This window comes from Osmerus mordax, chromosome 11 (assembly GCF_038355195.1).
Source record: "Osmerus mordax isolate fOsmMor3 chromosome 11, fOsmMor3.pri, whole genome shotgun sequence".
NCBI classification, from domain to species: Eukaryota; Metazoa; Chordata; class Actinopteri; order Osmeriformes; family Osmeridae; genus Osmerus; species Osmerus mordax.
The window spans coordinates 3,473,223-3,545,311 of record NC_090060.1 but is presented as its reverse complement, the minus strand read 5'-3'; the positions used below and the strand labels follow the sequence as shown (position 1 = coordinate 3,545,311).

The window sequence follows — 72,089 nt, the reverse complement described above, 5'->3', positions numbered from 1 at the left end:
ATGGAATAGGGCGTCAGATACACAATGAACTAGTTGGTGGAGATTCAATCTAATTTTCATTTATATGCTAAGTTGGTGCTCACCATTTTTTTGTTGCAGGCACCACCAATGATTTTAATCTCTCTGATACAAAACAGAAAAGTCATTCACATTGCCCAACACTGCTCATCCCTGCCGCATCCCTAACCACAGTAAGTAGCTCCAAGGGGGGTCATGACCTCTGGACATGGCACTGACCCCTTCTGGAATGATTGGTGGGGGAGTAGGTCAGGGTTGTATGTGAGGGGGATAGCTCTCAGCCAAGCCTTGCATCTCATTACATTCCAGAGGCCTCTGGTGAGGAAAGAGGAGCCGAAAGACAAAGGGAGGAACTGCCAAGTCACAGCCAAGAGGAAGTGAACACTGGCGCCTCAGGGGCAAACAGAGTCCTGTAAGACTGGCCAGCGTGGCTGAGCACAGAGCACAGTCCTCTCAAACACTCACATGCTCACAGCTTGGAAACTTGACAGACGTGGCGGTTTTTCAAATGTTTCTTCTTTTAGTACAGTATTTATGTTTTTATCAAACCTGTTTTCTTGGAGTGTTTATGACCCCAGTGCATAGCTTTTTGGATAATTTTGAAAGATACATCATGTAGAGTCAGAGACCCCCCTAAAAGGAAGGAAAGACTGAAAACGCAATGTTTCCTTTTTGTGAGAAAACCCAGTTTGTCTTTAGCACTGCATTGCTTTTAAGAACATATACAAATATTCTAATGTGCTGTCTTGTCTGAAGAGGTCCTTGGGTTCAACAGGATCACCTACATAATTAAGAAATAACCCTGCCCTTGGTTGACAGCATAAAAGCCTCAATGTCCTTTCCAGATATTTATTAAAAGCTTCCATCTTTCAAGAAGAACTTAATTCATGAAGCACATTGTATATTTTATGTAATTCTGATTCCACTTAGTACTGCTAGTTTATGTACCCTTAGCATAGATAGTCCACATATTTAAATTTTAGGTCCCTATATGTTTATGTATGCACCTTCCTGCCAAAGCAAATTCCTTGTCTGTGCAAACTTTCATGGCGAATAAATCCCATTCTGATTCTGATGTTTTTTAGCCTTAATTCATTTTTCATTGGAAGCACCGTGCTAGCTCTACTCATGCTATCAAAGTACTATGTCATGGGGAATAACTGGTTTCATTATATAAAGTACAGTAACGATGAACACTGCTTAAAGGGAAGCCTTCTTTTCAAACTGTAAAAGAGATACAGCATGGCGCAATACTGAGAAGTGTGGACTTAATTACATTTGAATAGCATTTGGCCTCATGGACTTCAGGAAAAACACATAATTCATTCCATCATGTGTGAAGCATGCCATCATTTGATAGTGAAACACCACTTTAAGTCTGGTTGGCTGGATGTCTTTCTATTTATTGACAGGAGAAGTCCTTCATTACCTTTTAATAGTGTCATTTGATCACACCTGTGCAATACTCGTAACCAATGTTTGAATTGAATGCTTGAGTTGAATGCTTTCACTGCCTAAATAAGGTAAACATTTCACCTCATCAAAGTGAAATGGAAAACAAGAGATCAGACTAGCCCTGTTTAATCATTTACATTTAGCAGACACTTTTATCCAGAGTGACTTACAATAAGTACAGGGACATTCCCCCGAGGCCAGTAGGGTCAACTGCCTTGCCCAAGGACAACGTCAATTGCATGGCTGGGAATTGAACCGGCAACCTTCTGATTACTAGCCTGATTCCCTAACCGCTCAGCCACCTGACTTTATAATCCAACTGAGTAAACTGTCGCGACTGACATTGTTTGGATAAGCATTTGCCATTGAAAAGTAATCTATTCGCGTAGCAGCCCCTTCACCCTGATTGGTCCCCTGGTCTGCAGAGAGTTTCCTATGAATACAGAAAACCGGGCACTCTGCAAAGTTAATATTTTGCAGGTCTTGTTTTTATAATCCAATGCATTCGCAATTAAATGAAACTAAGCGTAGTAAGGAAAATAGCGAAATTCTGTTTCATTATTTAGAAGTGAATTCACTTTTACAACCGATATTCAGATGCTTTCAAAGGTGCTGGCTAGCAAACAGAACGACAATATAAAGTTTTTAACATACATTTTTAACATAGGAAACAGCAAACAAATGAAGGCTACATAATCATTTGCATGAATGTAGGCTACCACAGCACTGGTCATTATTTTGACTAGAATAGATGTGGAGGTTGAACAAGTACTTCAGAATACTTGTTCTGGTGATGAGAGTATTTCAATTGTGATCTGATAAATATAGGTACCAAAACCACTGAGAAGAAATGTCATCACCAGCTGCATCACAGGCCCTGCACTATCTATAATTTCAGAAATCTGTTTGTGTCACGACTGCATCACAGGCACTGTGCACTAGTCACTTTAACAAGAAAGTAAATTTCCCCAAAACACAATGAAGTGTGTTTTAATGGGGTCAAGCTTATAGAACACTTCACTGAGTGTTTATTATTCTGTCATTATCTTTTGTCTCTGGAGAAAATGTATTGCCAATCCTTCTTAACAGAAGAGGACATTTGGAAGTCGGAACAATTCTCTCAAACAATAAATCATACCAAGGCCAAAAAAAACATTGAAGAATACAAGAATTTGGCTTGTGACATACTATCAGTGATAAATGTCCTATGCCATTGCTTTACGGTACAAGTTAACATTTTAGAACCAGGCACTATATTTGACTACTCAGGTATTCAAGTGATGCACCGGTCATAAATTCTCACTATTCAGTTATTAATGACAAGATTTGCTCAGCTCTCCAAACGACCTAAGGTACAAGCTATTTTTTATTGATCTAAACATTTCATCTTACTGTTTATCATTGGGTTATTTGTTTACTGCTTAATGGCATGATTGAAGAATCTTTTTCATACCTTTATATATAATCTATAACCGCTCTATAAAATCAAAAGCACTGAAGAATGCAGATGAAGAATGCTAGCACAAAAAAATAAAGAAAAAAAAAAAATAATGCTTTCAGTTTTTGTACAGGGAAACATAAAATGGTGCTGGTCATATGGCTTAAATTCCCTTCACAGCCAGTTTATTGAGAATCCACTGTTGACTTTTTCACCTGAGCGCTTTGTTATATTGAAATCAATGTGAGTCCAAGTTGGCTCCTCAGTCCATTAATTTGATAGCATGAAATGGCCAGTTTTTAAATATTTTTTATATCAGAAGTTTTCTTTGAAATTTGAGAGAGGGAGAACAAAGTACACACTACAGCAGTGACCTGGATGAAAAGTGTAAAACATAGGAGGCTGCAGAGTTTTTGTTGATTCCAATAAAGTTATTCAACCTTATAATTCCATTTAAGCCTTCTCCCTGCAATAGGACACTTGCACTGTTGCTTGGAATGCTTCATAGATCAAGTCCACGGCTCCCTGCTTCAATCAATAAACTATTAGAGATTAGACTCTGTCAGTGTTTTCAGGAGGTAAAAGATGAAGCAGACACTGTACAGATTGACAATGACTTTTCAGTACTGTTTTAGTTATTGTAAAAAAAGAACATACAATTTAACATGTTTTAAATATTTATGAGTTCCTCATCATCATTTTACCATCAATGAAGACCATGAGGAGACCGTGTCCTGGCACTTTCGCTCTGCTTCACTGTGTGTTTACTTATTTATTTTAAGAGCTTAGAGACATATTCCCACGTCACTAATGAACCATACTAATATGCATCACAATCACCTTTCTTAATCAAGGTACATTACCATCTGTGATTATTATAAATGTTTGCCTCTAAGCCATGCTCAATTATCACTTAATAAAACTAAAACTAATCACGCAAACAAATCACTATAAATCTGTTGGGTGTACAGTATGTGAGCCACTTAAAATGATCCCTCTAGTATGTCTATTTTAGCACCATAAGCTCCAAATACAGGCATTCATTTAATAAACCAATTTATTGAATTAAATTAAAACAATTATAGACATAACCCACTTCTCCTCAACGGATTTATTAACTTTTGAGAACGTCTTCTGGACCAATAGGAACAGCGTATTGGTCCAATTATTACACTAGTATATAAGAAACCACTTTATTGAATGAAATTAAAACAATTATAGACATAACCCACTTCTCCTCAACAGGATGTTGCCATATTGCAATTGGCAGGACTCAATAATATGGACAGTACAACACATCCTGTACAAAAGTATCTTACATGGATTTGTTAGTATCCGTAAGAAAACCATGTTTCTCAATTTTGTAAACTATGGCCATTGTTTTACCCTCTGCAATACTGTCTTAAGCCCCTGTTTTATGTATGGGTTGATCTCTAAAAGTGCCAACTCTAATTGTGCTACACAAAAGTTCAAATGCACTGAACCAATTTGGTTTCCTGAGCAGTTGCATAGGAGATGCGTAGTCCATTTACTGGTTCCATTCCATTAAGCATATCTCCTGGATTTCAAATTACTCTTGTCTACCCAATATGAATACAGCAATCGAATGCTACTTGTGTCCTCATTCATTTGTGTGCATGAGTATTAGAAGAAGAAAAAACCTACTCCATAATAAGTGTGCAACACCATGTTGTTATTCTGTACTTAATACTAACACTGGCCACTGATATAGGCAATTCCTTCAGCGTCATTACGATTCCAGTACTTGACCAGCCTCCATTTAGACACCTCTTCTGCTGTTTATGGATTGGATTTAGGGGGCATTGCAAATCATGTTGTTTGATCAATGAAAGTCCAGATAAAGTATAGAGTCAAACTATAGGCCAGTAAAGCAGAGGGATTCACCATGGTGTCAGTTTGGTTTGATAACAAATGTAGTTTGCCTCTCCCCTGAGTTGGCTGCTATGGATGAGAATTCCAATGTGCAATCTCTTTTACCCCGCTGTTAAAGCTTGTGCTGTATTCCATGAAATGTTTACTTTAGTCAAATCAGAAACAACAGGAAATCTGAATCCCTGCTGCGAAGAAAGTTAAAGCCCCTGCAATAAACCAGAGCATGACACTGCAAGACTGAAGAAGTCACCTCAATTAATAGTCAACTTACCATAGCTCTCTGTGTAAACAGAACAGAGAGACAGGTCAGACAAATACCTAATTCTGATTTTAGAATAACTGAACCACCAGTTCAGAAATTCAGTTTCAAGACAATAAAGAAATCCTTGTTGGTTTTACCACAAAACTATTGTACAGTTATACTGAACTATTATACACCTATACATATATACCTATAATAGTGAACTACTCTGTCTGTGAGTCATACTGAACGTTTGGACAAGAAGGACTGGTCTTTTCATACAGTTTAACCATCCAGCTTATAAAAAGAATATACATATTGTGTATCTCATAAGCAAATTAAAAGTAGTGCACAGTAGTGCCTGATAGAAAAATATTGCTTAGAGTAGCTTAATAAAACGATCAAACGATTCATTTAAATTGATCAGTGCAGAAGAAGTGAAGTGAATCTCCACCTAACTACTCTGTCGTTTCTTTGGAAAATACACACTTCTCTTCCCTTGTTGGAAACTTAAATAGAGGAGAGAACACGTTCCTTACAATTCAAGGGCTTCGTGGCGACACTCGTCTCTCTTACCCTGATGAAGAAACACATTGGGAAGCGAACGTAAGTAATGAGAAGTCAGATGCCTGAAAGGCAGCGGAGTAATTGGGATGGGCATATTCAATCAAAACAGGGTTGTGTTCAATTTCCATACTTGCAAGGGCACCATGCTGGCAATTTCCCTTGATTGGCACTGGTCGGTTTATAACGGAGGCAGCTGACAATTTTTCCTTCGTCAGAAAGGGCCTGACAGGACCATTAGGTCAGCATCAGCAGAAACGTATGATTAGTCTGGGATACAAGAACTTCTGAGGACCTCTGAAAGTCCTACACATTCCATGGCGGACATGGACCGGGGCTAACATCAAGCACACATTTGTATTCGCAGGCAGGCTGAAATGTGCTTCATGATGAACATACAGGAGGAGCTGGCTCTCTGGCAGGGCATTATGACTGATGTGTATTTGAAACAGTGTTTTGTAGTCTCACTGCCCGACATACTTTACATAGAGAGCTGTAAGTTCATACAATATTAAGACTAGGCTTACAGTGTTAATTTTTCATAATTTTTTGGGGATTGACGTTTATCATATTTCAGAGATCAGAGATTATATATACTTATCCTTTATTTGTATCTATTTCTCCACTGAGGACAGACAGTCTGGATACGGTTTCTGCTTCATTTTGTCATGGCAGTGCTGCAGGATAGCAGTTTTCTGCAGTTCTCAGGTCATTAACAAAGGGAGTTGTATTTTACTTAGAATTGAATGCCGTACCCTCAGGTGGTGGATAGGAAGTTGCATACTGAGGTGCAGTTACTGCCTCTTCCTGTCTAGACAGTGATATAGCTAATCAATATTGCTTTTTATACGGCTATTACTGGTGGCCAGTGTGGAAACAACATAATTCACGGAATGTCTCCTATGATTTAGTTCATGGATCTGTATCCATCACATTGAGAGCTGCTTGTAGATTCATCCAGTGCAACTGTAACTGAGTGAATCTGTTTGAACTGGATGAAAGATGCATGAAAAAATGTGACCAATGATTTGATGCATGTGGACAATGATGGGTAAAGTGCTCAAGGTAGTGCATGAAATAAAGCTCTCAAAAACATGTTTGGCCTCGGTCACGTGAAGTTCACAGCTAACCTTTGATTGCACATCGTTCATTGTGGTAACCAAAGCAACACACTGTAGTAGACTAACCTGTTAAAGGGGTCATGAGAACAAAAACTCAGCAGGGGAAATTTTCTGCAAAATCCTCTTCCCTCTCTTTTTTCAATCATAAATCTAATTCTTTTTTCTTTTTTTTCGATCAAGCTTAAGCTATAATGCATAAGCCTTGCATCTCAACAACAGTCCTTGAAGTGCATACTTCAGCATACTGTATAATGGTACAGTGCTTTGTCCCCAGGTTCTCTGCTACAAAAGGGAGCTGTATTTACAGCTGGCGGTAGAAAAGGGCCAATTACACGGTTGATATTTTTGCTTGTCGTGTCTGATAAAGACAGATGCCTTCACATATGTTAGAAGCAGAACACAGACAGTTTGTAGTGTCCGGCGGGTCCAAACACTATAAAGACATGATGACAGACATCATGTGATTGACAGTTCAGAGGAATTGTTCTTGTTGTACTAAAAGGCAGACCCAACCAGACCCATCCAGTGATGTCTTGAAAGGAGAGATATTCACACATAACTGCTATGCTGCTGTATTTCATGTACTGTAGAATTTAGCCCCCATGTAAGGTGCCTGAGGTGCTCTGCAATACTGTTCCCAGACATTTGTATTAAAATAACTGCCTTGCCCTCTCGCCTCCCCCATCCTCCATTTAAACAGGTTGGACATTAGGGTCAAAACATCAAATTCATTTAAATAAAAGGATCAAGCACCTTGCCTTGAAGAAACCCACAATTGTTGGGCCTAATGGTTCAGCTCAATGAGCTAGCACAGTTCTGAGAGGGACAAACCCTTAGGTTTGAATCCAAGACCACTCTATATCCATCTAGCCTTGTCTGACATTCAAATGCTCATGAGTATTTGCAGTACCAAATCCCATGTGCACCTGTTGCCCTTGCCTTTTTTTAGATGTGACATGGAAAGCAGTCCTGTGGGGGGCATTGGAAAACAGTGTTTGTAATGTAATGAGTTTAGCTGGCCAGTCAGCATATTGGGAATGTGCTATCACCGCACATTAAATTGATTCAAACAAGCACTTAATACATTGCTCTCTGGTCAGAGGCGTGTGGTAGGGCCCAGTGAAGCGGAGGCAGATGCATCGATTGAACGCAGGACTGGAAGAGAGAGAGAACCAAGAACAATTGTCTGGAGCTCAGTTCCTGGGATCTTGCAGGCGGAAATCAAGTGTTGGTTTATGAGGGCCTCGAGGGAAATGAGAGAACTTATCGATATTTCCAATCTCATCAATATCAACACGCTTCTCCGATCTCTAAAAGCTGGTCAGCCTATCTTGCCAATCTTAACCAATAAACACAATGGGAACTCTGTTCAGAGGATATGTCCAGTCACAAACAATGCAGTTCAAACCTCTCTTTAATACCAGTGCCATGGTTTTTCCAAGGTGAGATACAACACATTTTGGCAGTACTCCTGCTTTGAAAAATGTTTTGCGAGAACAAATACCAAACAGATTTAGTATGCCCACTTAATAAGTTCTCTTTGGCTCAGATTTGTTTTCAAAGGGATTTTGTGATTGAGTGATCAATGAATAGGCCACGCAAAAGAACATCCATGTAATTCAAGGATTAAAAACAACATGCATGTATGAGTCTGGTGAGCTGTGACTACACTCTGAAATACTATTCTTTTCACAGACTCATACAGTTTTGGTATGGATTTTAAAACCTGAGAAGTCTACCCCAGGTAGACTTCTCATTCTTGAAGCTGAGGTAAAGAGATGTGTGCTTCTTAGCTCTGCTTCTGTATGTCTCAGTTCAACAACACTGAACACAGATGTTCAAGCTATCTCAGCATGTATGGTATATTGGGCCAGAGAATGTTTGTTTGTCCTGACGTCATTCGCTTGAAAAGTGGGGCATGAATAATCACATTTTCCTCCCGAAAATATTCATAATTAGTTTCAAAGGGTTGATTAGTCTGAGACACTGTCACTGAATACAGTGTGAAAGGCCCACAAAAGACAGCACATGTTTAATTAGTTTGGGAGGATGTGAGTGTCAGGGAGGCGAGTGCTCTAGGAAGGACGTTATCACTGTCTGGAAGTCTACAACCCTAGAGAGGTCTGAGCACAACTTTTTCCGTTATGTTTTTTCAATTCAAATTTCACAAAAACAATTGTATAACAATGGATACTTTCAATCATGTAAATGAGTAAAACAAGTTTTGCTAGATACTGTATGTAAGCAACTATAACGGCACAGGTTTAGAATTGTCTGTCAAATACCGTCTAACAAATATGTATTTAAAACAAACTCTTCCCTTAGGCTAATTATGTAGGAATGGTTGTCATGATTGGTGATAAGTCTACAACATGTTATAAATTATAATGTATTTGTCATACCAGTTGTCTTTTAGCTTCTGTGTGTATCACTGTCTTCAGCTCTCCTTCCTGGCCTCCAAAGTGACATTTGTATTTAGTTCTAGTGATCTTACATGGCACCATTCATGTTTTGTAAAAATTAGGCAGCCAGCTAGAAAATAAAATCCTTTTCCTTATTAACCAGATGAGTGCATCAGCCGTCCTTGGAGCTCAAAATTAAACACTAGCCTAAATTTTCAATTACATTTTCAAAGCACACTCTAGGATCATCTTACTTTACAAGATAGATGCAGTCAATTCTTTTAATTTCACAATACAATGGTCTTGACTGGTCAAATAGCATATTCATAATTTCCCTGCTGTATAGTTCCCTCTTCTACCCAGACTGAACGGGCAGTCATGAGGTTTTATTGTCTTCCATTCATGGAAGGTTTTGTCATGTGGAAAGGAACATCATTATTGATCTGACCTACTATAACCATTTGTGAACCTTGTTTGTAACATGTAAGTGACACTTGACTATCGAATCATATTACATTATTTCCATGTTTTTCCTCATATTTGAGCATGTCATTTCAATAATGTATCATACATGGTACTAAAAATTAAATTGATAATTTTCTATAAAAGTCAAATATTAAAGAACTCATTCAAAGCATTTTCACATGTGGATGCTCTAATGTAAAGCACTGCACTTCAGATGAAACACAATTCTAGAATGTTACTGTATTTTAAGAAGCTAATCTGGGTTTTATATCTTTGTTGAACAGTCTGTTGCCAAGTCTTGCCACTGAAACAGTGTATGAATATTTGAATCATAAAAGGCTAACAGATTGCATCATGTGGTCATTGGGACAGCATAAGCAGCTTTAACATCCCCTGGCTTTCAACAGATTATGAGTTTTATCATGCTGTGAGGTCTTTTAAACATGGTCACACAAAGTGAACTTTGCTCTTGTGTTCAGTAATTATTTCCTGTGTTTGCCTTCAAGGGACATCCTATACAAACTAGTTTTAAATTGAGTTCAAAATAACTCATTAAATACAAAAATATTTAAAAAAGAACTCACAGGTGATGATGAAAGTGTTGTGTCCATCTCTTCAGTAAGGGAGTGACTAAATTCAGTTGAGTTCTGGATTTCTATAACTATGATGAATCTGCAGATTGGGAAAGAAACCAAACCTCTGACAATCAATTACAACACAACACCAATCCTCGCCTCTTCCGGGCGTTCGATCAAGGGTGCATACAAAGCCTCAACTTTGGGAATACAATAATTTTCAGTAACAAAATAAGCACAATCCGTGCTTAAAAGAGTTCATTCATAAACTACCAGTATATCTTTCCCTTAATATTATATTGCATTGCTCACTGTTCAAGTTTGTCAGTTAAATATCCCTTACTGTCCCTTTAAAAATATCCCTTGCTTGTTCAAAACCACTTTACTCTTAAAGTTGGTCTCTTACATAAAGCCTTTGACCCTAATACATTATGACCACCCATCTGTGGTCTGAGAAAACCCTAAATAAACTTAATACAGTTAAATTTAAGACCAAAATAAAATGTCCCAATAAGATCTGTTCACCTAAAGCCAAGCATATACCTTACAAGTAACACACATACAGTACTTCTTTGTTTGGTTCATCCCTGATCTTTATTCAGTAAAACCATACTCTCTGTTAACAGACCTTTACTCACAGATCAAGACTATGGATTATTTTACATACTTTCCCAATACTTCAAAAGACAAGTGTACATGCTCTGACCAAGACAAAGTAAAAATAACCCAAATTTACAAAACCAAAACTAATATTATCTTCCTCCTGTTGAGGCCTAGCAGACTTTGGCCCAACTGAACGTCACACGTACCAGCATCTCAGAGGGACAGCAGGTGCACCTAGAATAAAGCAGTCTGTGGATGGGGTTTTGGAAAAGCACACCCTTACTTTTTACATTTACATTTAGTCATTTAGCAGACGCTCTTATCCAGAGCGACTTACAGTAAGTACAGGGACATTCCCCCCGAGGCAAGTAGGGTGAAGTGCCTTGCCCAAGGACACAACGTCAGTTGGCATGACCGGGAATCAAACTGGCAACCTTCGGATTACTAGCCCGATTCCCTCACCGCTCAGCCACCTGACTCCACCACTTTTTAGTTTTGTGCACCACAGGTCCTGCTTTCCAGTGGTGCCGCCGTGGGTCTCTCCTGGATCTGGTTCTGCAATCCTGCTGCTCGACAACGCCAAATGATGAAGAAAGTGTTTTGTCCTTCTCTTCATTTACTGAATGACTAAGTTCAGTTGAGGTCTGGATTTTAATAAGTATTAACGATCTGCAGATTGGGAGAGAAAACAAGACCAGGTTTAGGTCTCAATCATCTCTCTCTCCGCTCTGTAGGCCGGAGGACCATCTTTTATAGGGGCACAAGAAATTAAACATAGATGGTGACAGTCAGGCAGTAATGGTGTTACAATAGTCACAGAGGAAGAGATTCCCAGCTCCCAGTCCGTAAACACTCTCGGTCAGGACAGAGAGAGATCATAGGTGGACCTCTCCCCGTCGTCATATCAGGAAACGTTTACCCATTACTTTCTCCTGACCCTGAACATCTATTCAACCTGACAAATAGACACAATCTACTCTCTTCAATAGCAAACTCACATGAGAACATACTAACTAGTATCCAATGACTAGCTACATTGATTTGTGAAAGTTCTATTGATTAGTGAATAACATAAGTACACCCATTTTCCTCCACACTTGGCCAGCAAGAACGCATGTGATATCATAGTCATGTCCCATTTTCCTCCACACAGGTATTAAAAAGGCAGGCTGTTGAAAGTGAACATGGTCAATAAAGAACATTTGTTGCAATAAAATCTGCAATTCCATGCATTAGCAACTGTGTGCATTATTCTCAGTGTGCATATATGTATCAATCAGATGCTTATGGTCCATGGACTACCTAAAACATGTACACCTTTCACCATGTACAGCTCATGTCAGTTCCTGTCAATCTGCAGATTTTCTGATTAGCTCAACATAGGGTTTTCTAGAGCTGGATAAGCAAATACTAAATTGTTTATGTTTAGCATTAATAAACATTTACATGACATTGTAAATAAACAATTATCTTGACATTGTATGAAAACGGTTTCGTAGAGCGACATGCTTGAAGTGGATCATTTGTTGACCCAGGGTGTCAAGTGTAGGGTTCTCGATAACAATTAGCATGCCCCATTACACAGGTTTGATACAGCTAGATTACACCGTGATGTGTGAGCATATCAACGAGGCACACATTTGATTTCACAGTGTTAATTTGATCCCTGACAAGACAAGGGACCCAGAGAGCATCTGATTGGAGCTGTATCCATGTATCCACCTGCTGAAGCCATGTGTCCGCTCTGTCAACATGCCTGTTTGCTCCAGGGTAACGCTGGGTAATGTATTTTACTTTGATTCAATCACCCCGCTCCGGTGTCCCTGTGTCACTCGACTTGAGTGGCAGGTGGAATAGAGCTTCTCTTCATGTGACGGATCGCAGTGGCACAGCCACAAAGCGCCAAGGCAGATTGAATTGGAGGGGGACATTAAGCATCTCCCTACGCAATGCTGTCCCAGTGACAGGCCTTTAGGGGTTTGTCTATGGGCTTTTAGGGGATGAACAAGCAGAGTGCCACTCTGCATCCGTGTGTGTTTCCCGGCTGCAAAGACTGCATCCACACATCCATATTTGTGGCATAACTTTCTACTTCACCACAATTAGTTTTGTGTTTGAAAGTACATGTTAATAAAAGCCCACACAATTATATGAAACTTGGCTTGTATATAAAAAAACAAACGCAAAGCCCAGTGAAGGGGTGGGTGTAAATCACCTTTAAGCACATAATTCTTTGCAAGTGTTGACCGCCTGTCTTCTTTCTACCGCCAGTCCATTGTGTGTAACATTTTCCTCTTAAATGTGTTAATACGTGGGCTTATGTTTTTCACAAGCTATATTTAGCCACTGTATTGCAATGAAACATTCAATGCACCCCCCCCCCCCCCCCCCAGAAACAACAGAAGCTCACACACATGCACACACCTTCACATTACACATTTATCTTTCCTTTTTTTGTTTTGTCTACCCTGGTTTCTCAGAATGTCACTTGCCATGCCAATTGCGGAGCTGGAGGCTGAAGATAGAGTATTTGTTTTTCACCGTCAGTTTCACAAAGGCTGGCCCATTTGTCAAAATGAGCGTGATCTGAAGTCCTGACCCAACGCAGTTTGTCTTGTATTGATCACTTCTGTCATGAAAGCCCTTTATATGGGTGATGGACACTCTCCTTGTTCTTCCGTTTGATTGGGTTTTTTCCCCAGAGTTTCTGTGGAAACAAAGCCTGACATTGGGGCACTAACGCAGGAACTTTTTCTGCCAAAAGATCCCACTTGGATGTGAATCTTTGTGTTGGATCTCGGATATCGTCGGAAGCTGAAAAGACAAACTCAAGAGGGAGAGTGAGACCGATGTTTTTATTTGTTGTGTCTACAATTTAAGTTTGTTGTCACGTCTGACGTGGAGTTCTGTGTTGGTCCGTTTGGTCTCAAGCTAAAGAGCTTGAAACCGGCTTGAGCTTGAGAACTGAAAACTGCTTCATTTAAAAAAATACATTGTGCTACCTCCCTACATGGTAGAATTGTAGAAAACGTATTCTCCAGGTCAGATCTTTGATTCATCTGGTTAGGCATGCACTTATTGTGCAGATCAGCCCGAGGCAGTCTGAAATTCCCAGAACTCTGATGATGAAACAAGAATGTACTGGCAGTGTAGCATAAACTCCACACAGGTTGACAGAATAAGGGACCGATGTCATGCCGACAGACCCTTGCTTGACTCTCTCTCTCTTGATTTAATGCTTCCGATTACCATACTGATGGCCTCGACCAGATGGCAATATATTTCCCGATAGAGAGGGTCACACATGACAATGTCAACTGTCCTGTTTGTCCTGTTGTCATTGTTGACTCTCATTGTCACCCGCATCTCCTTCCCGGGCACTCTCCCTTTGTCTCCTTTCTTCAAAACTACAATACATCCTCCCCTTCCCTCGCTAGCCTGAATGAGCTTTGCGATATTACTGGATGGCAAATGATAATTAGCATGCGTCGTCCACGGGGGTATCACTACCCGTCACAGTCGGTGAGCGAGAGATAGGCCCTGACAACCCTGACAGTGCTAGGCTAATCTGCCAAAGCAAACACGGCGCAGACTGATTCCTAAAGTGCTTGTGGTGGCAGGTGCTCCCCCGCGATTGCGCTCCTGCCCTCCCGAAGGCCATGAGAGATTTATCAGAGGTTTGCCAGGGGCTCAACTAGGGCCCCGAACAGATGAATGCAGTTTCATTGCATTAACAAGAGCATGTGCTCGCTTGGCGTGCAGAGTGCTCTAACCCCCCAACAGAGATAGTTAAAAAAAAAACACAAACGTTCGAGACCAAACTCTCCGATCATCCGGTGCCACACCCTCCACCAGGAGCCCCATGTGCTGCAGCATGGGATTACACTGTCACGGCGACCCAGCATCACCCATAAGCCCCTGCTCCCAGAGGCCATAAACAACAGGACGTGACCCTCATTAAGACCTTATAAACATGAGATTCTCATTCTCAGGGAAATCCTGCAGTCTCCTGATCTACGGTTCAGAGAGCAGACCGCAGCCTCCCCGTCCCCAAACGACAACACCAGTCATGTTAATGCTTCTTCATGGCCTGGAATGACTCCCAAACATACAGCCATGATAGCACTAATGGCAGAAGAGGCTGCAGGGAGAGTGTTAAAACACTGACAGATGCCTTGGCCCATCATAGCAAGTCAAACCATGGTGATGGGGGAAGGGGGGTTGATGGATGGACATGTATTGAAACTTTGACAGACACATCAGAGAATGTCGTATCCAGACCTGATCTTATCAGTCTTTTAACCACCACACATGTAAAGTACTTTCTGTGATCTTTTTATAGAAACACTGTTAAAAGCTCAAATGGAAGGACAGGGCATAGTAGTGGGATTAAAGATGTACCTCTTTTTCTCCATGAACACCAAAAAATATAATAAAAACTATCAAATATATAAGGTTTATAAGCTATATTCATTTTCCTTGACTGATATACACTTGCATGTAGGGAGCTTGAACAAGTGGTTCACATAACATATGAAATGTTTCCAGTGTTGAGTGAATCATGTCCAGTCATGAGCTAATTAATGAGACAGCTGACTTGCAGCTTTTTACAGTAGTATTAGAACCTTGGACTCAGTTGGCTTTTGCCTGGGGGTAGTGTGGTTTTGCATGTTTCAGTCTGAATGAGTCAGAGTAGCTCGCCATCATCCACACACTCCACACAAATGACTCAGTCCCTGTCCTTGTCCAGCCCCGGCTCGTCGGCTTCACAGCCGCAGCTACGTTCTCGGAGTCCACATGGTGAAGACTACTGGCCCACAGATAAACCGGCCCTGAGGCTGGGGATGGCCAAGGACTGATGGTCAGGTCATGTCTCTATCCAGATTGTGTACTCAAGATTTATAACCCCAGAGAAGACGGGGTTTAAGTTATGCATAAATGTGAATCTCAAATGAGAATGCCGTTGGCTAATTAGATCCATCATGTAACCCCTATTAAAACCGATCCTTTCACTGAACCAGTTATTTAATATAATATTCTTAATGTTATTACAATATTATATTAGATAATGTGATTATATTTATGATAACATGTTTGTGCTGGTGGGTATGGACCTTGATGTCCAATGTCCTTTCCCTCTCAAACACTCAGAGTTCTTGACCATGACTGAAAATAAAACATGCAGCATCATATCCTGGTATCGTCTAATTATATTCTGTTGGGCCGTGTGTCTGACTACTGGGAAGGTGACATTGGCCCTGTGTACTGGCCCAGGTTTCTCTGCTGTGAAGGCCATGATTGGTGTGTCTGTGGGTGTGTGTGTCTGTGTGTTTGTGAGCAGGGGCAGACAGAACCAGACGACACAGCATTTCCTCCAGAACACCTGACTAAGCAGGAGTCATGTCTGCTCACTGCTAGACATTAGCACACAGTCCACCTGCAGCTACCTCATCCTACTGCCAATGGTACACTGCAGTAGAAGGATCAAACAACTGCTGTGTCCTTCAGTACAACTTAAGCAAACCAAGGTAAAAAATAGGGTCAACAATGAGTTGCCTCTTTGTTGTTTACATTCTACATATGACCATCAGCTATTCTAAAGTCGAGAACGCCACAGATGCCAGCATTCCCTATTTTTTTCATTTAGGTACTAATATGATAACCAAATGAAATTGAGTCTTTCGTTCCTCCAGAAGGGATTTATAAGTGCATAGATATCCACCTCACCTCCCACTATTTGGCAAAAACACTGCAGCAAAGTTGAGAGTGATTTGTTTACCACTTTATTTATGCTCTCATGAGCATAACGGCTTTCACACGTCAGCAGAGAAGAAGAAGAAAATGAAAGAGGCAGGGAATGGATCCATAAATTGAACTTAAATGCAATTTCAACTCTGCACTCTCCAATTACAGCACAGTATATTGTGTCACTGTGCTCTTCAGATTTCAAAGCTGATAATGGACTTAATTTCCTTTTTCTCCATATGCACGAATGTGACTGGCATTTCCAACTCACCCTTGGAAATGTGATGTGACTGGGTATAAATGCAAATGACTCGCAGTCACACAAGGAACTAACTGTAACTGTAACCAATTATAGCATTAAGTATGTCAAAACATGACACTCAACATATAAATAGTCAATTACCCATAGTTCCCACTTTTCTGTTACTATCCAGTGTCAACACACTCCCCAAAAGGTCACCAGGTGTGGTTAAAGGAATAGATGATTTAATTTGAAAAGTGCTTGCTGTTTCCTGGCAGTGCCTAATCTGTGTGATGGGGGCATTTGATACCCTGCATCACTCTGGGAAGAAGGATAATGGGTCCGAGCAGGGGGCACACCCCTCCTCCAGCCCCTTAGTAGAGAGTTTGGAACACCTCCAGGACCGGAGCACACGGCACACAACTGACAAGGGTTGAAAAACAACTTACGTCTTAATGTCTGGTAACGTCCTTGTTAACTTGGGCTCCTGAAGTAACACTATTCAGTTTCATCTTTGCTTCTATTTAGGTTTAATTGGTGAGAAACAAGGTCCCTGTCTATTTCTTGTTCCAAGCAGCCCAATTATTATCATCAGCAGAAAGAAACATAGTTAGGTAATTTGACATAAGGTTTGGCTTCTTCTCCCACAGTGAAGGACTGGGAGTTGTTTAATCACATTCTGACCAGCGTAATTGAGTTTGAAAGCATAGTTTAAGTCTAGTCTTGGACTTTAGAGCTAGTATGGAATTTCATACACAATGGTAGATGCTTTTACTATATTGGCTGATGAAAATGGAGAGATGATGAAGGTTATGTCATGCTGGCAACAGCTTTTATTTTAATAAGGCGGTTGCTGCGTCTCTTGCCCAGGGCTACCTTGAAATTGTGATTAATGGGTGGTTCCTGGTTAAGGAGAGTGTATAAAATGTTTACAAGGCGGTAATGTTATGGAAGACAATCGAGTTCTGTGTTCACAACAAAGATTTTAGAGTCATCTTATGACATTTTATGCAGTCAGATAGATGTACCTGTACTTCATTACACATAGTACCAAAATCTGAACTTTGAATTCCAAAACCCAAATTGGCTTACTTAAAAAAACTAATGACATAAGTAAAGATTAGAGCTATTCAAATTGTCTATGGCCAAGCATTATGGTGAAAATTGGAGGTTTGTTTGTTAGTATGAGGGAATTTCTAATTGTCCCCTTCCTTTTGATCTTCCTGCCAAATGGTCTCCCATCTGTGTGTCTGAGCGCAGAGGTAAGGGGAGTTGGGGGGGAGGGAGGGAGACTGCAGATGTCGGCACACAGTCTTCATCATTCTCTATGTCATTCCAACATCTGTCTCCATCCTGCTCGAGGCATTGTCGTCCAACCAACAACAGCTGCTTATTACAACAGAGGGACAGTAGCCTCAAAAGACATTTGGATATCTTGAACATCGGGTATACTCGGTAGATCCTGTTTGTTTTTCGAGGGTAATGTTAGAACATTAGGTGGCTGATGATTTGTGGATAAAAAAAAATAATAATAATAGCAAGTGTGATTTTGATCTATGTGTAGGATCCTTCAAATTGACGGTGTGTATCATGCACTGTATGCGAACCTAAAGAGACACGAATGAGCTCCATGATTGAGTTGGTAGGAAGAGCTTGTGTTGATGTGAATTTGTTTACATTAGAGGTCTCTGTGTCATTATGGCAGCGGCTAAAGAAATCATTAGTGTCACCATTTCTGTACGTTTTACACCTTCTAATGAAATAAGGATTGTCTCTTTGAAGCATGTCTTTAAAATGTTTCGATTAGCCTTTGTAGAATTTGTAAATGTGACTGCCATTGCTTGCAACTCGCAGTGAACTGACAGGTTCATAAATTGAGTAATGAATTAAACAGGTATTCATGATATTGAGATAAATGTCTATGGTTACAGGTTCATTTATCACCCGTACTGACTGCATGTTTCTTTGAAATTGTGCACATTTCATATTACTGCTGACCTTTAAAGAATAAATTAGCTTTAGACATGAAACATGCCTTCATGTCACATTTTATACACAAGACAAGCAATTCATTTGTTGCTTTATTTTTTACAAAGATTGAATCTGCTGTGTACTTTATGTAATTTCAATGTTGAACTAAATGACAGCCACATGCGTCAAGCTCTCAAGGTGTCGACAGTAACCTTTTGAGGTAATGTATGAAATTAAAAAAACCCAAGCAGGATTTCAGAGCAGTGAAGTGTATCATCATTGGTCATTAATCTGAAGCCAAATCGTCCAGTGGTTTTAATTTGCTGTTACAAAATATAAGTTGATACAAAGTGGAACGGACTGTGTTGAGGCAAATTGATTTTCACAGCCGCAGGGTTCCAGGGCAACTGTTGGTATGGTTTAAAAACTTCAAAAAGGTCAAAGTCAAAGCTCATAATCCTGGTATAAACAATTGGGGATGCAAGAGCGCTGAAAATATAAAATGCTTCAAACAGTGTAAGGATGCTAATTTTCTTAGCCTGACCATGCCCTATGCATATCATTTGCTATAAAGTGTTGTAAATTGTGTGGAGTGGCTTACAATGACTCTCTCATACAATAGATCAATAGTAATTAGCAATTAGGGCCTTTAGGATCTGAACTTAGATGTAGAAAAGTTCAGCCACCTTGTATGGGAATTAGATAGTTTTCTGACAATGACTATCTTGAAGGCTCTCTTGAAGGATGATTATGGGATGGTGCTGTATTGACTGCTCAGGTATTCAATGACTGATGACTTGTGTGACTCGAGGTGATGTGCTGGTATGCTCGGTAGCCTGGTACGAAACGGACTGGCACTGCACAAACACATCAGTGTCCAATGGTGACCTGCGTAGGCATATGCAGACACAGTACTGCCTAAAATTAGTATTATAATATGTCAACCAACTGCACTCTTCTGACTTTCAGTCAAAATGCTTAGGATCAATTTAAACCCTTGGTAAACCATTGGTTTTGTTTGTGGATTGCAAAATAGCTGCGCGAAGGCTGCTTGTAAACAAAGGTGATATGAAATTCATGTTTTCTTTGTTACACTCACAGGGACGTCTGCACACAACTCCGATAGCAAAGGGATGACACAGAACCCATATTGTAAATAGTGTGATGATGGACACATTTCATGAGTACCTCATCGGAAAACAGGGATTTCAGTCCCCGGTGAACACGATGATTAAAGTTGCTTTGACATTCACAATTTCCTGTGGCAATAAAACAGGGCAGCAACAGGAAGAGGACATTATTAAACATTGCTAGGTGCTTGCCAGATCAAATACAAGTTACATCTTTTTGAGGCAGTGATGAAAAGCTCTGCATACCTGTATGATGTTAACTAGTAAGCGATTGACTTTTTATTTCAGTTTGTGACACACATACCTAAAGTAGACTTTAGTCCCTTTATACAATTCCTTTTTATTGCACTGACAAAGTATTATTTTTCTTCTTTAAGCATGGAATCTTTAAATCTATGTGACAGACTTTACTTGATTGCATCTAACCAGCGTGTGTCAGGCAGTTTCATTCCACTGTTCTTCATTCACACATGGTGGGAAAGATGTCCCCTTCCCTGATTATGACCACGCATTGACAAAGTATTATTGTCCCAAACACACATACAAAATGTGCCAAACATACACAAACATTGTGTCAAACACAAACACATAGGACTACAACTCCATAGGTCATCTTCCACGACATTGAGTGTCCTCAGCGAAACTCGACTGTTCTACATGACAAGCAGCCAATTGTCTGATGTTTTTTTTCCATTACATCCTGTTGCGTTGCATTGGGAAGTTTGGTCGCATCTTCTAGTGACTGGAATGTCAAATATGACATTATGGTATGGTAATATGGGGTTCTTTGTTGGAAATGCTTTGATACATTTTGTGGGGCACAGCCGTTCAAGCCACTTTGCTTCTTTTTAAAGGATGGTTCACAAATGTTGTATATTACCCATATGGCTCATTAATTGTTGACTGGAGTATTTGATCAACCACAAGGTCATTTCATGGTGTTGTAAAAATGTAAGTTTTTAATTCATTCAGTTATATTCATTGTCACCATATTGGACTGTAACTACCTACAGTTCATAGACTGAAAGAGGCCAATTCTAGAAACTGACCTTTCCTAAAAGGACCATACAATACAACAAAAAAATAACTTCAAAAAATATGTTCCAATTTGTTTCTTCGCCGAGTGCTGCTGAGGCTAACACGTTTACCACCCTGCTGCACTCGAAAAATCAGTGTGAATCTGCAAATTAATTTCCCCCATTTTGGTTGTTAGTCTTTTTATGTTATCAATCTAGGCAGTTCACACTGCAAATGGGCTCTGGCACATTATCTGAATGAGCACCCGCTCTGTAGGCCTCCCTTTCTCTTTTACTTAATCTGCTTATCTCTTCAGAGATAGCAGGCTTGAATGGGCCTTGGTAATGGTGTTGGAGTCCTATAATGGCATTTCTAAAGAGCTGCCCATAGGTACGAGTTTGGGTAAATAATGTATGTACACTCCTAAATGTTATAAAATACACAAAATACATACACAAAGTATACAGAATAAATCTTCTTATTGCGATATTGCTTCTAATGTGCTGCAAATGATTTTTTGAGAATTGAATGTGTATGAGTATCCTAACCAAAGTTTTTAAGATGTTTCTATAATGGCATTACCACAAGGTTTAGAGGGAGAGTTTACGGCCTACTTTCTTTTAGGCGATTGTATACATAGCATTCACACTTAACAATGAAAGCCTCGGAAAATGACAAATCTGCGAGCTCATGGTTCATTTTCTCTGGCCACCCTCCAATTTAAACGAATTTTCCTCCGGCAAGAAAAGTGCCTGGCCAATCATAACCATTTATCTGATATGGGGTGGGTTTAATGCGATGATGGTACAGAGGAGCCGTTTTGAGGCATTTTCATAAACAACCAAGATGACTTTTCATTGCTCATCTATCGAATTATATTATACATTTGCGTCCAGAGGCGTATAAACGGACTGCACCCATTGATACAGCCCCATGGAAATCGAAAAGTAACTGAAAGATTCAAATATGCATTTGCAAATTGATCTGGCAATGCCAAGCTACTGAATCGGGACTAGTTGATTGAGATCAGCAAGCCTAGTGTCCCTCATTTGATTTATGATTGCCCTATTTCTGTTTGAGTTATTTTATTTGCCTACATGATGGGACTGTCAGAGCAAACCAAGATAAAGTACTGGCGGTATGTCGAGCATACCTGTAGGGATTCTCGCTGTCACTTTTAGCTACGCTTGTCTCCTTACAAAAGCAGCCATTTTCATCCCTCTGTTACCCTAACACTCAGGATGAAACCAAATTCCGTTTTATAAGATAATAGGTGCTTTTGAAAGCATACGGTTCATGAATCATTGATTTGAGTAGGAGTTGATTTAAACTCCTTGCTTCTTGCTGTGACCATCATTTTTCACTGTTTGGGAATTCTATGACAGCAATATAACAGGGAGCTTCTTTTGTAACCATAACTCACAGTGTTAGTAGACTACTGAATGTCACACTACTGTATATGAGTTACTGTGAACCTTGCTATCCTTTAGCTTATGAGTTACCTTTGCCATTAGACAAGGCCTTTCTTGGCAAGCACAGTCGATCAAAGTAGTCTCCACATTCGTCATGTGACTTTTAAAGGTTGTCAGTTGTTTTTCCGCTTGTCTTGTCACTGTATTCAATATCAGTCATTTGAGCAGAGGGTCTGCACTGGGACTGGTGCCTAGCGGGAATGGAACTGGGTCTTCTACAGCAGCACTGCACTCATTAGATAATGCTTTAGCACTCATAACACAGAGAGCTGCCATTCAGCCCATGATTAATCAAGTTCCTGATGGTCAGGCTGGGTTTGGAGTTGGCAAGCTCTCAGAATCAAAATCTCCAGACTGAGAGTCCACAGCGATGTTCCCAGAGAAGCTGAAAGAAACACATTTCACACCATATAACCTTGGTGCATTAAACACTAATGAATGTGAAGAGAAGAGAGCACTGCAGAATGTTGTTGGTCCACAGATATCGTTTAAGCCTATTGCTTACGTTAATTTCTGTAATGAAACAAATGGATTGTTTACTTTACCCTCTTTGTCTGCAATCACATGAAACATAATGATACTCTTAAATCATCTTTTCAAAAATGGTATCTTCAGTTCAGGAATATTCAGGAACTTCAGGAATATTGGAGTTTACACTTCTGTCATTTTGGTCAATGTTAGACAGTCATCCCACAAACATACAGTGACATGTTAATAATGATAGGTTTCTACTATTTGGGCCTCCTTATGGGATCATAAAATATATAAAACAAAGATTATGCTTGCCCATGGACAAGGATGCCGATGGTCAGGTTTAGAAAAACAAGCCACTCTTGTCAGGCATTTATTTGATAGCAGTTTTTATTGATTGATATTCCAATGTGCTTGCTCACAAGTATTTAATTTGTTGTTGGGTGGGAGTTGCTGAATCAAGAATTTGACCAACATCTTCTAAAGGACAGAATAGACATAGTGTCATATTGATTAAGGACCAGATCCATCAGCTAGAGACAGAAATGTTTTATGTTCATTTTGGTTTTCAATTTACTTCTTTGGTCAAATTGACAGAAACCAATTCAGCAATGTGAATAATTTCATTTTGATGGTTGTGCATCTGTTTCTAATGAACTCATGTGAACTCGAAGTCTGAAACTATCAAGTGTTGTCCACCGATAGACATAAGAACAGGAGACAGAAATGTTCCAGTTCTAGAACTAGGTTACTCTGTGGGACGCACACCCACTAATTTTCTAATTAGCACCTGAGCCAATTATCTGCTCTGCTGGCTCCATGTTCTGTTGGAAAGATAGCAGACATGTCTTCAAATAAACAGGCATGCTAATCATTCAAATACTGAGGCTGCCTTATATAATTACAATACAATTTGTAAACAGTCTTGAGCTGATGGATACAAAGGTAGAGGTTTGTAGAGTACAAAGGTTAATTGCAGTAAGTGTTAGGGTCTGGAATCCAATAGTGCAGTAAGTGTTAGGGTTTGGAATCCAAATCCCATTTTCTCTCAAGAAAGCGACCTGTCAATCAACAACCGTATTGGTCCATCCTACTTTAAATGTTACAAATCAAATTCCATTCCACTCTTACTACAGACAAATCAAATAATGTTGCTATTCTACTTCTATTGTCCATGCAGGTCAATGTACATTATATCAAGTTCATTCTTGACACATTTTTACACGTTGCCCCAAACAATAAATGTAACATTTCCAACAGTGAGCAGGTCTCATTTGTGGGCAGGTTACCGTGACATTTGATGTATGTTCAAGAAGAGGCATATCTTAGGGGACATTATTAATGTTGAGAGGTTCCCAAGGAAGAAAATGTGAGTTTTTTTTTGCTCACCACTACACTGTATAACACTTCACATAGGTGTGATTGAATTTGAAGGAAATTGCTCCTGGAACCCCTTGAGCCTTCTAGCAAGAGAGAAAGAGAGAGAGGGAAGGAGAAGGAGAGAGATTAAGTGTGCATATGACCCCACAGACAGGGTTGAGGTCGAAGGTAAAATTGGAACAGCTAGTCTGGTCAAAGAACTTTGTCATGCTGTAAACTTCATTGCATTTATTAGCTATTTGTAGTATATTACTGCAAAGTGAATGCTCTATCTTTATCAATACTGCTTGAAATGTTACTATTTCTGCACATGTTAACATGTACAAACCTTTCTTGGGCATTCATTATAACTTTTTGTCAAGTTCAAATAAGATATTCTTTACAGGCTTAAGATGGTGTTTGTGTAGATTGAATCCTTTGAACAAATACAAGATTGTATTCAATATTCATGACACTATGGTGATCATAGCCATGCATAATCTCCCAAAATGAAGTGAATGTGTAATCCTCTCTTGAAAAGTAAACTAATCAGGAATATCAAAATAAAATCACGTCTTTTTGTTAATTGGTTGAAGACTATGTCAATTAATGGCTCCCTCCTTAATTCACTTCCTTTTCCCATCGTTATGAATTCATTCCATTGACATTCATGCTCACATGCAGTCACCACTGGGGCATTAATAACACTTCCCTGGAATAACAGCGCAACCTACTGGTCAGACCCTCAACTAGCATCATACTCAAAGAAATCCATGACAGTCACCAAAGAATCTACTAAATGAAATACAAATATGCCCTGCTGTGCCTTCTCTCTCATAATTCACATGTGTGATAGTGCTGTGTGTCCCTGCATGTTAAATGAAGCACAAGTTAAAGAAAAGAGTCTGCTTCAGCTGTTTGCACAACGATTTATTTTATTAATGCCCCATGTCCTGTTTTATGTTTGAAAGCACTTAATCATTTATTATCCAGCAAGGGGACATTGTGTGTTCAAATAAATGAAAGGAATAGCACTTCACCTTACCCTAATTGCCACTGAATTTGATGCGGTCCACTAATAATAGTGGTGGTGAGATGTTTCATATTTGTGGACCGGAGGGACAATGAGAAGAGGGCCAGACCTTGGAGACTTACATTCAGTCATTTAGCAGACGCTCTTATGTAGACTTGGGGCAAGGTTGGCACACCATCCATGATTAAACATGTGGATGCCAGGGTAGCAGTAGTTTGGAACGGGCCTTGATGAATAAAGTCATTGGGTGAAATAGATTTGTTTTGTGTGCAAATGGTTGTTTGAAAAATGGTTTACAGGTGGGAAACCTTTTTTAAAGATTTTTGCATACACATTAGCATAACAATCTGTTCATGATTCAAAATGTTTTTTTTATTGTTGACAAAAATATTGTTGTTGATGTTTGGATAAGTTTACAGTATACACTGAACTGTAGTCTTCAATCTTAAGACTTGTCAGCCGATGAGGATGGAAAGGCTGGCTGTTTTGTAGCAAAATGTATTCCGGTTGATCTGACAAGTAACCTATGAGAAATGTGAATGATTAAAGATAGGCTTGCTTAGTGCAGATGATTTTTGGTCATTTACGTCTGTTAATTGCAAATTATATTTTTAACAGTTGAAATGAAGCCCATCAATTAGGCCTACCGTATTTCTTCGATTAAACACAATTACACAATGTTCATTTTTGGTGCTGCGTTTATTCGAGGGTGGCGTTTAATTAGTAAGAGAGATTTCGTGAATTGTAGCTGCAGTGCGGCCATAGACAAATAAAGAATAGACAAGGAGGTCAAACACAAAGCCTAGTGTAAAATTGAATCCACGCGTTTAGTCGGGAGTAGGGCGCTAGCAACACCCCAGAAGCAGAACTTGAAGTTTGCATTGGTGGAAAAGGGTTAGCTGACAGCCCTGAGAAGATCCAGAGTTCAGTGTCCTACAAGTGCAGTAGGCCTGAGTGCGGCAACTCCCTTTCTCAATGGCTATCAATTAGGTGTGCGTGGGTAGTGGCCTACTTTAACTGTCTCAAATACAAGTGTTCTACATTGTGTAGAAATCTGAAGCAGCATGCCAAAACGTTCTTACACTAGCTTTCAAACAGAAAGATGTGCAGAAAGCACTCACCAGCAGCAACAGTTCTGTGGCACGCGAACTTGGGAATGATGAAAGGCGAATTCGCGAGTGGCGAATGACATTTTATATTGTGTAATAAATACTGTTTTAATGTAAACAATTAAATAACCGTTTTCTGATTTTTTTTGGTGCGGCGTTGAATCGAGGGCGTCGTTTATTACACAATGTTCATTTTTGGTGTGGCGTATATTCGAGGGCGGCGTTTATTTGAGGGCGGCATTTACATTTACATGTATTCATTTAGCAAACGCTTTTATCCAAAGCGACTTCCAAGAGAGAGCTTTACAAAGTGCATAGGTCACTGATCATAACAACAATATAGCCACAAAAACATTGCGAGTAGCCAAAACATGAAGCACACATTGTGAACAACCAAAGTAAGTGCCAAAGGGAAGAGCCATAAGAGCATGTAGTTAAACAAGTTACAATTAAACAACATACATTTAAACGCAGAAATACGGTAAATACAACGGCACTTAGGAATGCTTGGCTGGACCTGATGTTAGTTTCCTCCAGGATCACAATGACTCGTATTGAGAGACTTGTTGCTCTTGTTGGTTAGTTGTAACGGTTTCAAATTATTGTACTCGCTGTGAAATATTTTACTGTTGATTGTCTTTTCTACAGGTACACTCTTGTGGGGAGTTTCCTGTTGTTCAATTGTAACATGTTTAACTGCATGCTCTTATGATTCTTCCCTTTGGCACTTATTTGGTTTTCCACCATGTATGTTTTATGTTTTGGCTGCTCTCAATGTTTGGGGCTATCTCGTTGTTTTGATCAGTGACCTATGCTCTTTTGTAAAGCTCTCTCTTGGAAGTCGCTTTGGATAAAAGCGTCTGCTAAATGCATAAATGTAAATCAATATGTTTATCCCTCTAGCCTACTACATTTTCATGGTAGTAAGCAAGGTGTGTGTGTATGCATGAGTGTTGACCAGCAAAATGGGAGTACATACATTCTTACCATTCCTGTCATCCAGCAAAAAAATCTACATTCTTCCACTGTTTTGCATGTGCAATTGCTGAATATAGGCAATGTTTACTTATGCCATTTATTCAAAAAGCAGATGAGAAGTCAGACATGGCTATAAATTAAATGCATGCTCCCCATCGTCTGATTTGTCCCCTGAGGGCCCACATCAGTGTGGTCGGCTTTTATGATCTAATGGCTTGCCATAGAAATATAAAAGGCCATTAATAATGGTATGCCAGGCTATTAGCATTTTGCTTTGTAGTGATTTTCGCACCCTCCCTCTAGCTACTCACATTCCTTTATAAAATTGCAAAAAAAAATCTCTGCCCATACATTATCCTGGAATTTGACTGAAGTAGCTAGGCTACATGATCGTAGAGATGATGGTGAACACTCATAGTGGAAAGTTCTACCTCAATATATAATGAGAGAGGTCCAATCATCCAACAAGTTGGACATGGCTCTCTTGCATATGTATGTTTACACTATATGGCGAATATGTGGACACCTCTCAGTAAATGGACACCTGCTTGATGCAAAATCATGGGTAGCTATTAATATGGAGTTTGTTGCCACTTTGTTTCTGTAACTACCTTCACTATTCTGGGAAGGCTTTCCTATTGACATTGGAACATTGATGCAGGATTTGCTTCCACTGGTGGTGGGTGATTAGACCTGGCTTGCAGATGGAGTTAGAATTCATACTATTAGACCTGCTGTGATATTATAGCCTACCTGCGCCGAAGCCTGGGCGTAGGTGATTTATCTTCTCTTGCGAATGCCGCTACAAACACATCAACATCGACGGCGTATTAGGGCCAGATTGTAGTAAGCATTCGCGGACTTTGAAAAGACATTGCCGTGATTTGGGCCTATTCAAAAGGAAACATCATATACGCAGGGGCGGATCTACTGGGGTAGCATGGGGTGGCAACTGCCACCCTAAATATAGCCTTGCCACCCCAGCTGCCACCCTAGTTGGCAGCTTTGAAAACAAAGAAAAGTTGTGGCTCATCGAACATTTGCGAGAGCGAATTTCTAATATCCGACTGCAAGCGAATGCAGCACGAGACAACTCCACCCACCCTCCCCACTCAACCAAGTTGGACATTTGCGAGAGAGAATTTCTAATATCCCACTGCAGGTTAATGCAGCACTAGACGACTCCAACCCCCCTCCCCATTTCGCAGAGTCGGACATTTGCATTTCTAATATATATACAAGCCCAAACTAAATCTGCAGATTTTTTTTCACATTTTCTGCGGTTATTCAGACTGAAAATCTGCGGAATTTTGATAGCCTTCCTGTTCTTGTGTTGGAACGACCGAAGTTGTTCCACAACAGTTTGAACGCCTGAAAACTCCCTGGCCCTGTCTATGTAACGGGGCGACAATGTTTGGGTGTTTTGTGATTGTGACATGTAAATATTGGCTGTTGGTAGTGGGCGGGGTTGAACAATGGTAAGTGATTATTTTAGAATGGTGTATGGTTTGTAGCGTTTCCCAACAGGTGTGCCAAATGGTCTCTAATGAGACCGACGTGATTGGTGACGGGAGGAATTAAATGCGGAGGACGGCATTCAACGGGGAAGCTGGTTATTGGCAGGCGCCCAGAAAGGACTCAACGACGAACCTCCACGGAGTGGAACAGCAACCGTTACGATCGAGCAGAAGGATCATACAACGCACACAACGAAACAACGTCAAGAAACGCTGGAGGACACTGGTATCGTGCGCCCCACCAAAAGACGTACAACGCTCTCTATTTCGGCAGCAAAGGGAAGGGAAATACACTTGCCTGTACCACATTGCCGTGTGACAGCCTAGTGGTTTAACCTCACTGCCAGTGCGGGTCCTGATCTATCTTGTTCTTCTTCCGCAGTTCCGTGGGAAACATACGCCACCGCTGTGAAAGGACAGTTTTGGTGGAACTGCGGTGCGCTTGCGGCTGCGTTACACTGGAGCCCTGAAGTCATCAGCTGGGTCGTGAGTGGTGTCTGGACTGGTGGGATCGCTGGACAAATCCTCTCATGAGTGGTCTATTTTTTACTTACTTTTATATCAATCTGGATCTTCTGCTACTTCTGTGAGGGACTGGGGGTTATGAGCCGGTCGCCGTTTTGCGGCATACGTTTATGGTGTGTTATAATGTTTGCAGTGTTGTGGGTTTGCAGTGAAATTGCTGTGGGATTGGCAGTGAAATTGCTGTGGGTTTTGCTGTGAATCTGATGTAAATTGCTGTGGATTTGCTGATTAGCTTTTGGCACCAGGTGTAGAGCTGCGATTTGCTCATGACTTAAGTCTTCTGTTTTTAGAACTGTGTATTAATAAAGGGATATTTATTATAAATTATTTCACTGTGTTGGTTGTGTGCCTCAAGGATCCGAGTTAAAAATCCTTTCCGTTACATCTATTCCTGTAATTTTGGTTGATAAGTCTTTCCGTGTCAGTTCTTCAGGGCTGAATCTGGGCATCGTTTTAATATTGGCTACAGTAGCTGGTCTAACGTGAACGTTACTGTATCAGTTTCAGGGTTGACAGACTTCCTTTGATTGCTACCACAGACCTACTACCTACACTTGTGGCAATGGGCTCTGTTTACAGGTTAAATATTTCGAAAGAATAGAGACGTAATATGAGTTGACAAGTTTATTTAAATTTTGCCTCAGACCAATGCATTCTATTTGAAATTCCATGGGTTATCGTCGGAATTCTGCGCTCGCGAATTACGTTTGGGCCTGCTAATATCCCACTGCAAGTGAATGCAGCACTAGACGACTCCAACCACCCTCCCCACTGCGCCGAGACCGAGGTGAAACCAGTTTTATATTTGAGATTCAACAAACATTGATATTCGTACCTTCGTTCAGGCTTCGTGTCATATTTAGGGACCGGGGTAAAAGAGTAGAGAGCCTGAATGCCAATTTGAATACACACCATTTTCAGTGTTTCTTCAATATCTTTGTCAAAATCGACCATACAAACTTCAAACTTGTTGCGCATTCTTCTACTACTAGCTGACCAAGTTGTCCAACCTTCTGTTTGGTGATAGGCTACAGTTTATTGTTGATTAAGCAATAGCCAATAAATCAATGAAAACACTTTTTATTTATTTATCAGTTTCCTCAATATCTTTGATTTAAGGCTTTAATAATGTGCCATAATAATGTAGCCTAATGTTTGAGTTAAAATGTCTTAATTTGGGGGCATTCCAAATAAACATTGATTCCAAATAAACATTGATTAATATGACTGTAATTAAATCAGCATATATACTTCTGCCACCCTCTCTGCCACCCCATGAATATTTTTCTAGATCCGCCCCTGAAATTGGTTAGCAATTTTGCCAAGCAAATACCAAAAAATAGGTTGCGGCAGTTTGTCTTTCAACTACAGTTGCAAAATCCGGATGGCACTGAGTTTGAATAGCTTTGGTGACTTTTTGTAGTACAAAATTACTGTCAATCAAAAGGAGATGCAGTCTTTCGACAGACCCTCCAATCATCACGCGGAAGCCCATCGTCCAGGCCAGCCCACTCCTCCATTCACCCCCAGAGACGCTGAGCGTCCGAGGCGGGACATAATCTCAGCATTCATCCAATGACCGTATAGTTTCGAAGCACTGAAAAAACTGTTAAAAGCAGCCCCATTGAAGTCCATGGAAGCTGAGCTTCAACAGGGAAATGCACTGTGACGCTACGGGAATGTATGAGAAGGAAATCAGTCAGTCGACCTGCTAATATATGTAGCTGATTCTGAAAGAACTCGTCTTCGATATGAACGTGTTCTAACGCATTTAAAATGTTAACACAATAGTAAATATTTGACCATTAATTTTTTGAAATTTTAGGGGACGCTGCTCCCCTGCAGTCTTAAAGAAATCGCCATTGATTGTAATACATTGTAACACGCACCCCTAGCCAGCCACGATGTCAAATAAATTGGAACATGCAGTCTAGCGTGCACACACACAGCCCAGTGAATACATATATACAAACAACTCGATTGAACAATTTAATTATCAGGCTGGCCGCCTACTGAAAAGAACATAGGCTAGATAATCAGTGTGGGACTAGTTTAAGTCCACTCGTCTACTTTTTTGAAGGTAAAGTCACGAATCAAATCGTTGAAGTCAATTTTTGCGAAGCAGGTCAAACTCGTTTGACATCACCTTCATGCTAAGCCATTGTTGTCTTGCATGCTTTGATACCGGCAACGACACGTGACGGACGTGGACTTCACTACGGGTGGGTAAATGCATACAAAATATGTATTATTATTATTTATTTATTTTATCTCCTGTGCCGGGGCCCCCTAGTGGCCGGGGCCCAGGGCAGCAGCCCCTCCTGCCCATTGCACAAACGCGGCCCTGACAGGCAGTCCAGTAGGTGGAGAGTGTACGGGGGACAGACCTTGAAGGATGACGTCTTGGGTGTGGAGGTGAAGGTCGTGGAGGGGTGCCGTCATGGGAAGGTTATATAGGAAGGGGGTCCGCCTCTGGGGCAAGTGTCTGAATGTCTGGAGGGAGAGACGGGAGAGGGAGTCAGCAATGGTGTTGTGGTGGCCGGGGATGTGAGTGGCTCTGATTATGAATTGATGTGTGACTGAAAGCCAAATGAGGCGGCGGATGAAGGGCATGGCGGTGATGGAGTCTGATCGGCCCTTATTGATCCAGGAGACGATGGCAGTGTTGTCGGAGTGGATGAGTATGGATGGGCTTGACCATTCATGGCCCCAGAGGAGGGCGGGGAGGATGACGGGGTAGATCTCATGAACTGCGGGGGGAGGCGAACGGGCCAACCATGAAGCCCTGAGCCACCTCCTTGGCTAACAGAGCAGAGACCACATAGGGCGCCTCGAGCGCGGAGCGGAGGTTGGGGCAGCCGAAGGAGCAGGTGGGCAAGGACACAAGGCCGGGGCAGAAGCCGAGGACCCAGCCGTCCAGGAGAAACCGCACGGCGGCGGGGTCGGGGTGGTTGTGGAGAGCCGCGGCCAGGGCAGGGACAACGATAGGGGTGGAAGGGTGGGCGGACAGTCAGGAGGCCAGCCGGCCGGTGGGGTCGAGGGAGCAGGAGGAGCGGGAGTGGAGGCTCCGGCTTGAGAGACATGGAGCGGGTTCCAGCGTTGAAGTTGTTACATATCATTTGCAGCAGGATGGGGCGGGCCCAGCGGTAGGTGCCCGCAGGGCCGGACAGGAGGGGCTGCAGAGTGATGGGGTGGGGAGGGGCAGGGGAGCAGGCAAAACCGGGCCGGGCGGGGGGGCCGTGGGCCTGGCACAGGGGCCGGGCGGGCAGTGACCGTGCACTCCAGGGACGGGTGGGAAGGAGCACCTCACAGGGAGCAGGGCAGGGCGGACTGAGCAGCGAAAACCCAGCAGTAGATCTCAGAGTCCAGCGAGCCCCAGTAGGTGGCCTCATTGTACTGTTGGAGCCGCCCCGCGGGCTGCAGGATGAGGTAGTCGTCCAGCTCCGCCCGGCGCCCAGGAAAGGAAGAACATATGACGTCCTGGAACAGGGAGAACGAGTACACGAACTTGGCAGCCGTGAACTTCTGGCACCTGGTGGGTTCAGGGTGGCGGAGCAGGACGGGGCCACAAGACCCGATGATGGTAGGGGCGGGGTTCGGCGCCGCGGAGCAGGAAATGGAGAGCGGCGTGACCGCCGGAGCCGAGGCCGGAGACGCCGAGAAGCGGGCGAGGAGGAGCGATCCCGAGCGGAAGGCCCTGGAGGCAGAGACCACGGAGGACGGTAGAACTGACAGGGCGCCCTAATATTAGACCAAGCTTGGAATTACAGCACGAGGAGCAAGATTATGATCACAAGATCATGGACGCCTGAAGCGTGTCAGCATGCACGGAAGTGTGTCATCTGACAAGGAAAACGCCAGGATAACAGCCGTGGATGTGACAGTTCCACCATATTTGTTGCACCGGGTCTGGTTTCTGATATTTCATTTAATGTTATACACTTGCCAAATATCTGACTAAACCAGTCCGACAGTGGTCTATTGTTTCTAAATTGATTTGCTAATTGCACACTTCCTATATTGTGACATTTTGATGGCAGGTTTGGACCCCATTAGTGTGTTGTAGCAAATCGACAGTCCATGTGCAGGCTTTCTATCTTTATCTACTCTACTACTGTATGTCAACCAGTTATTTGTAATTACCATGTAATTGTCTGGGGCTTATGGATTAAAAGAGCATCTTTAGTTCCCAGAAAACACTCTCAGGTGACCAGCTGTTATTTGCTAACCACAGTGTGCTTTGACATGTTTGTGACTAAGAGAAAGAGCTTCTCTATACACTGTGCAGAGTCACAGAAAGTGCAGATTAAAGGTGTTTGACGTATCAGATGTGACAAATGTTAAAGGTGGTAGGGGATTTGTTGTTCTTATGCTATCTGTATGAAGCACTGTGAGGAACACGAAGCATGATGGGAGATTAAACCAGGGTTCCTACACATAAATTCAAGCTCCACTCAAACATTAATATAACTGATACCAAAGGATATTCATACTGGTTACCTATTATCACCTTGGTATGGAAAACATAATGAAAACCCAGAACATATTAGGAAATTTCCTAGGTTACTTGGAAAACACAGTTGACATTTCTGAGAAATGTCAAATAATAAACAGCTGGGTGTGACAAATTATATCATGAGGGATGATACCCAGTTACCAGTATGAAGTACATTTAGTCATTTATCAGACGCTCTTATCCAGAGCGACTTACAGTAAGTACAGGGACATTTCCCCCGAGGCAAGTAGGGTGAAGTGCCATGCCCAAGGACACAACATCATTTTGCACGGCCAGGAATCAAACTGGGAACCTTCTGATTGATAGCCCGATTCCCTAACCGCTCAGCCATCTGACTCCAAGTACAATTTTACACACAGCACTGAATGGATAACCAAAACATATTAGAACATGTATTTTCATACAATGTAGCCTACACTTTTACATTTACATTTATTCATTTAGCAGACGCTTTTATCCAAAGCGACTTCCAAGAGAGAGCTTTACAAAGTGCATAGGTCACTGATCATAACAACAAGCTAGCCAAAAAACATCGCGAGTACATTTACATATTTAGCAGACGCTCACTTACAGTAAGTACAGGGACATTCCCCCGAGGCAAGTAGGGTGAAGTGCCTTGCCCAAGGACACAATGTCAGTTGGCATGACCGGGAATCGAACTGGCAACCTTCGGATTAATAGCCCCATTCCCTCACCGCTCAGCCACCTGACTTCTCAAGAGATAGCTAAATTATCCAACCATTACCATCCTCACACAAAGACATGCATTAAAAAAATGTCAGCTAATGAAAATACAATTGAAAATACAAACAAAAGGTCTCTAATGTCAAAGAGACTATGTCTGAAAGACAATGATAACCCTCTAAAGGGAAGTAGGGTGAAAAAATGACAAAAAAAATCCTTTCCACTATATTCTTCTGAATCATGATGGTGTAGGAATGGCATATGTTCAGCAGTTTCTACACTGTTACAGGTGATTTGCCAATGTGCATACAATGTTGTCACTTGATATGACAACTACTCCAATTAACAGATATGGCTTTGGGAAACATCATAGCATGAAACAACCACACTACAGAGAAATAGACCAAAATGGAAAAACAAATAAATGCTACAAAACTACAGAAACAGAATATTTTGCAGATCTTACAGAAGAAGCATACTATGTAGACTACATTGAAAATCAATTGCTTTGCTGGTATGATATTTAGGAGTGTCTGACGTCAATAGCACATAAATAAACGGTAACGTTTATAATTGCAAGGGCACATAATATATCATAGGCTACGTGTTGCGTTTGGTAGAGCTCAACACTGAGATTCTAATTTTCTCATTAGTCATCGCTCCATGCGAAGCAACAGCTTTTCCATTATCTTCCCATCATCCATCACTAATTTCTGCAGAATGTAAACTTTCTTTAATTACATGCCACTAAGCGTGGCATGTCCATTTGTCTTGGTTCGGAACAGCAAGCATGTCAATAGCTTTGCTACATAAACACCTGCGTACTGTACTTCTGTGCAGCATTTACAATTACCCAAACTTTTGGTTACAAAGGCAAACTAGTGGTGAGAACTAGAATAAATTAAAACAAAAGGTCATCCGTCCAGATAACTTTTCATCTAAATGTTCATCTAAACCTGTCCCTTTAAGATGTAAGAACTTACAATAAAGTGTCACAAAGTCAACGCCATATTGTCATGAGACAAAAATCCAGCAATATTTTCAGTAGAGATGCATGGAATTGTATTTACACGTCAGCAAATATATACGTTGACTGACAATCCATGTGGATGTGATAACATCTCCAGTAGAACCAGGGAAAGGTTTTACCCATGCCATTTCATCAGCATACTATGGACCATCCTGTTCTGCTCAGGAGGGTGCAAAAGCCTCTCACAATGATGAATATGGGTATGACTACTGGACAGGAGGTCATGGGTTAATCCTCTTGTCAAAGCCAGATCAAAAGGTCACACCTTCTCTTTCTTCTCCCTTAGATGCTGCTTCAACCCTGACAGCAGTGATCACAACTACCGCTGTGGGTTTTACCTGAGGATGCCTGTCCAGCAAAAAGGTCTTCCTGTCATACCTTGAGAGATTTATTAGTATCGGAAGTAGCACGTAACACTGACATTTGATGTGTTCTTTTAAAAGAGATGGATGACCACTGATTAAAGCCTCACCCCATGCCCTTGTTTCTGTCACATTATCCTGTGTATGTGTCCAAAATGTAGTTGTACCACACTGACAGAGCTGAAAAGCCATGCAGAACAGAGGATTAAGCCGTGGAAGGTTGTGATGTTCCTCATCACAATGAACATATAAGTGTCTGTGGAAAAGTGTGAGTGCTATAAGATTTTGTGTTCTTAACAAACAGTGTTTCTTCCGCAGTAGTCATCAGGGGACAGTCTGCAGGACGAAACAATCCATCATCTGTTGAGCCGTCTGCCATATTGATGATGGCGCTGCAAAATGTGGACTTTGGCTGTGGTCCTTTATTCATTAGGGGGCTTATGCTCCAACCAGCTCAGTCTTCCTCCCACTGGTGAGCTGTGTAGCGCTGGGACTCACCGCACACAGAGCTCATAGATTGGACAACAATAGTTAGCCATGTCTGGCCTTTCAGTAGGTTGACAATGTGAGATCCTCACTAGATGTGTCCAGTCCAGAGGAGAAGACCCCACATGCTAAGCAGCAGAAGCAGACCAACCATGTTAAGTGGCCAGCAGCAGCAGCGAGAAAAGATCACTGTGGTGGCCTCAGTCTCCAGTGCCACAACAGACAACATTTTCCTGTTCAAGGTGTTCCTCTGGTGGACTATCAGAAGAAAGGTTATCGTCTGCAGAACTACTTCACATGACAAAACTCCAGCCAGTCACGTCAGCTACCAAGTGCAGCTCTGTGAAGGAGCCCTCTGCCACCCGTTTCTCTAGAGTTTTCTTTTTCTGGAATCAGATTAAAATAAACTATACAATAAAATAAAATTAAAAAAGATTGCATAGCCTCCATCCAGCTAGCCGGCTGATAAAAAATCCTTTTAACCCGGCATGGAGATTCATGAAATCTTAGTTTATATTACAACCAAGTAAAAAAAATGTTTATACTGTGTTAATATTTTTTCTAAAATAATATTTCAAGCCTATTTACTTAATTTGGACATAGGGTTTTGTAAAGTTCTAATCAGAGGGAAATCCAAATAGAGCTGAAATAATAATGTCCTTGTAAAAATCATACACTAAAAATAATTCGTTAAAGAATTGTAAAATTATTGACAGTCAATGGTAAAAAAGTAATCTACGTAATATGCATTGAAAGCAGCAATGTGCAGGAAGTCAAATGTTTTCCTGTCGGCAGCTCTGTTTGTCCCAACGCAGCAGTAGTAGTGTAGGTTGATGGGTAGAAGTGCGGTAGTTATGTCGAAATTAGATCATATGACAGGTTTGGACACTGATGGTTCCAGATAGGAGTCTAAGAACCGTTCAAAATGTAAATTATCCAGAATTATCTCATCAGGATATGTGATGGGCGTTTATAAAAGCTTTTTGCCTCTTGGTTGTTCGCGGATACAATGTCTCTGTTCATATATGTGTGTTTTCTCTCTCTTTGTGGAACTGTTTACGCCCCAGGTAAGTAGCATTTGCGCCTTTAAACTATACAAAAACACAACTATAACATTTGAGTAGAATAAGAGAAATCGTTGCCCACCGAACTATTCTGTGCAATGGAAACTGCTGTATTTACGTCTTGCATAGCTTTGCTCATTATTGCAACAAAGCAAACTAGACACAAATTAACCCATGCCACAAGTTAAGTATAACATACAGCTCTGGAAAAGAAGAGCACTGCAATTTTTTCTGTCATTTCCAAATAATTAGATAAGGAAAGTTTTAAGTGAGGAACAGAAGGGTTCAACTTGCAGTGGCCTCTTAAATTGAACCCGTCTGTTCCTCACTCAAAATGTTCCTTTTCAACGTTTTTGGAAAGGGAAAAAAAGGTGCAGTGGTCTCTTAATTTTTTACAATGATGTATATCATACCTGTATGATTTGTCTCAATTCACTTTTTTTCCTATCGAGAGTGATGTACCATAATCTGCATGACTGAAATCGTCGTCATGTTTTCCAGACTTGTTTCGCTTTGCCTCCTATTATGGAGATCATATGGTTCTACAGAAGACCCCAGAAAGGGCTGTGTTATGGGGCTATGGGCCAGATGCAGCCATGGTCTTTGTCTCTGTGACAGGACCATTCACACATAAAACTCCAGCAGCCACGGTCTCTAACGGTGAGCAATGGGATCAGCACAATGACTATACCAATACACACAATCAGGAGGCTGATATTGAAGCTGTAGCTGAACAATGACAGATTTGTAGAGTAAAACTTCATTGTAGACCTCATGATACTATGCTACTAGTCCCAATTAAAAATAAAGGGACTCTTTAAAAAATGCTTATGGAGGTTTCAAGTTAAATAGAAAAGAATAACGTTCCTGTTGACACAGGTGGGATTTATTTTCCTTTGGCAGTCGTGATATGTTAGACACATTATGTACATATCCACATCACTGTAACACTGTGATATTGTGGTTTTCTATTCCCTGTGCCTGTAGTTGATCAGTATATGGGTTACATCCACTGGTATTTGTTGACAGGGATCTGGAAGGTGAGTCTAGACCCAGTGGAAGCTGGGGGCCCTTACAATGTGACTGCGTTTCTGAAGAACGGCTACAGCATCACCCTAACAGATGTACTGTTCGGTGACGTCTGGCTGTGTGGAGGCCAGAGCAACATGGCTTTCACGACTTCCCAGGTGATTTGATCAGTGGTGGTTGTGACTTGGGGGATTTTAATGTTGGTTTTCCACAAAAGTTTTCCATATATTCAGTGTGATTGACTGTGTGAGTTTATACCATTGTTTGTAGGTGTTTAATGCTTCTTATGAGCTGACACTGGCCTCCAAGTACCCCCAGGTGAGGGTTTTCATGGCTGCACTGGAGCAAAGCAGCACCGAGCTGACGGACTTAGCTGGAGTCACTGTACCCTGGTCAGTTCCCACACCAGGTAAGAACAGAATCGAATACCAACACTTCCCTCATCAATCATTCCTTCATTTTTCTTCCAGTAAAGTAGAATTACTACTTAGCAGCCATGTAATTATCAATGATCAACCAGTCGGTCAACAAAACATAATCTAGTAGTCAATATTTTTCCACATAGCCTTTTGAAATAGAAGTTAAATTCACTAGCTGTCAAAATCAAAATACAATTGATGGTGTTGTTTATTGCCGTCATCTTTCCCTCTCTTGAGCAGAATTGCTTGGCGGTGGGAACTTCACCCACTTCTCTGGAGTGTGCTGGTTGTTTGGCCGCTACTTGTACGAGACCCTGAGGTACCCTATAGGCCTGGTGGAGTCCTGCTGGGGGGGTACACCTGTAGAGGCCTGGTCCTCACCGCGGGCTCTGCACCAGTGTGGCCTGGACGGCGCCAGTGATGCGTAGGCATATAGTTTCACCTATGTGGGCAGTACCATATGTAAAGCTACAATAATCAAGCTTCAAACTCCATTGCAACATGAGCTGATAGTATGCATTTTGGGGTGTATTAATGAACAAGAATGAACAGATGAAGGATCTTTATCTTCTGCAGTTATTTGAATGTAACCTGATCATATGATGTCCCCAGCATCCCCGTGTCAGAGGACACTGTTATGTTACAGTCTTTGTGGAGGAGCTCTGTGTTGTGGAACGCCATGATCCACCCACTTCTCAACATGACCCTAAAAGGAGCCATCTGGTATCAAGGTTAGAAGAAAAAAAAATTGTTCTGTACAGCTTGGGCAGAAGAGAGTAACGAAGTAAAGCAGGAGGCAGGTTCAGTTTTCAACGGTGTCTTGGTGCTTTTGTTTTTGTAGGTGAGGCCAATACTGAGTATCACCAAGAACACTACTCCTGTGCCTTTCCCACCATGATCGATGACTGGAGGATGTCCTTTCACCAGGGCTCTGGGGGACAGACTGCAGCAGACTTCCCCTTTGGGTTTGTTCAGGTGAGGACATCACACAGCCTTATACAAGTTCCTGTTAAACCCCATTTAGTAAAATGTTACCCTTTACCAGCTTAGTGATGTTCGCAGCCTTTCTTCGCTGCAGTTAATAGCATTCCTTTGACTGTACATCAGTAGATCAGTTAAAGGTAGGGTAGATAGGTTTTTGTGAACCTTGTCATTTTGACTTGAGTTAAAAAATATTCAAACCGAAATATACCGCCGCTTCCTTTTAAAGTCACTTCCTCAAAACACGCCTGACTACTGCCTGGAGGTAGGTAGACAGACAAGTAGCCCGTCCAATCCTTGCATTTGGTCCAAATTTGATTGTGTTTATTACAGTCCTGCAAAGCCCAAAGATACTGGATTTATGCAATTTGACTGTCAAACCTGTATTGGTTGCCATCAGGATATATCAGCAAATATGACAAACATTGCTTCTCAACAACAATACCTACCCTGCCTTTAATATAAAAGGTGATACTATAAACAGCTGATACAAAGAGCCTGTCTTTTCTCTCCACCCCCAGCTGTCTACGTACAGAAAGAGCTCCACAAGTGAAGGCTTCCCATCCATTCGCTGGCAACAGACTGCAGACTATGGCTTTGCTCCCAACCCCCAGATGAAGAGGACCTTTATGGCTGTGGCCATGGATCTGCCTGATGAAAAATCCCCCTGGGGCAGGTATGACATGAAAGAAAAGCAATAGTTAGAACATATACACACTGTATGCTGTTGTCCCCCCCCCCCAGTATTTGATATAATTGTTGTGCATTCACCATTGGCTTGGCAACATGACCCATGTGTTCCAGTATACATCCCCGATACAAGCAGGAAGTTAGCATGCGACTGACCCTGGGAGCCAGAGCAGTGGCCTATGGGGAGAGGGAGGTCTCATTCCAGGGGCCTTTCCCTAATCAGGTCCTGGTCCAGGATACATATGTCAATGTTACCTATGATCAGAGACTCTCTGTTAATTCATCAAAAGACATATTTGAGGTGAGTCTGATGCTATAATGCTACTGTGCCACTGTCAAACTTGCAGTTTCATGTGGCTTTTTGAACCGTTACGTAATCTCAAATAATTACTACTCCTTCGGTTATAAGTGTTTTTATAAGACCTCTCATTTCCCCACTAGATTTGCTGCTCAGTGCTGAAGGCACCCTGTTGGTTTTTGTCCAACTGGATTCCAGCGCCAATCATTCAGTGGGACAGGACCTCGGTGCAGTTGTCCAACAACAACTGCCGATCCGCGAACAATGTGGCTGGCCTGCGCTACGCCTGGAGGGACTGGCCCTGCGACTTAAAGGCCTGTCCCATTTACACTGCTGATGGGGTGTTACCCGCACCACCCTTCACTCTCAACCGCTGGCCATTCCAAAGCATGAAAAGTGAGGTCCACCCTCCTTCCGAGCTATGGACTATTCCACCCAAATAGGGGAAACAGAAGTTGCAGTGTTGTGAACTAAGAATTAAGCTCTAAGGAGGTGTGGAACTGCCTGCGACTTCCTGTGTATTTTGATTGCACTGAGAAAATAGAAACATTTGTATTGTCAGTTAACGGTTAACTATGAGCATCGCTAAATCAAACCCATAATTAAATCGATATTATTGTGATTATCAGGAAAATGTAACATAAGATTATTTTTATTGAAATGTTAAAACAGACCAGGAGCTCTAAGGTTGTTCAATAAATCAACTCTCAACTCCCAAGTGCCAACTTTACTTTTACACATTTACAACTTTACTTGTACATCAAAAACCCCAGCAGAGGGTGCTACAATTGGAAAACAACTTTTTCATTTGCTGGACATTTCCTACAAGGAAACTTCATTCTGTCCTCCTTGGTGTCATGTAGGTTATAATGAATATTAGTTTCAGTTCCGCATAAGTAGTCCAGTAACTCTTCCTTTGAAACAAGGTTCTTCAAAGCTTGTGGTGTTTTTGGAGGGCTTCTTAGGAACTGAAGTAAGAGGTAGAGGGTGAGCTCAGGAGATGCTGACGAGAGGAACTGGGAGATTTTGGAGTTGAACCTGGGGATGAGAAGATTTATTGAACCCAGTGTGACGTACAGTTACAGTAGATGAAGTCTTGAAGCAAATGCAATCTTTCATGTATTGTGGATGGGCGATTAGTATACAACTGGCTTCTATGCTATTGACTTACAACTTGTTATTCATGATGCTAGCATGCAGGTGTCTTAAGAGTCATACATTTTCCATGTCAGCAAGTGGTTGAAAAGACAGGCCCAATCTACACGAGTCATGTTTGTAATGTCACCTGCCATGCTGTTGTCTGTCTTCACACTTTCATCGATGGCCTGGTGCCTCTGGTACGCCTCAAAATTGACTGAGGCGTCATCTTCTGATAGGCTGTGTGGAACCTGCCCGTCACCGGGGCGACACACCTCGAAGCGTATCCATTGGTAACTGTGGAAGGGACACACCATCAGGCATGGTTAGGTCATGTGACTATTCTTCAGCAGAATGTGTATTAGACAAACAAACATGTTGTGGACAAGGAGAATTTTGAGGTTCAGTAGCATTTATATTTACAGAAAAAATTGAATTGGGACTAATCCTACCTAGTCTGAGATTCAAGTGGTCGGCACTTACTTGACGCACTTGCGTGCTCCAGGACAGCTCTGGATCAGATTCTGGATTGTGGGATGGGAAAAGCCGAAGAAATCTGCCCCTGACGGCATAATGGGGTTGACAGACTTTGACCTACTGAAAGAGAGATTCTATGAACTGCAGAGTACAGTGAAGTAGGGAAACTAAAAAACTTAAACTTGGAGAGAACCCAAACCTCATCACTCCAATGGCCTTCAGAAGGTTTGAGTGGCAGGTCAGGGCAGAAGAGGCAACTATGGCATTCTGAGGGTCATCTTCAGGCACAATCTCAAACTGGGGGGACGACAACATAAATAAACAGATTGGCTTCCAAGATCATTGCACTGTGTGTGCAGGGGTGTGTGTGTATTTACAGACCTGTGGTCCTGCACCCCCATCTTTGATTTGACAGGTGAAGAGGCACTGCTGATCAGGGTTCTTCATACTGGCAAACACACGGGTACTGCAGAAGCCCACTGGGTAGATGGCACACTGGTCATGGAACAACATCCGATCTGGAATGATCTGGGAGAGAGACACGAAGGACATACAATACATTCATAACTGGTACCAACTAATGAAGGCTAGGACTTGGCCTACGTCCAACAGCCTAAGACAGCTCCCTGTCACCTCTCCTTTGCTAGCGTGTGAAGTGTGAAGGACTGGACAGTTCGGTTCTTAACAGGGCTGAACATTCAGGTCAGCAAACGCAGCCCTTTTGAGAATGACGATGGGCAGAAGACACACTCACATTCACTCAAACATTTGAAATCTCCCCGACTAACAAAAAGGGAATGTGTTACATGTTCAGGTCAGAACGGAGTCTAGAACGGTGACGAGCAGAGCTGAGACACTGACCTCCCCCAGGCTGTACACGGTCAGACCCCCCAGCACGATAGGGAAGACGGGACGCCCAGATGAGTCCAGAGGAATGGGCTGGACCAGCTTACGGGAACCCCCGTCGCCAAGCTTGCGCTTCTTACCCATCTTTTTAGAAACTACAGCAAAAAGAATTAAGATTAGATCGTTATGAAAGGCTTCCTGTGATATTTGAGTGGGTTACTTAAGTGAATTTGGATGTAACGTCTATACTACAGGGTGATAAAGTACCCAGTTTATACTGGCTAAAATGAAAAGAAACCCCTGCTCGCCTTCATCTTTTCCATTCTCCCTCCCTCGTTCTTTTCTCTCCTTCTTGGGCTTTTTTGGGAGGCCATCGTCTCCTCCTGACGTGCTGGGGTGCCCTCCAGGCAGGACGGAGCCCCCAGGGGGCCCACTGCTGAAGCTAGCCAGGGTGTGAGAGCTGGTACTGGGGGCAATCTGGATATCCCCATCAGACAGAGACTGGTACTGCAACAAGGTTTTCAGTAAGAACCTAAAAACAGATCAGGAAGAGGAATGTGAGTCAACAAACAAACCTGTCCCTCATCTGGTAATACAGAAAATACTTCCGTTCATTAGTGTGGAAAACCTCAGTTAAGGTAACTCTGTTATCCTGTGAGCACTGCCCTGCTAACCTGCGTTCCTCTTTTGCCCGAACAAACTTCTCCTCCAGGTGGGCGACCTCGTCGCAGAGTGCTGCGTTCTCCTGTGGGTTTGCAAATCACATTTGTCCACTGACTGAACTGTTCGGCAGAGGACACCCCGATGCTGTTTTTCAATCAATCTCAATCAGTTACCCTCCACATATTTCACACAGCTTGAGTGTAACATTCCATATCAAAATGAAACAAATATAGCTCAAAGTTGTTCTCGACTTACAAATATCATGGCACGTGCAGCTTTGCGAAGTCTGAGGTACTTTTGTCGGTACTTCTCGTTCTGGTTCTTCCGTGGGCCTTTCTTGGCTCTGGGCCTGGGCTCAGAGGAGCCTGTAGGTGAAGGGAAAGGGGGCAAGGAGGCTGCAGAACCTGAGCTGGAGAAGGCCGTCTGGGGAGGAGAGCCCAGGAAGGACTGGGTGCTGAAGGCCTGTAAAGCCTGTTGCCTCTCGTCATCCGTCTAGGAATCAGAATTCGGTTTATTCGCCATGTATGTTACATAAACACGGAATTTACGGATTTACAGGAAGGTGCAAACGATAAACATATACGGATCTTAAATTAAGTAAAAGTACAATAGTTTAACTAATTCTAGTTAAACAAGGAGAGGAAGGGACCAAAGTGAGTGAATGAAAGAATGACCCAACTGGTGAGTTCCCAATTCTATACACCAGAGGGGTCCTACAGTCCACTTAGAAATCCGTAATGATAATGCATACAATGACAATGTTTTGTGCATGACATGGCAAATAACTGAAATAAGGTATAAATCAAGTTTAAATAAGGTATAAATAAAGTTTAAATAAGTGTATAGCTACTATTGGCATAAAAGAACAAACAACATCAACCCTAAGGTTAAATTGACTTCTCATTGTTTACTTATGTGTTTGGTTTGGTGTTCTCAATGTCTGATTGCCTACTTGGCACCAATAAAGAAGTTCCATTGAGTTGAACAAATTCTGGACATGGCTCATCAGAACTTACCAGCAGTGCAAAGACTCCATTTCTGTTCTCAATCCTCTTGAATCTCCTGCTCCCTTTCTGTGTCTGTAACATAGTGGGACTCTGAGGCCAGGTTTGATGTTGGGAATAAAAAACCCTGATCAGAGCTAAAATTTGGGCTGGGTCTTAAAGGTAAATGCAGTTGCCATTTGGGTGTATCACTTTTACGTCTTGCAGCTGTAATGCAGACGGTGATGTCTCTTTCAACAGAAACGGGGGGGGGGGGGGGGGGGGCTAAGAAGCGAGAGGAAAATATGCATGGAAAAAGTATGAAAATAATTTGAGTTTTAATGAATAACATGTAACTGATTTCATAAACCAAAAATGGACATGAAACCACTTTGGCCTTTTTGTAGAAAACAATAGTTTGAAACCAGGCACCTACCTCTCGATACATAACAGCTTCAAGGCTTGATTTGGCACTGTTAGAAGCAAAACAAACAAAAAATTAACAACAGTTTGAAAATGATTGTTGAAAACTAGTTTCATATATGACAATTCAAAAATGTTGAATGAAGTCGGTGAAAATGGAAGCTCAAAAGATAAATTCTCTACTGTACTTGGATTGAACTAATCCCCTATCGATAATCCTCTGTTTGATCTCTTTAATGTGCATGGGACGCCCAGCTTCCTCCAAGACAATCTGAACAAAACGGAAGACAACTAATCATGCAGTGCATGGTTGGTTTAGGGGCAGTTCTGTGGGCATATAGTATGTGAAAACCTCTGTGACAATGCTTATAAAATGGGCTATACATTTATTTTTTGCAAAGAATAACTGAAAAGTAACTGAAAACTTTTGTAGGGTATTATATGGTGCATTGTAATACAACCGGTAATATGTTTAAGAGGGTGATTTGCTACCTGTGCTGCATCCAACCACGTGAGGTTGGGTTTGTCTGCAACATCGGTGGTTGCATCACTGCAGATAGATGAAGCACATAGTGATCATAAGATGGTTAAATGAGACCTGTCACCTGACCTGGTGATATCTACTGCGATACATTTTAAATATTCAAGCATTTTTACACTGGAATTTTTAAAATTTCTACATGTATGCAAGATAACAGCAACTGCATAACACGAGACACAAAGCTTATCTACGTTTCCAGAGTTTCTGAGGTTCCTGACAGACTAGCCATGCTGTCCAAGGCAGGGAAGAGTGAGTAGTTTCCCTGTCCATCCGGCTCCATCTCTGATTCAAAGTTTGAAAGTGTGTTCAGAGGGTCCATAGGGGAGAGAGGGGTGTCCGTGGTCTGGTTACTGCTGGACGACGGCTAAAACAATAAAGAGATAATATGAAAAATTGTTTTAGTTTGCAACCTCGCCATCATCAGCGGGTCAATACCGTTTGGGCTAGCTACTAGTAGGTACCATGCTAGGTACAGTATTACCGATTAACTAATTTAGCTAATTATCACATCCAATTACAAGTTCTCCTAACGATATATACATGTCGTTTGTTTTGAGTGATTTGTGTAATATCAAAATGCTAATATATTGCAAAACATACCCCACTCTTTTCAATTCGTGTTCGGGTTTGTTCTTTTCCGTGAATCATCGGCGAACCGTGAAGCACTTCTTCGCTTGTGTCCATTGCATTATTCACTTGGAGAAAGACCCGACGACGAGCTAGCAAACAAACATGCTTTTCTTGTGTGTGTGCTTTATCTATACTTGCCGCTCATTTATTTGCTTTCAGTATAAAAACACTCCACTTCCGTCGATCATGTTTTGATTTTGCTGTCGGAACTATGAAACTGCATTTGGCTCGGAATTGTAAGGGGAGCGTACACACCGGATATCCTGTCTGCCAGTACATGGTGGCCTCCGACTGTCATAAATTTGTCATTATTGGTCATATAAGGTCAAGACTTTAACCCCAACCTTCAAACTATGAAAAATCGAATTGGAAGAATTAAGTGATTTTGCTAGAGAAACTGAACGAATAAGAGTGAGCACGAAGTACTACAGAAATAAATAAACAATGAATGAACATCTACTGAACATCTAACAATGATATGTATTTTAATTATATTTTCTCAATCACACACACATAGGCCTAGTCAAATACACACTTCAAGCACTGCTGATATGAGCTCTTGTTGGTGCCTAAGGAGCAGTAAAAACTGAAGAACTTGATATCTGAGTGATATTTATTTACCATGTGGTATGTAAGAGCATTTGAAAATTAGACACAAACAACAAGATATCCAATACTTTGGTAAACAATGACAATATCACATCTTCCTTGTTATAGGCCTTCCAAACACATGTATTGCTTTACATTTGTTGCACATTGTGTTAATGAAGATTAACTAAACAAGCTCATAATATTATGGGCCTATGTTAAACTACATTATGAGGAAAGTTGGTGAAAAATGTATTTAATAGCAGTTCAGCCAGCCATAGTTTAGGAGAACGCGTATCACTGTCCTGCTGGGAAAGTTGTACTCACTCTGCCTGGGCCCATCCGAGAAATAAAGATACCCTATTGGAGGAAACATCGTTTCAATTCATCAATAAACTGAAATATTTACAGCAGCTGTAGATGTGAGATGATCTAAGTGAAGGATTTTCAACGCCTGTGTTTTGTCACAGGGTGGTAACTTGTGTTGATCACTTTCATTCTCTTACCATAGTTCTCAAAGGCAGCATCCACTTTTGAGCCAATGCCTGGGAAATCCTGAGTTATTAATCTAGGGTATCCAGAATCCATTTCACGTCTGGCCTCATTGTAGCTGAAGCACAAACAACCCATAAGCCATCATTTACTTTACATGCAATGTGAATCAATTAAGTGGCCAAATATTATTATGATGTAATCTAAATGCTCACCTCCAGTATTGGTTGTTCACAAAGAAGAGGGTCTTTTGTGTTGAGTGAACATACACTGATGAATCTATCTTATTGACAGATGATGGGAATCCAAGTGTGGAAATGGGTTTTGGATAGCCCGGGATCATTGTCTTTGCATAGGCCTTTATACCCCAGTACTTATTACCTGTGAAAAAAATAGTATTTCTCATGGTATCTCTGTGTTACGCAATACAGGGCAAAGAACATTTTTAGAAGCACAGATTTAGAGAGTTAAGACATAATGTCGATGTCCACTAACTCAAAAGCACCTTCAAAAAGGTATACCACATCCCGATGTTTGACCTCATAGGCAGCATCAACATAGTTAATTTGTGACCATTTGGTGGTCACTTTAGTGAGAGCAATTCCACTGATTTGTGTACTCTTCCTCCAGTAGTACCTAAAATCAGGATGAAACGAAATTCCCAAAAGATTCATTTTCCAAAAGCATATTTTTAACACAGTTATGACAATGCCAGATGTATTAGAAAGAATAATGATTGCCTGAACTCACCCATTTTTGAAAAAGTACAGGTCTCCCCACATGGAAGTGGCTGCATCAAACACAAGATCCCGGTCACACTGTTGGTCTTTTGGGTTGGGCCCGGGGCCAGGATTGGGGTCTGGTTCACTTGGCTCTTCTGGTTCAGGAACCGGAGGCTCTGGATTGGGTTCTGGCTTGGGATCGGGTGTACGGGTTCCTTGGAGACACACATATCGTATAATAACTAATCAGACTCTACGAAGAAACATTTCATTGCAATGTGTGTTTATAAATAGAGTGATTTTTAAAGCAGTGGAGGGTTTGATTACCATAGAGGGCCTGCACCCCACGCTTATCATCATCGGGAAGCTTGTATCCGTTCGTGTTGACGTACTGATAGGTGGGGAACATTAAAGCCTTCCTGTCTCTGGAGTGATCCAGTCCCAGGGCATGGCCAAACTCATGGGCTGCAACCAGCAACAGATTCACCCCTATAGACAAGATGCATGGGTGGGTGAGACCAATTTAATTGGAAAAGGTTATGAATGAGATGTTACAGTATGTGGAGACATTCTTACCATTCTGAGTCAGAGTCCAATATTCATCATCGTCAAAATGTGTGTCTCCACCTTGGCCCTGTCCAGGTGAGTTGGCATGGGCCAAAACTCCACTGGGTCCATCAAAAGGATAAAAGTCCCCATGATCTGAATCGGAATAGGAAGGTGTTTATTTTAGTGATGAGAAAGTGCTTTAAAACTGTTGTCTGGATCTCATACATACATCCGCCTTTGAAGAGTATCATGATGTCGGCGGTGCCAGATTCAATCTGTTTAAAATCCAGTGGAATTACGTCACTATACAGCTTGAAGGCCTGAGCTATAGTTGAGTCAACTTGATTCCGGCTCAAGTCTGGTGTGTATTCAGTGATTCTTAAAAAAAGTTATTAACAGATCAACCACTGTTACAAGAATACAAATTTCTATCAACAACTGAGAAACCCGGGACAATCAGTTCTCAAAGGTCATAAATGCAATACTGTACTTCAGACAAAGGAGACAGCAATCCTGGAGTGCACATAGGAAACACACCTGTATGTAATAGTTCTCTTCTCCCATTTGGGTCTCCCAGGGAAGTGTCCATATCTGCTGATGTCTGACACACCACACCTTGGCTCCTTCATCAACTTGAGGGTTTTCTGATCCAGTCTGCCTGTCACTTCCAGACCAAAGAATGCCTGCATGACCTCCAAGGTCTGGTTGAACGAGGTCTGGGCTACATTCCGAGTGGTCAAATTATAGACCCCAACATCAGTGTAATACTTGGATAGATATTCCTGGAAGGTAAGTGGTCAGTATGATAATTATTGCTAACCTTAACCCCAATATTGAACCGTTTATGATAATCATGATTATTTACAATCGTGAGTTGTGGATTATCCGTGACTGGGCAAAATGGCAGATATTTGTGAATATTAAACAATATTCAGAGACAATGTGGTAGTAATACTTTACCTCAGCAAGTGTCTCCTCTGTCACATTTGGGGTTGTGGTAGGAGCTGCTTGACACAGAGAAAAACAGGCTAGAAACAGGATCATCGTCAGTGTACCCCTCATTTGGAGCCTGTAGAGACTGAAGATTCTTTCCCCCATCTCGATTCACTCTCCTTTAAAGCCTGTCTTTCAGCCTGCGGAGCCTAGGATATGTATTTCTAGCCATGTGAGAGCCATAGAGTAGTGTTTGCGTTCTCGTGCAAACATGCAAGTGTTTGTACAAGCTCCTGTCCTATGGATCACTCACCTAACAACATAACCTCTAGTTCCTGGGATGTTAATGAAAATGAATAGCATTATAAAGTGATATATATACATGTTTATGATATCCAATGTTATTGATACATAATAATATACCATACACAGGATCGGTTGATTTCTTATGAATATTATTTAATTAAAATTCAAGCATTGGTTGATACAAGATGAGAAAGCAAAAAAGTGCTCAGTGTCTCACCAGACAAAAAAATCCTCCGAAATGATTACTGTTCCAAGGTTCATTTCAAGAACAAAAAATATACATCTAAAAATATACAACCCACTTGAATATAAAATTCATAAAAACAGACATGAAAATTGAATGATCAGAAATGGTAGCTAGACATATCTTAAAAGGCTCTAAGTAGGCCCTGTGTTTTTTGATAAATGAATTAGCAACCAAGCCATGCATTTGCAGGAATCCTTTTGAGCACCCTGTCTTGTCTGTAGTCGTAGAGGTATGCCTTTGTCCCGCTAAAGAGGTAGATATTACCTGCTGATGCAAATGTACAGAAGTCAGCATAAATTGAAAACATGCTCATAAGAATGCATGCTCCAACAAGCAGCTGGATTAAGTGACATGCAGGATTGGATTTTACCTTCTAATTCAAACGCTGCATCAACCTTCCTCACAATGCCAAGCAAGTCCAAAGGGAAACTTTTTGGAAACCCTGGGTCCATCTTCCTTTTGCTTTCATCATACCTGTGGAACGTAGTAACACTATAAACAGAACATAGAAACTTGTTTTTGAATCAACCATGAGGGGGCAGGCTTTGAACATTTATTGACTTGTAAGTGGCCAAGGACTTTGATTGGTGGTCCAATGGTCCAATTGCTCAATAAGGACAACAAACTAAAGGCAACATTAGTTACACAAGTTGTTTTCTAAAAAACAAGTAAAATATCTTTACCAATGTAACCGGAAATACGAAGAAAGTTACTGTTACCAAATGGGTCTTTCAAGTTATTTTAGGGTTAGAGTTTGTTCTGCTTTGCAGAGAATATTTTACCTATAATAAACCTGTCCAACAAAGAAGAATGTCTTCCAATAGCCACTGACATGAACAGCAGCATCGATGTGCCTCACTGTGGATGGAAATCCATACTCATAGATTGAGCCAAAATGACTTTTCATCTTTAGCTGTTGAACCACCCAGTACTTGGGACCTAAAAAACAAAGCTGTGTTACAGCATTTTTGGGACACTATGAAAAGCACTAACATACCACAAAAACTGCCAAATGCAGTAAACCTCTTGCATGAAGTGTGACACTTTTAGTAAAAGACTATAATTTGTGTTCAGCGGTTGTGTCCTGTAGGATATCCAGCTCTGTCATGCCTTGTGAAGACTGCACATTACCAGTGAAGATGTACGCCACTCCCTTGGCTGGGATGTCATAGGCCGCATTTATAGCAGAGTTGATGCCAGGAAGGTATGTGCTACTAAACCCTTCCCTCAGCTGGTTCCAGTACGTTGACCATGTTGTCCTCATCCACATATATCTGGGAATCAATCACTGTCATGCATGGTCAATATAGTAAAACAGTTATAGAAAGTCCAGAATTGTATCCCCCAAAAACCAACCTTTCTTTGAAGAATACAATCTCATTCCCGATCACCGCCACAGCATCAACTGAGAAGTTGGGGTCACACTTTCTAGGGATGGTAACTGTTTCCTGTTTTATAATAGGCTTGCCTTGAGAATGAAATATAAATACATGTATTTAGATATCTAGTGTCATAAGATGTATCAATAGTATCACGGTTTACTCACCATACAATGCCTGGATACCCATCACGTCATCTCTTGGCAGTGTGTACTTTGCACTGTCGTAATACTTGTAGTTTGGGTACATAAGTGCTGAGGGGTTTTTAGAATGGGAGAGTCCCAGGGAATGGCCTAACTCGTGGGCAGCAACAGTGAATAGGTTATAACCTGAAATTGCACAAGAACCTTAGTTGTGAGTCACGTTCTCAAGACGTCACATTCATTTGATTCTAAACTACTGTAGGAAGATTTACCCGGCTTTTCTTGGCCCGTTGTCCAAGTTTCATCTTCGTCAAAGTGCACATCTCCCCCCATACCTTGCCCTGGCTCAAAGGCATGGGCTAGCACCCCCTTGGGGCCATCAAAAGGGAAAAAATCTCCATGAGCTGGGACGGACAGAGACATGGAGTTATCGTGAGTTAGTTATTCGCCAATACGTTATAACCTAAATATTTCTGTGGTTACCCATATACTTGTGGTCTAACTTCCAAGCATATAATTATATTTTAGATCAAACCTCACTTGCAACACACTCTATGAACCCTAAATACTTTTACATCCAAACATAGACAAAAAAGTGATTACAAATTATGAATAGAAATGAAATTAACATAAATAAAAGGCAATGTAAATCATGCAAATTTTACTTCTTGATGCGAAGGTGAGTGCGATGTTTGCTTTTCCATTGTTCACTTTGACAAAGTTCAGCGGGGCAGCATCACTCCAGAGTTTTAGTGCCAAGTGGAAGGATCTATCAACTTCCTCTCTTGTAAGATCAGGGGTGTACTTCTCAATCCTGCAGTTTGTTAGTTAATTAGGTTACCATGACACAGTCTGAGGACTAGCATTACACAAGTTCTAGGGTACACCATATACTGAGGAACAATAACGTGTGCTATCACGTTCAATTTCAAAATGATGACATCGCTACAGTGATTGCTAGTCAACTTCTAACAGTTCAGGAAACACAGACATCTACGGTAAATGACTATGTTATTGGATGGATGAAGGTTGATTACAGCATTCTCATTCCAAAATGAATGGATACCTGTATGTGATTGTTTTGTTCCTCCACTTGGTTCTTTTAGGATAAACACTGAAGTTCTCTACATCTGGAACTCCACACCTGTCCCTTCTCATCACAGCCAGGGTCTGGGGGTCTAGAGTACCAGTCTGCTCCAGACCAAAGAAGCCCTGCATCTCTTTGATTTTGTCCACCATGGCGGAGGTATCCCTTCTATTGCGACTTTGATGTTGTGTACTACTGGTTGTTCTCAGCTGATAGTATCTCCTCAGGTACCCCTGCCACAGATACCAGTTAGCCTTCAAAACTCCAAAAGACACATGCCACAACATATTTATGTATGTTTGTGATGTTTGTATTCAACTGTAAGAACATGTTCAATACGATGTAACTGTGATTATTTCACCAAGTTGTGTCAGCCAAATGTCATTGTTGACAGAATTTGAAAGATGATGTTACAGAATCAAATGCATATGCTGACATTTTATTTTCAGGTCTGCATGTGGAAACACAAACCTCAGCCAGCTGGACATCTTCAGGTCTCAACCATTGTTCCTCAGAGATGGGTAAAGTCCAAATGATATTCACGAACATTAGATATCCTGTAAATATCCAAGACCATAGCAACTCCATCTTTCAAAAAATACCTCAGCACATGGATTTTAAATTAACCCGAGCCTTTATACAGCATGCTTGAGGTTGAGTGGTTTATCACGTGGGCCCAGAGCCCCCAATCCCTCAGCTACACTAGACTACCTGAGGCTGTTCCCAAAAAGGTTTGTTTGCAAAATGGCACTATGGAATGTATTAGAATATGCTTGGTTTACCTCCATGTAAGGTAGATAGAGGACTTTTTCCATTTACATTGTACTTGGTTGCAACATTACATTTTTACATTGTACTTTAAATATAATTTTCTAAATATCAACAAGGTCAAATATATAGTTGATATATATATACAGACCTAGATATGGGGTTGAGGTCTACTTATAATTTATCTGTGTTAAAATCTCTACAACGCTTGGCAAGTGCTCAAACATTTGATCGAGAGATTGTTGATGAAATCCCCATACTCTCATAAATCAAATAGTACTTCTGTTCTGGAGGTTTTACAATGGAACATAAACATGCATTCACATTCTTCAGCCTCAGTGACATTTCTGTAACATACTGTCAGTGAAAATAACACAATTAACCAGCCTTTTATTTTTTGAGAGAAAAACAATTATATTAGCTACATGATTCTGTAGGATGTTTATTTAAATGTTAACACCAAAGTACAAATACACACAAAGTCTCATGTTCTCTCAGGTCATTTCCACTGTGATTCATCAGCACCCAAGCCAGGTATTTGCTTTTTCAATTCCAACAACTTCCTTCAAGGTGTAATCATACTTATACACTTGAGGTCCAATGAAAAAGAAGATGAAACCTGGAACCATAAATACATTTAAAAAACAGTTGGACTTATTTGATGTTAATTTACAATTAAGTGGATCGCATTCAAAATAATTTGAATACATTTGGTAAAAAGTAAATTCCTTTTCCTTAAAAAACTTTAACTATAGTTTGAGAATATTATATATTTTTTCATAATTTCTGGAACCAGTAGACAGATATGACAGTTATAGGTTATTAATAAGGGAAATTATGAATTCTTACCATCCTTATGGACAGCTGCACTTATATTTCCATCAACTCCTGGGAAATCATCACTGATGTATTGTGGGTAACCAATATCCATTACCCTGCGATTTTCATTGTAACTAAGAAAGCCAACAGTAAAATAAAGACTCATTAAACCTGCATGGATTGCTGATGGGATGGGAAAGTTTTACGTTAATGACAAAGTATTTCAAGATTGAGTAATATGAGCGTTTTATCATTGATATAATTTTATCATGTCTATCTCACCTCCAGTAAATGTCATGACTGAAAAAGAAGGTGCGGCCTGTTTTGACGATGTGAACTGCTGCGTCTACCTCCTGCACCCATGGTGGTAACCCAAAGTTACTAATGGGTTTGGGCTTGCCTTTCACAAGGGACCCCTTAACTACCCAGTACATGGATTCTGACACACAAACAAAACAGTCATTTCTTACATCAATTATTATTCAGGAACACATTTAAGGAGAAATTCATAAAATCAATCCATTGAATGTGCAGCATCATCATATGAGTTGTATACCATGAAACAGGTAAGCAGTAGATCGTCTAGGGACCCAGAAGGCAGCATCAATTTTGGTCTCAATCTTTGGCATGAAGTTGTTGATAGAGCCTTCTTTGATGTCATATTGCTGGTTATGTTTTATCCAAAGATACCTTCCAGAAAGAAACACATGCTTAATAATCTCATCATTGTATTAGTAGGTCCTTAAGAAGTGATTCACCACATTCATTTGAACATAATCTTGTAATCCATATAAAAAAAAACATATTACTACTGAGTTTTTATTTAGGAATTGAACACTTCAAGGTGAATCATTATACCTGTCGCTGAAAAAGAAGGTGGAGTCCCCCACGGTTGAAACAGCATCAAAGGACAGACTGGGGGCACACTTCTGCGTGGTGGAGGGGAAAGGGGTTCCCACAAGCCAAGGGTTGGAGGGAAGACTCCATCCTGTCCTCAGGTAACGATACAGCAGTTGTTCCATGGGGTTCTGCTTACCGTAAAGAGAGTTGATGTTTGTCATGTCCTCCCAGGAGAGAGGGTTATGTAAACTTCGGGGTCTGTATGTAGGGTACATCAGCGAGTCTGGATTTTTTGAATGTTTTAACCCCAAAGCATGGCCAAACTCATGTGCTGCCACCAGATAAAGGTTAAATCCTGTAGGGACATGAACAAGAAAACAGAATGAAAACCATCTCCATGTTTTGTGTTTTCTTGGATCTAGATCTAGACGATTTCATGTGATTCCTATTGAACACTATTGATTACATGTAATTATATACATAATTTTTATCTCTTGAATTTATACCATTTGGTCCAGCTGTCCAGGTTTCATCATCATCAAAGTGGGTGTCCCCTCCAGTGCCGTCTCCAGGACCATATGCATGTGCCAAAGTACCCTTTGGTCCATCAAAAGGATACAGGTCACCATGCTCTTGTTTATCCAGATAGTATAGAAAACATGAATTAGTTAAAACTGTGTGGGGTGGGGTGACAAAAATATTACCCTTATGGCAGTGTTATCGATTTTTTGTGGATTCAATGTTCAACGTTCAAAGACATAAGGCATTGGAATTGTTGATTTTTTCCACCCACCGTAAGTGGCAAACTCCACCATGATATCAGCATTCCGGGTTGGTGATCTTACAAAGGTTAGAGTGCTGGCTCTGCTCCAGACACTGAGTGCTGACTCAATCAGAGAATCCACCGTGCTGTGGGGCAGATCACTGGTGTACCTGCCAATGCTGAGACATCGAAAAGAACACAAAAACACAGATCATTTATCTCACAATGAATTCCCATTGTTCATGAGTCTACACACGTGTGTTTTTTATTGTTGGGAAATCATACTTGTACGTAATAACGTTCTTGTTCCACCGGTTTCCATGGTTGTGGGTGTAATCATCCACATCAGGTACTCCACAACGAGGGGTCTTCATGACCTCCACAGTCTCGGGGTCCAAAACACCTGTGGTGTTGAGACTGAAGAAACTTTGCATGTCCTTCACCTTGGAGGTGAACGAGGGCCAGCTCCTCTTCCCTCGACCAAAAGGCTCTTTCTTGAGGTTGTAATATTGTCTGAGGTACTCCTAAAGACAAGCTCAGAACAGATGTTTTTTGTTACAGATAAACATCAAATAAACTGGCATCATGATCACTGGAATGTCATGGAATATTCCCATAACATGAATGTTTCACAGTCTTTTCATGAATAGACTTCATGCCACTTTGACGACAATTGAGCAATTAGGATGTGGAATGTGTGATGTTGTTCTCCTTTCTAACCTTAGTTCATCCCACAAAAAAACATTAAAAAGACTTGGCATACCACAAGAATTCAAATCTAAGCCTACAGTATACAATATATCTATCTCAGCAACAGGACTAGCCAGACTAAAGTCAGTAAGATTTATAGGCTTGTTTTTGTACAAAGAAATACAATGATCACATTTGAATTGTTCTGCAGTACAACATGTAATAGACAATTAGACATGAATTAAAGAAATTGCACTGGAAACAATTTTGCTAACGATGGATTTACCCAGATTGGGAAACATGTAGTAATTACATCAACCATTTCCAAAGCTTACTGTTGGAGTCAATTACACATACCTCCGCCTCCCACCCATGCAAAATTGAACAGTAAAAAGATTATCCTAATGTCTCATAGTGTCAAGAACCCAATTCTGTCACATGGAGTCTTACCATGGCTTACATCCACATTTGTTAATGTTTTTGGTATGTACTTACAACGTGCAATCCTTCTCAAATAAACACACTTACTGTGGCATGTTTCAGGTCATTCTGGGGTTGTAGTGCAGGAACTCTCTCTCCCTCGGGAATAAATGTAGGCGCTGGCGAGCCTTTACCAGACAGAAATAATAACAAAACACAGGACCAAGTGGACTGAAGATGCATTTCCAAACACACTGCCAACTGCCAACTGCAGTTACCTAGTTTAGAAATGCATACAGTAGCTTAGCTAGGCTATGTCTTGGTTAATGGTGATGCCTTTTAACTGGTTATTGTGACTCATACTCCGTCAAAGCCAAGGAGGTCTTTAACTGCCCCATAGAATCAGGGAGGGGTTTAGTTAGAGCTTAAGGAGAAAAAACACTTCAATATTGTCTGAAATGTTATATGTAATAACTATGTATCAAATTATACTTTTCCCCCCCTTAAAATGAACAAAAATCATCTAATTTCAGCTATTTCATTAATAATTTACTTAACTTCCATGCAATCCATTATAACTGATATGTTGTAGACGTGAGGTGAGGTGACGACATCTCTAAGACCCAGGTTTTTGTTGTCCGTTTGTTGAAAACAAGTTACAAATGTGGAGGTTACCCAACTGAGATGGATTAAGTGTTACATTAGAGAGCAAAATAGATTTCTATGTGTTGCTTTTTGTTTACATACAAAACCTGGAAAGCTTATACATTATTTAGAAAAGTGACTTATACCTTAAAATGTCCTTCGTAATTGTGTAAGTAAGCTAGAAGTTATCTAACATGCCTGTTTTCTTAGCCACGTACACATGCTAACTGATGAAACTGAATGTGGCCTACCACACTTATCCTCCCACACATTCTGCAAGCTCTCCAAAAATACATCACTATGGTCCATTATTGTACTTTTTTAAAGCAAATTTCTATGACTATTCTCAATGAAAGACTTAAAGGAATTTCCAACTAGCTGTAATTGCAGGGATTTCTTGGGCCTTTAAAAAGAAAATGGCTGCCAGCCAGTGGTGTGGGTGGTGCCATGGCAAATTCAGACTGCAATTAGCCTTGATTGGGTGCTGCAGAGCTTTATAGCATCAGCAGAATTCCACTGCTTGGGAATATGGGCCTACAGTCCCAGGGTATATTGAGATCTTTCGCAGAAAGATTCAAAGAGCACCCGTGGATGTTTGTGTTGTTTTTTTGAGAGGTGAAAGAGCTGGTAAAGTAATTATGGGAACTGGAATCTTACCAACTGAGAGAGAAGGCAGACATGCAGGGTAATTAAAACTATCAGGAACATTTTTTAGCCCAAAGACACAGTAGTTAAACTTGAAGGTGCCAGAATTAAAGCAAAAAGTGTTTGGTTTTACTTCTCATTCTGAACTTCTCCCCAATACAAGGCAAGGGGTCTTGGTCCCCTCATATTTCCCATGGCTTTCATTAACCAGATTATATATACATATTGAAGAAATATAATTAAATATAATATAATTTTCTCAAAAGTTAAGTTGATGTAAAGTGAATACAATTAAAATCAGCTGGAAAGAAACAGATGGGGGAACAGAAACAGTGATTAGAAGTGTTTGACTGTGTTTGTGTTTGATGGTATAAAACCAAAGAGACATACATTATCCATCCATGCAAGAAAGCCCAGTGTATTTGCTCAACACAAACCATAATAAATTGTTAACCTTTGGATGATAAAATATAAGCAATATAAAAAGAATAGGATATTCTAATCAGAATATGCTCATACAGCAACATGAAAGATGATCTTACTATTATGTGACAAAATGGCCATGAGGGCAAACAAGAAAACAAGCGCTACCTTCCCATATTTAATGATGACAGAGTCCATGGCATTTAATCATTCACAAAGGAATCGCTGCGTTTATCAACTAGTTCACAATGGTTCACTACTCTTGGTCAAAAACTAGCATATTCATGTATAGCCTAAACACATGCAAATAATGTCCTCAGAATGTTGTGTTCAATGTTTGGGTTTCATAATTTCTACTAAGCCTGATGAGCCAGAGTAGGCATGCTGTATCCCTCGGGCAGTTGTTGTGCAAGTCTGAGCGAGGGAAGCCTTATATCAGCATCATGGTTCAACACAGCAATAGCAAAGGCAGTGTGAATTAGCAAACATGAAATCATAATAATCTGATTTTTTGTGTGCCCTTTTATGTTCAGGCAATCTCAGGGTGCTACAAGGTATGTCAAAAAAGAAAAGAATCAAGGCAAAAAGTGCTTACACTTTTAAAAAAGATTTTAAGAGTTTTTAGACTGGCTTTGAAACCATCTTTCGACTGGGGTTCCAGGCTGTTCTGCAAATGAGTTCCACAATCGAAGGGTGGTGGAGCAGAAGGCCTGGTTCCCCCACCTACACCAGGTTTATTCTTGGGATATGCAGGAGGGTTTATGAGGAAGTTATCTAGTTAAGTTCTATTGGAATTTCTTTAAGGTAGGTGGGTACTATTCCCATGGATGCAATTGAAGCTTAGCAGAAGGGTTTGGAATTGAATCTGGTAGGAGATGGGGAGCCAGTGAAGGGACTTGAAGGGGGGAATGTGGTGGGGCTGTTAACAGCAGCGCTGTTTTGAATGTACTGTAGCTTCTGTAGGCTCCAGTCAGGGATCCGGATGAGTGAAGTGAACAGTAATCCAGTCTTGAAGAGACAGACATGGACGAGTTTCTCAGCATCTGACAGCGAGTAAGAGGAGTTTGGCAATGTTTTAAAGATGGTACTGTGGAAAGAGGTTTTGCTGTATATGAGGGAGGGGTCCAGTTTTCTGCCAAGGTTGGAGACTGAGGAGGGCAGAAGGATGTTTTCTCCGTCACAGGTGAGGTGAGCGAAGGGTGAGGGCAAAATCTGGTCGGAGGTGCCAACAAGGAGAGCCTTTCTCTCTGTGCTGTTTAGATGGAGAAAATCTGTGTCATTACATTGTCATTTAGAAGGACCGCCACCAAACTTTTAGCTACTAGAGTGACATTCCAAAAGAGGCTTGAGTGAATGGCTGTCCTTCGAGGAGCAAGAATTTAAGTTTTTATTTGTTGGTTTTTAGCAATCAGTGATTTTCCAAGCCAGATAATGGACAGACAGTACTAAAGAGAGTTTTGTATCGGCGGCAACCTTGATGGGCAATGAATTCTTGTGGAACTTTACTGCCCCCTCCTGGTTTGTTTGGCAATATTTGGTTGTGCCAATTCCAAATTGAGTTGACTAATGAAGCAGGTAGGATCTTGTAAGTGTGTAACTAAAGGGCCCCAGGTTTTTTGTTGTGTATATGCTTTTTGTTGGGGTGAGTCTATCACTAACTCTAACAATACAAGTTGAATACGTAATCTACACTATGCTCAATGAGTGTAACGTATACCCCAAACCCAAATCACACAACTGTAATTCTTTATCTTGAACAACCTATAATTCCATGACATGGATGTATAAAATAAGTAACTACTTTGGTTGTGTGACAATCGTGACAATTGTTAATTTGTATAGGTTTCTGAGTAGTTTGTTTATGATATCAATAGTTCACCATCAAGTTTCAAGTTAAAGTATTTTGATAGGTGAGCTTCAATATATGCTAAGGTGACCTGTACTGAATATTGGGTGATTTGACCAAATGTGAAATAGGATTAAGTCAATGTTTGTTTGAGTAATAATGTGTCAGTGTATGTGTGTGTGTGTGTGTGTGTGTGTGTGTGTGTGTGTGTGTGTGTGTGTGTGTGTGTGTGTGTGTGTGTGTGTGTGTGTGTGTGTGTGTGTGTGGCGAGGTTGTCTGGATGTTGACTATCTGAAAATAGGTTCAAAATTCCCCCCTCCAACTTCCCTAAATCTGACTCAGAACCACCCAGTTCTTACTCCTCAAACAGTGATGTCACTATGTATGGAGCCAGTGGTCTTAGTCATAATGACACAGCCACATGGTGTGCAAATAAAGCAAATTACATTAAATCACCTTTTTATGTACAAACGGTGTACTTGATGTTTGTCAAGCTTTCAACATGCTCAGACTGAAGATAGGGTCAAGTGCAGGGTTGTTGTTAGTTACATACTTCCTTTAAATGCAAGGTTACTTGTGTTATCTAATTTGTAAGGCGGTCCTGGCTCTGTCTATGTTATGGAATTTAGACACGCAGGTACACTGCACACTACTGACACCCACACACACACACAAAATGCTGTTGTTAGGAAAGGTGAGTATTGTGAAATTCTGTACTTTCTGGAATACAGATGTCCACCAACCAAGAACGACACACTGACACTACCTCAGTAGTTCCCAATACTACAATATGAGTCTATAGTAAAACAAATTGTTCATTGACAACACTAATGTTTTAGTGAACCAATATGAGTCCATCAATCCACATTGTTCATTTTATAGTTTATACAATCTTTTTTGTTGTCTTGTATTTTTCATTGTTCTAGACTGAGTTCTCCATTAGTCATGCCTTCTGTCTGGTTCAAATTAAACACTGCAGTGGAACAGTCATGGGAACAATGTGTCTGAAGACTTGACATGTTTCATCTAATTTAAAAGTCTTGTTCTCTTCACAGATAATATTGACAGTCATCTGTTTTCTCATTGGTCAAAATACACTGTTTTTATGCAAACTTCAAAGTGCATTTACAGTACAGTACTGTAGATACAGTTTACTAATTAGAAATGTATAATCATTTATTTAAGAAAACCAGACAAAATGTCCATATGGCTTAAAAACTACAGAATTGCACATTCCAGGTGAGTTCAAAGCAGTTCACATCACCACCAACACCCCTGTTGCTGACATACAATTTTCAGGTGAAGTTGAGAGGAAGTGGCTAGGTACTTTTACATGAATCACTCACACTTAAAAGGAGAAGAAAAAAAAAACTAAGATCCTATAAATACGTCTCAGAGCCCCTCTGCCTCCCAGACTGTGTTGGACACTACAAAGACAACATGGAAATGACAGGTTTGCTGTTTCTGCTGATGGCTGCCCATTCTGCATTCACAATGCCTCTATCTACAGAGGACACCGACAAGTGGTTACAGGCTGAGGTAAGACTAGACTAGCTACCGGTGGTATGTTCTGAACAGTCGGAGTTTAGCATTTGTGTTTCTGGTGTGGTTGTGTACTTTCCTATTACATTTGTCATTGTTATGTCATATTTGTACGAATATCTGACTTTCCATGGAGTTTAATGTGGATCTCATTGCTTTTCCATCTAAGAATTTTTTTATTTTTTTTCAGACATGGATGCTTCATGTTGTCAAATTAATAATCATATACTTTAGCAATGTGTCACTGATGGAAAAAATCAAATAAACAATATGTTGACAACCCTCACGAAGACATAGAGAAATGTGGCAGTAAAGTAAATGTTTTCAATGTCTTACAACCCCATTGTCGTCCAAACAGAGATACCTTCGTAAGTTCTATGGACTCCCAGTTGGTCTTCAGAGCAGGAGATCCAACTCCATGGAGACTAAGATCAGGGAGATGCAGTCCTTCTTCAAGCTCCAGGTAACAGGCGAGCTGGATGACAACACCCTGGAGCTGATGAACAAGGCAAGGTGTGGTGTTCCAGATGTAGGCGAATACAACCTCTTCCCCAGAAACCTCAAATGGCAGAGCAACAACTTGACTTTCAGGTGATTATTACACGCAGTAGACACATTCTTGGACAGTGTTGCATTCCAGAAAGTTCCACAGCACCACAGCTGTTTGTACCCCTCACAGATAGCAGGGGAGAGGTTAGGTCTGGGCATAGCTACTAGTTGTTTCCATAAGATTGCTGATTCTGGTTCGAATCTACAACCAAATGAACATGGGAAACATGTTCTGAAAAGCATTTTTGTGACATCTCTGTCATCACTCTGCTGTGGTATATCAAACACATGAGCCATGTAAACCTAAACCACACCAGAATGGATTCATTCAATGTATATGTGTTATATTATTATAATAATTATATATGTTTATAATTCAGACAAGTCACCATTCCTTTGATGCCTCAGGATAGTGAATTACACTCCGGACCTGAAGAAGAAGGAAGTGGACAGAGCCATTCGGAAAGCTTTCAATATCTGGTCTGACGTCACTCCTCTCACCCTCAAGAAGATCTTCAAGGGCAACGCGGACATCATGATAAGCTTTGGGACAAAAGGTTAGAAAAAATTATGAATAGATCAACTGTGGTATTCAATCAGACTGACACTGTTTTAGATTATTGTATTTCCCATGCCTTAACACTTTGACATTTGCCTATGTTCGATAGAGCACGGAGACTACAATCCCTTTGATGGACCTAATGGCCTCTTAGCCCACGCCTATCCCCCTGGTAAGGACATCGGAGGAGACACTCACTTTGACGAGGATGAACACTGGTCGATGGACTCAAGTGGTGAGTTACGTCTATTATAGTTTTTTTCACTCGCACCCTAAATCGCCTTTATTTTGGAAGTAGAGCGCGTATCATTACAAAGAGTTACGTCCTTTCACATCACACCATATCATCATTTGATGTCTTGTGAAGAACGTGTGCCATTTCTTGGTTAGTTTTCTAGACCAACCAGACTTCTGTCTCCTCTCTACAGAATACAACCTGTTCCTGGTTGCCACCCATGAGTTTGGCCATGCTCTGGGTCTGTCCCATTCTAACGACCCAGGAGCTCTCATGTACCCTGTCTACTCATTCAGCAAGGATTACCCACTGGCTGAGGACGATGTCATGGGCATTCAAGCACTCTATGGTGCGTTTGTCTCAGTCTCACAACAGTTGAGCAAATTATTTTCATTGTTTTTAGTTCCTCCCATTGGAATACCACCATGTAGCCAGGTGTTAATTAATCATATTGTCGCATCACAGGCCCCAACCCCAACCCCAAGAAGGTGAACCCTAAGCCTGATGCCCCCAACAAGTGTGACCCCATGTTGGGCTTTGATGCTGTGACTGAGCTCAGAGGAGAGACCATCATCTTCAAAGACAGGTTCTACTGGCGCCTTCACCCCCAGATGCTAGAACCTGAGCAGACCCTGATCAAGTCCACCTGGCCCTCCATCCCCAACAAGGTGGACGCTGCCTACGAGAACCCAGAGAAAGACCTGGTGTTCATATTCAGTGGTGGGTTGCAGAACATACACATGCATACTGGTAAAAGTTGAATTTATTGTATGTTATCAGTGCCTAGTCATCTACAATGTACCTCCTTCTTCCTTCCTCTTTCTTACTCAAGCGCTGAAGCATTTAATCACATTTTACTTGGGTTTTTGATTGGTTTCCACAGGAATCAAAATGTGGGCCCTGAACGGTTATAACCTGGTGGAGGGTTACCCCAAGTACATCCACAAACTAGGCCTTCCCAAGACAGTCCGTAAAGTGGATGCAGCTGTGCATATCCAGGACACTGGCAAGACTCTGCTATTCACAGATGAGGACTACTGGAGGTATAGGCACTCATGTACTACTCGTGTTATACTTGATTGAGTGTGTGTTTTATTGTAATTGATAAGTAAGTTATAGTATATTTAACTTTTTAATAAGAAATAAGGGAATTTCCCTTCAATCTCCGCTGTAAAATAATTTTGTATGTATTTCCACAGCTATGACGAGAGTACTGGCCAAATGGACAGTGGCTACCCCAGAGTGATTGAAACAGATTTCCCAGGAGTAGGAGATGAGGTGGATGCTGTTTCACATATCCATGGTATGTTTCCAGCCTCTACAAATACAACATTTCTGTTACATTTGTTATATTTATGTTATTATTATTCCCCCATGTGTGACGCACACCTATTTAATTATTAAAAAAAAAAAATGTGCATGCTTTGAATGCACTGTAATAAAATATTGATCATATTAATATCAATGTATATTTTTTATCTTTTGTCTGTCAGGATATTTGAATTTCTTCCGTGATCACTTGCAATTTGAGTACAGCTACACCTCAAGGAAGGTCATGGGTATTCAAAGATCAAACTCCATCCTCAACTGTTGATACACTAGTGAACAACCCTGATAGCTGGAACAGATTGCATTTATGTGCTGGACACCTGTAGTAAATGTCACTGGTTTGACATTGAATGCTGGAATATTTTATGTCTAAAAACATGTCTGGTATAGGTAGAATATTTATTTTGTGTATTTTATTCAATGTAATAAATTGTTGTTTTTAGAAAAAAATATTTTTGTTAATTAAACACATTGCCATTTCTGAAGAACTCTTCATATATATTTCAGAGCTTGTTGTTTTGGCTTCTCGACATTAATGGTTCTGCTGATCTCAAAAGAATAATTTCAGCACAATCCAAGAGCTGTGCACTTTTCATAATGCAGCTACATCATGTGGCCACTAGAGGGAACCATGTCAACAAGAGTAAATGAGTTGGAACAACTTCAGTATGTTATCAGAGTAACAAAAGAATAAGCTGAGCACCATGTGTCCCCAACTACATTTTGTAATGTGTTGAAATAAAAAAAAAACTGTAAGAACTTCCACCATCCTGGAAACCTTGTAATTTATAACCTTGTACGTCCTCAACACTGCAATAGTAACAATAGCACTATTCTACTGTTGATGATATATCACATAACGTTTTGGTATAGTTTATGGTTTCATGATGAATGGCTAACACTGACATCCTCTGTGTGTATATAACTCCACTACCCAGACAGTCTTGCTAAACAGCTAATGACCTCATCAAAAGGAGCTATGACACAAACAGCATGAGACAGACAAGGAATCAGACTCATCAGGGGGAACCTCAGCCAATCCACAGTCTGACACATACAAATTTGGGAAGTTTGTGAGCTAAGCAGTTTAATCCCAATCATGTGGATACAATTATAGAGCGGGCCTCTCATCTTTTCCTTTCCCAGTCGACTGCATCTCTGGCTGCGTCTATTGCCAGTCAAACATCCCTCTTGAGAAATCTTTGGCCTGTCACAACATACTTGAAAAACTTGAAAGCTAGTGCCTGCAGCACGTCCTGAATAGTGAAACAGTAGTGGGACAAAATGGAATTACTTCCATTTGCTAAACCACAAAGCAAGTAGGTGATCACCTACAAACATCCAACCATTTCATCTTTATTCCTCCAGCCCTGGAAATGAACAGCCCAATGAAAACCTTACAAATGGAGCATACAATGGTACTAAAGAGCCAACTGGTTTGTGCTGAGAAAAACACCTCAGGCACAGAAAGGTCCACAAACTGTTAACCCGCAGCAGAGCTCTTGTCTCCTGCTGGGAGCAGCCTGAGCCGTAGCACCTCTGATGGAAACCAGATGTGAGAGAAAGACAGCAGAGAGGGCAACAATCTCAGGATGTCTCCCCTTTCCTTTGGAAAACTCCCTCCATGGACCTCAGAGAGCGATGCAGGTCTCCAACCCAAACAGCAGAATCTCAGTATTTTGAAGGTGCTGGACAGTATGCAGTCATAAAGATTCAAACTATAAGATTACGTGCAATATCTCTCTTTGCTTATTTCTTTGTCGTTGGTGTGTTGCCCAGATTCAATAGCTATCGATTCTGAGAAGCAGGAATTATTAGTCCTGACCACTTTAAGGCCTGTTGACAGTGGATCTAGGAATCAAAGGACGTCTGAGATTCCCTCCACTAGGTACATTTTACTACATAGTTTCTACTGTGTGTCTTTGGTTGAGAGTGTGTTTGATGTTGATGTGGTCAAGCAATTGAAAATAAAACATTAAAAGTTCTGTTTCACGAATAACAACGTACCAATAAGGTTTATCTCAGATCAAAATCATCAAATCAAATTTATTTGTATAGCCCTTTTTACACGCAAGCATGTCACAGAGGGCTTCACATATGCACTCTGTTCCCAGTGACAGATCTACTGGGAGTCACTGGGAACTTCCCATATGACCATTGGTCTTTTTCCATGGCACACAGCCAGCTGGACAAGTCATGATGGTCTCTCAGACCAGAATAAAATCAAATGAAAAATCCGAATACAGTGTTTGAATGGGACCCATAGAGCCATATCAGAAAGATGCACTGTGTGTTGTGCATCACATATCCAAAAATAGTCCTACCATGGCTTGAAAAGAGGTTACAGTCATGGTGAAAATGTCATTAGCTTATTGCATGAACAGTTACCAGCTGTAGTTAAGTGTACATTCATAACTTGATAGTGGCAACACTTCACCTCTGTGTGAAACCTAAAATGCCACACGAGTGTGTGTTATAAAAAAGACGGGTGGTGGTGTAACTGTCTCTGTAAACTTCGCATTTCTGCAAGTATCAACTTTACTGGAGACAAGGGTTTTTTTTCCTGTTCAGAGCTCATTCCAATTTCAAGTTGCTGAGTGAAACAGAATCTGTAAAGCGAACATATTTGCGTTAAAACACACATTCCTAGAAGGGTGAAAGTTGACATTCTTTTCACATAGACAGGAGTGATGTCAAGGAGCTATGTAAAACCACTCTTCTTTTCACCAAAGAGAGGTGACTCTTTAGATTGATGTTTCTTGGAGCAACCATGGAGAGAGGCAAGTAGGTGAATATAATTTATATGACACACCAACATCAACACAAAAGGTCATTATTAATAGAAATAGGTTCATTTAAACCAAATCAAGTAATAGACATGACACAAGATATTAAACATGATAGCACACAAGATATAAGGACAGTCAATGCATGCAGAAGAATCTTGTTACACTTGATACCAGATATTGAGAAATAATGACATGACTCATAACCTAATCATGACGATAACCTAAGCTTACAATTTGGGAGGCTAATTATTTTTCTCCCATGCAAAACAATGTGCCACCAGCTTCACCTACAACATACAAAAAAAAAAGAGTCAAGAATTTCAAGAGTGAGACAGTAGTGACACTCCCATTCATGAAGGCCATTCAATCCAGTAGCACTTGTAGGTCCTTCACAGACATGGTAAATGGTTGTGAGTTAACCTTAAGGCTGTATAAATCTATATAGATAGACTTCAACCAAGTAAAAATGAGTTATAGTTAGTTATAACTACAACTAAAAATTAGTTCCAGTTATAGTGACAGTTTTAGTTTGGCATTCGAAAGCTGTCATTCAAAAGCAATGTGTTTGTGTGTAGAACACAAAAAAAAGAACACAAAATCTAAGCAGGCACAATTTCTTAACACAGAACTCATGACCGAACAGCAATGTGTGTCTGTGACACATGATCATCCCAGCTCCTCTATTGTTTGCCTCTTAAACAACAGCCTCTCGTGACAAGCTGTGACAGGGGTTGATAGCAGCCATTGTTATCTAGGAGCCTTGAGCATCACGATCTTTCCCCACAAAGCCAAAGGGTACATTAAGTCAGCACAGCCAGTACTATCCAAACAAACAGCCGATAAACAGTCTTGTCTCATGAAAAAACACTGCAGTCTTGCATTTAGTAATACCCCAAAAGACCAGTTTCAAGCATCCAGACAAAACCTGTAATTTGCAGAAAAGAGCGAGGGTAATGTGTGATCTAAAGCAATTAGCTGCTTCAATGGCTCGACCCTCAGTGGGATGTGTCCAGTAAGGTCAGATTACACTCGTATGATAGCTGTTCAAGCATGCGTGGAAAGGTGAAGCAAGGCTCTGGACCTGCGTGCATGAACTAATTACACACTCCAGAAGCTCCACTTGATTTGGAGTGATTACATTTTCGAGGCATTTTCGAGCCAAATACATTTTGAGTGTGGAGGGTGCTACGGTTCATTACCTCTGTAACTTCTTTCATTCACAACTGAATAACCTATAATTGTAATGAGGTCCATTTAATAAAGCCTTTATGGTTGGTCTGGATGAACGTAAATGAGGACGTACACCATACTACACACACTCAGGTACTTGATCTTATTCAGTGTGTGAACTGTGGGGTATTTTACTTTGCAGTTGCTTTCCAAACCCTTTACCGATTGAGTTATCTTCCAAATTTTCCAACTTCACATTTTGTTTGGAGTTGTGTTATTGAGGAAAAATACATAGAGCAATCCAAAGAACACATGACATTTTGAACTCAAACCAATTTCCCTCCGGGGTCATGTGTAGGCAGTTTGGAAAACCGTTTCAAGGCACCTTTGAAGTCCTCAGAAGGTTTCTCTTCTTGTTCGGCTAGATTGTGTTGCTGATTGAATTGCTTGTGCTGTATCTGACTGAAAACAGATTCCTTCCCTTCAGGTCTGTGCTGCCCCAGTTTTCCACTCCGGCATGAGTAACCTGAAAAGGGTAAACATATCCTTGTAGTTTCCTTGGCTTCACCTGAGCACAGTGCTGGTGCTCATATTGCTTGAGCAAGTACTTTAAGGTGAAGTTGAGTTTAGCCAAAGTTTTCTAGCACAGTGATAGCGATGGGGTAAACACATATTTTTTTTATTGTTCAAACAAACACATATGGCCGTGGGTGTGGATGTTCTGTACACAGACAGAACGGAAGAGGACAAGGCACATGTAATTATCAGCTCACTGCTTCAAAGTGAGTTGAGAGATAAAGTGGGCCGTGGATGCTTGGCTCATAAGAAGAACAAAGAAGCCACTTCATATGTGATTAACAGGCTGGCTCCTTGAAACTCAGCCACCCCTGGAGAGATATCACATTTCCCTTTCACGTGACATAGCTACAGAGCCATGAGGAATGCTTCTCTCTTTGACCATGGATATGGTGTATCACTTTCTCCATTCGGGTGACAGGACAATAAAAATCCTCATCAAGTCACTTCTCAAATGCAGATTCTGTACATGGATAAGTTCAGTGCACAAAGGTAGCCAGTATTTGGCTGTGAACCAGAGCTTTGCTGGTTTCAACCTTACACCGGTAATAGGGTTGAGTGCTGGGCATCATGGGGTCTTTTATGATAGGTGGAGGCTCAAGAAAAACAAGACTTATGTGGAAAAAGAAACAGATAATGTGAGTCAGAAACAGAACTACAGTTTTTAATACGTTATGCTTATTATAGAGAAAGCATCAACATCTAGAAAGGCCATGAATACAATTCCGGGGCATTGATTTCCTTTATTTAATATATAATTCATGATATGGTCTGCTCAGTGTGTGTGTGTGTGATGTGCATGTGAGCGTCTCTCTTGCATGTGCATGATCACAGAAGGCCATCACCCGTCAGTGTTAACACACAGACAAACACTCTTGCCCTTGTGCAAGGAGATAGCTCGAGCTGTTTCTCATACATTATTGAGTGGCCCTCAAATGTTGTTCGACATAACTCCAAAAGTCTCATAAACAAAGCTTGCAGCATTACCGTAATCCCTGGAGAGAGTAAGCCCTTGGCCCGCTGACCTGTGTGTCCAATCCAGCTTTTCTAAAGAGCTGAAGCATTACTAAATACCATACAGGAGAGTGGCATTTTTTTATTGTATTCAATTATTTTGCGTTGGGATGACACTGACGTTAGAGTGGCTACTCAACCTAGTGGCTTGGTCTACTCCACCTCCCACCACTACAGCATACCTTCTCTGCATGAGACATATGGCACAGAAATCTGCAGGTGATTTATTAACTAATGGGGTCAGCCCACCCGTCCCTCCCACCCCCCACCGTCCCGTCCCCACACACACACACACAGACTTTCCATGCTGGTATGGCTAGTTCGAAGGCATTCTAATTAGAGGTCAGCAAAGTTCAACTGGAAATTCCCTGTTTAGTTCATTCAAGCCACCTACGCCCAAAATTGCCAACTTTGCTTTGAAAGATTGTCTATTGTAATGTCTGGGACACAATCTGTAAACCCCCTTTTAGTGTAGTCGGATGCTGTTTGGCCCTGTCTTTTGCATATGGGTCTCTTAGAATTCAAAGAGCTTCGTCTTGGCAGTTCCTCAAACAAGCCTTAGGGATAACTGAATGTGTCTCTGTGTCTTCACTGAGGAATAGCCCATAATGCAACACACCCTCTCAGCACACAGAGGAGATCTGTAAAGGCTTCCTCGCCATGACTGAATCTTGGTTTGTCTCTCTCCCTTTTCTGTTCCTTTTTGTTCTGTCTGAAGCCGTCAGTCCACCACTCCATGGTGCCATGCCAGGGTCGGCTTTCTTGGCCCACTTGTGATTAAAGGACCTCTCAAGACCACCAGCGTGTATGTGAGTGAGAGAGAGAGAGCAGGGTGTGAATGTGTTTGTGTGTGTGGACTTTACTGTACAGTAAATAAAGAAGGTAGGTTATAATCTGCACATTTAAACAGTAAAAGTAAACACATTTAAACAGTAAAAGTAAACTAGGAACCAACAGTTGTCCTCAGGGAACACACCCTGTGAGTCAACCCAGGAGACATGCATTTGCTGGGAAAAAAACATGTTTTTTCAATTGAATCGTGAAATACTGTGACACAATTGCTGGATATAAAAATGAGACGTGTATTTTTCTTTGCAGACACACCTAGCAATAGCAGCAGCTGAAACAGTCAATAAAACACAGACATAACACAGTGTTCCAGAACAATACTCTGCATTTCAGTTGTGAGAGAATTCAGAGAGAAAGTCATTTATTAAACAATATATTTAATATACAAAGTTATAAGCTCTGTTGATTAAAAAAACATCATTTTACAGATGTTTTACATTCAAAATATGTCATCTGCAGTGATTAAAATGATTGTCCGCCTAAGTCAACCTACAAACCACAGGAACACCAATGTAGCAAAAGACACTATTACACAAAAAAAATGAATAATTTTCTAATAAAATTCAGATT

At 41.0% G+C, this 72,089-nt stretch overlaps 4 protein-coding genes across 5 annotated transcripts; 2 read left to right on the top strand and 2 right to left on the bottom strand.

The window, feature by feature from the left end:
• The first annotated feature begins 37,283 nt into the window (after positions 1–37,283).
• On the top strand, positions 37,284–41,628 carry siae (sialic acid acetylesterase). 2 transcript variants are annotated; one of them, XM_067245752.1, is made up of 10 exons: positions 37,284–37,488; positions 37,987–38,145; positions 38,473–38,672; positions 38,785–38,923; positions 39,174–39,357; positions 39,546–39,664; positions 39,775–39,908; positions 40,436–40,590; positions 40,719–40,905; positions 41,046–41,628. In XM_067245752.1, the coding sequence occupies exons 1-10, from the start codon at positions 37,431–37,433 to the stop codon at positions 41,343–41,345; spliced, it is 1,635 nt and encodes a 544-aa protein (XP_067101853.1). In that variant the 5' UTR covers positions 37,284–37,430; the 3' UTR covers positions 41,346–41,628. The 2 variants fall into 2 exon arrangements, with proteins under 2 accessions (XP_067101853.1, XP_067101854.1); XM_067245753.1 differs by having other exon boundaries at positions 38,515–38,672; positions 41,046–41,627.
• Positions 41,629–41,671: 43 nt separating this feature from the next.
• On the bottom strand, positions 41,672–53,200 carry tbrg1 (transforming growth factor beta regulator 1). The gene is given in 30 exon segments (XM_067245751.1): positions 41,672–41,940; positions 42,188–42,336; positions 42,523–42,633; positions 42,716–42,813; positions 42,898–43,044; positions 43,378–43,517; positions 43,671–43,894; positions 44,037–44,107; positions 44,281–44,517; positions 45,445–45,481; positions 45,620–45,702; positions 45,924–45,981; positions 46,149–46,315; positions 47,683–47,800; positions 47,898–48,063; positions 48,188–48,318; positions 48,433–48,619; positions 48,732–48,893; positions 48,981–49,106; positions 49,183–49,331; positions 49,491–49,735; positions 49,914–49,957; positions 50,810–50,913; positions 51,222–51,378; positions 51,571–51,713; positions 51,796–51,907; positions 51,986–52,147; positions 52,234–52,365; positions 52,627–52,775; positions 53,028–53,200. Coding segments are annotated over 30 exon segments (4,059 nt in total). The 3' UTR covers positions 41,672–41,863.
• A 1,134-nt stretch (positions 53,201–54,334) lies between these two features.
• Positions 54,335–57,591, bottom strand: LOC136951393 (matrix metalloproteinase-20-like). The gene is made up of 9 exons (XM_067245754.1): positions 57,457–57,591; positions 56,524–56,762; positions 56,269–56,417; positions 55,982–56,107; positions 55,494–55,830; positions 55,192–55,325; positions 54,918–55,074; positions 54,666–54,769; positions 54,335–54,435 (listed from the first exon to the last, which is right to left on the bottom strand). Exons 1-9 carry the CDS (start codon positions 57,589–57,591, stop codon positions 54,335–54,337), a joined length of 1,482 nt encoding a protein of 493 aa, XP_067101855.1.
• A 4,756-nt stretch (positions 57,592–62,347) lies between these two features.
• mmp13b (matrix metallopeptidase 13b) lies at positions 62,348–65,488 on the top strand. Its single transcript, XM_067246011.1, has 9 exons — positions 62,348–62,446; positions 62,808–63,040; positions 63,407–63,555; positions 63,667–63,792; positions 63,986–64,141; positions 64,258–64,512; positions 64,676–64,835; positions 64,992–65,095; positions 65,286–65,488. The coding sequence occupies exons 1-9, from the start codon at positions 62,348–62,350 to the stop codon at positions 65,384–65,386; spliced, it is 1,383 nt and encodes a 460-aa protein (XP_067102112.1). The 3' UTR covers positions 65,387–65,488.
• Positions 65,489–72,089: the final 6,601 nt, after the last annotated feature.

Coding starts and splice junctions, on each gene's coding strand:
- siae (XM_067245752.1), top strand. CDS start 37,431: ATGTCTCTGTTCATATATGTGTGTTTTCTCTCTCTTTGTGGAACTGTT. Junction 38,673..38,784: donor TGGCTTTCACGACTTCCCAG/GTGATTTGATCA, acceptor CATTGTTTGTAG/GTGTTTAATGCTTCTTATGA. Junction 39,665..39,774: donor AGGAGCCATCTGGTATCAAG/GTTAGAAGAAAA, acceptor TTGTTTTTGTAG/GTGAGGCCAATACTGAGTAT.
- LOC136951393 (XM_067245754.1), bottom strand. CDS start 57,591: ATGCATCTTCAGTCCACTTGGTCCTGTGTTTTGTTATTATTTCTGTCT. Junction 56,763..57,456: donor ATGACCTGAAACATGCCACA/GTAAGTGTGTTT, acceptor GCTTGTCTTTAG/GAGTACCTCAGACAATATTA. Junction 54,770..54,917: donor AGTCATGACATTTACTGGAG/GTGAGATAGACA, acceptor TGGCTTTCTTAG/TTACAATGAAAATCGCAGGG.
- mmp13b (XM_067246011.1), top strand. CDS start 62,348: ATGGAAATGACAGGTTTGCTGTTTCTGCTGATGGCTGCCCATTCTGCA. Junction 62,447..62,807: donor ACAAGTGGTTACAGGCTGAG/GTAAGACTAGAC, acceptor TCGTCCAAACAG/AGATACCTTCGTAAGTTCTA. Junction 63,793..63,985: donor CTGGTCGATGGACTCAAGTG/GTGAGTTACGTC, acceptor TCCTCTCTACAG/AATACAACCTGTTCCTGGTT.